Source organism: Podarcis muralis, chromosome 5 (genome assembly GCF_964188315.1).
Source record: "Podarcis muralis chromosome 5, rPodMur119.hap1.1, whole genome shotgun sequence".
Classification (NCBI taxonomy): Eukaryota; Metazoa; Chordata; class Lepidosauria; order Squamata; family Lacertidae; genus Podarcis; species Podarcis muralis.
Window position 1 is genome coordinate 96,300,271 of NC_135659.1, and position 58,948 is coordinate 96,359,218.

General features: G+C 46.8%; 2 protein-coding genes across 4 annotated transcripts; one reads left to right on the plus strand and one right to left on the minus strand.

Annotated features, from left to right (window-relative positions):
* Positions 1-951: 951 nt before the first annotated feature.
* Positions 952-12,245, minus strand: ZGPAT (zinc finger CCCH-type and G-patch domain containing). 2 transcript variants are annotated; one of them, XM_028735495.2, is made up of 7 exons: positions 12,080-12,245; positions 9,656-10,397; positions 8,747-8,880; positions 7,026-7,184; positions 5,610-5,741; positions 3,888-4,305; positions 952-2,397 (listed from the first exon to the last, which is right to left on the minus strand). In XM_028735495.2, exons 2-7 carry the CDS (start codon positions 10,240-10,242, stop codon positions 2,259-2,261), a joined length of 1,569 nt encoding a protein of 522 aa, XP_028591328.2. In that variant the 5' UTR covers positions 10,243-10,397; positions 12,080-12,245; the 3' UTR covers positions 952-2,258. The 2 variants fall into 2 exon arrangements, with proteins under 2 accessions (XP_028591328.2, XP_028591327.2); XM_028735494.2 differs by having other exon boundaries at positions 9,656-10,423.
* A 186-nt stretch (positions 12,246-12,431) lies between these two features.
* Positions 12,432-38,029, plus strand: ARFRP1 (ARF related protein 1). 2 transcript variants are annotated; one of them, XM_028735496.2, is made up of 8 exons: positions 12,432-12,572; positions 18,388-18,487; positions 19,684-19,771; positions 20,304-20,386; positions 21,655-21,736; positions 23,452-23,522; positions 34,743-34,843; positions 37,024-38,029. In XM_028735496.2, exons 2-8 carry the CDS (start codon positions 18,395-18,397, stop codon positions 37,109-37,111), a joined length of 606 nt encoding a protein of 201 aa, XP_028591329.1. In that variant the 5' UTR covers positions 12,432-12,572; positions 18,388-18,394; the 3' UTR covers positions 37,112-38,029. The 2 variants fall into 2 exon arrangements, with proteins under 2 accessions (XP_028591329.1, XP_077785520.1); XM_077929394.1 differs by lacking the exon at positions 12,432-12,572 and adding an exon at positions 12,827-12,849.
* The last annotated feature ends 20,919 nt before the right edge of the window (positions 38,030-58,948 follow it).

The window sequence follows — 58,948 nt, forward strand, 5'->3', positions numbered from 1 at the left end:
GTGGTTTACGTGGACCGGGAAGTAGAACCTGCTGTCATGTGCCTATCTGTACTGCCCGATTCTGAGCACATTTACTTAGAATAAGCACCACTGGATTCAGTGCTTCTTCGTCCTAGATTATTATTATTTTTTAAAAAGCAAAACAAGCACTGCAGCCTTAAACAAGAATGCCGGCGTGTTGAAGAACCTGACAAGACCCAGTCACCCTAGCAAAGCAGTAGCTTTTTCAGATTAAGTGAGGATAACATCCCACCCTCTTTTAAACAGAGGGCTGAACATATTGCACCCAGTAGGGTGGGATTTGGCACCTAGCTCAAATACAGCACATTTAATGGGCAGAGATTAGGAGAGACTTCCTTACGTTTGTCTCTATGTCACTATTCCTCCTTTACTTTACCAAAGGTGTCATGGGCTTTGAAGGCACTCGAACTCAGGACAAAAGGGAGAAACGTGCTAAGAGGAAGGCACGCCTGGCAAATCCACACCATGATCAACTCCCGCCTGGAAACCTATGTCCCCACGGTGGAAGGACGTGTGGGTCCAGAATTAGCCTCCACAGTAGTTACTTACGGACTCATTGTTAAAACCGTGTTTATGGAAGACAATCTTACTCGGCTATGAGTGATCGCCAAAGATTGCTTCTTTAGAAATGGGAAACAGAAGGAGAACAAGATGCCTTTCTAACAGAATTCGGGGGGGGGGGGGGGATGTAACAGGAATTTAAACCGAGTGGCTGCTCTTCTTCTGGCCCCCAGTGCTTTTTACAGGGTAGATTTATCTCTGTTAGATGGCCCAGGCACAGCTGAAGAAAACCAGACCACTTCCTTGCTGGGGAATTACATTTTGCAAACCCGACTGCAAACGAAGATGCACCGTCTATCATACATGCAAAAGCACACACACTAGAACCTGAGCTACGTAAAAAGTCCCAAGACCCAGAAAGCAAAGGAGTCAGCATGACAATTGTTCTTTTAACTCAAAATAATCTTTACAAACCTGAAAGGAAACGTGCACAGGAAGCTACACAGATGTCTAAGCCTGCCCCGAAACGCAGAACCCACCACTGCTCTTCTCCTCAGCAGAGCATTCTTCCTGAGACCAAACAGTTTTACCCACTTCTCTGATGCTATCTCTCCTGTGGGGCTGCAGGAGTGAGCAAGAATGATAGCGGCTTTTCTCTGCTCCGCTGTCAGTTCTGACGGAAGGCAAATGCTTCAGAAGGGGGTTGCATGAACACAGAAGAACTCACCACCTGATGGTTGTTGTTCGGGGGGGGGGGGGTAGACGTCAAAGCACGTGGCTGTCCCCATGTGGTTGGGACTCCAACTCCCATCAGCCGCAGCCAGTGGTCAAGGATGATGGGAACTAGAGTCCCAACAACATGGGGACGGCCACACCTCTGATTTAAGGAGAAACCTACAGGAGGCAGTTCTGCCTTCAAACTTGCCGGGATTTGATGGGAGAAAGCACCGGGACTATAGGCCAAGAATCCTCAAAGAACTGAACTGCTGCTTGTCTGGGCCAGCGAGAACAGCCAGCCTCCCTACAAGCTTCTTTTCACATGGCTGTTAAACCCTCCCCGCCCAGGAGTTGCACAGGGAGACAACACTACCACACTTCTAGCACCTGACTATTGGTGCGGATGCCACGCACGAGACTGCAGCAGTTCCTTCCGCAAAGTCAGGAGGACTGCACGGGTGCTAGAGAACCACCTTATCTCTTCCTTCTTCTCGTGGTGCTTTTCTCTGATGCGAGTTGGGTGGGGAGATCACCCACCACCAAGAAGTTGCCAAGGGAGGCAGAGAGGCGGAGACAGACAAGGAAATGGCCAGGAGAAGGGCAGGAATCTGCTAGCAGCTCCCATGCCTGATTAATGTCCTCTGCAGCTCCAATGTAGGTGCATCACCTTGTAGCTTTTCTCTGCCAATTAAGCATAACAAAAGAGAGGCAGTGATGTGGCCAACACTCATCAGGCCCTGTCAGGGACGATAGGAGTTCGAGCCCAGAGACACCTAGAATACCCCACACTGGCTACCTTTGCATTCAGGTGTCCATGGCTCTGGGCCACCCACCTCATCCTCAGCACCTGCCTTTGAGCCCAGCTGTGCAGCCAGGACGAAGGAAGAGCAGGACTGGCCTGTCTGCCAGCTCAAGAGATAGCAAGGTCTCCCTCCTTGCACACTTGTAGAACAACATGGCTGCTTCCAGACCAGCGAAAATGGCCCGGCCTGACAAAGGGCGGGAGAGAAGGAGAGAGGCTAGAACTCGGTCATTTTCTTGTGTGTGTTGGCTTTCTTCTGCTCTCGCTGGAGACTGGCCTCCTGAGCCCGCAGCTCGCTCAGTCTCTTGTGGGCTCCGGCAAGCTTCTCCTCCAGCTGAGCTGCAGCAACCGTGTGCCTGAAAGCCCCAAACCCAGAGAATTAGAAGGACGTCCTGAGAAAAGGAACATGCACAGGGAGGTGCCTACTCTATCCCCCTCCATCAAACCAACTACTGGGCACCACAATTTAAGGATATTGACAAGCTGGAATGTGTGCAGAAGAGGGCAACCTCATAGCACTCTAGCCCAATGGTTGCCGTTAATTTGATTCTGAATTGATTTTAGAATGAATTGATTTTAGAATGTATTTCAATTAATAGATTGTTATTTTATGTACTGTGTTACTTTTGCTGTTGTTAGCCGCTCTGAGCCTGGCTTCGGCTGGAGAGGGCGGGATATAAATTTTTTATCATCATCATCATCATCATCAAGGGTCTAGAAGTCAAGCCTTATGAGGAACGGTTGAAGGAGCTGGGTATGTTTAGCCTGGAAAAGAGGGGAGCTATAATAGCCATCTTCAAATATTTCAAGGGCTGTCACATGGAGCTAGCTTGTTTTCTCCTATTCTGGGGGAAGGACTCAAACCCATGGCTTCAAGTTACACAAAAGGAGATTCTGACTAAGCATCAAGAAGAACTTTCTGACAGTAAGAGCTGTTTAAGTAAACAAACCAACCCCTGTGTTGCAAAATATGAGTCAGAAATATCAAAAGCAACAGAGTGGCCAGAAACAATAACAATGCGAACATCAAAACTAACAAACTGAAGTCTCTGAAAGTCCTTAAATGAATTACGGTGCCAGACTTTACCCAGCGGAAAGCAAGCTGTGAAGTCACTGTGACTACATAATCGCATGAGCACTGTTCCAGAGTATTTTTCATTATATCTATTTGAAAAAAGGTTGGTTAATGAAGTAATTACATATTTTTCTACTTATGAGTGTGGAACTAATTGGCTGATGAAAAATTCAACAAAACAGTAGTTGCTATCCGGAAACACTGTTCAGCAAAGTTCAGAGTTGGCCATCAGAATTGGACATTTGCTGATTCAACTTCACTGCTTGCTCTTCACCGGGTAAAGTCTGGCACTGTAATTCATTTAAGGACTTTCAGAGACTTCAGTTTGTTAGTTTTGATGTTTTGAATTATTCCATAAAGATGTTCACATTGTTATTGTTTCTGGCAATCTTGTTGCTTTTGATATTGCTGACTTATAGTAAGAGCTGTTTGACAGTGGAACGCTCTCCCTTGGGGAAATATGGACTCTCCTGCCCTAGGGGTTTCTAAGCAGAGGTTGGGTGGCCATCTGTCCTGGATGCTTTAGCTGAGATTCCTGCATTGTAGGGGGCTGGACTAGATGGCCCTTGTGGGTCCCTTCTAACTCTATAGTTCTATGATTCTGTGATGCAAGAGCCTGGTGCTCTTCCGGATGTTTCGGACGACAACTCCCATCAGCCCTAGCCAGCACTACTGAAATATTTCCAGCTAAGCCAGAAATACTGGGAAGCCAAAACCCACGGCCTCCATTCTAGATCAGATGCTACATGCAGAATCGAAAGGTCTCATTACCTCCCGATGTTGCGTGCCAGGGCTTCCTGGATCCCGCGGATGTCCTTCTGGGTTTGGTCGATTTTCTCCACCGTCTGGAAGAGGCGGACGCTCAGAGCCTTCTTCGTGCTCTTGCTGGCGTGGTAGATCTCCTTGCTGCTCCTCTCTAGGGGTGCAAGCCCTGCCTCCTGCTCATTGAGGTCCTGGCCCTGAAGCTTCTCATTCAGGAAGTCAAAGACATTTCGGGAGGGCTTTGGGCCCTGCCGGGGAGGCCGGGCGGCTCGGTTGCCTTTCGCCCTCCGTTTTCTGGGCTTGGCTGGATCAATCTTCCCCTCCCTTTTCTTCTGGAGGATCTCGGCACACTCGTCCAAGGACTTGCCTTTGGGCAGCACAACTGCTAAGACCGGCTCCACTCTGCCCTCCGAATTCTTCCCCAAACCTGAAGCAGGAGGAGAGTGATGGATGGAGGACTTGACCTGGCATGTGTAAGAGACACTTGGATGGATGAAGCAGACGGGCCTGTCCTTGCTGCTGCTTGTCCACCAGGTTTCTCTTACGCACAGCAACCCAGGTCATATGGGTTGCAGTGGTTTTTAGCAAGTCATTAGCTTGCAACAGGCATCCTACTCATTAGCTACTCCTGGTCATTAGTTTGCATCAGGGGTCCCTAACGGGAGTCAATTTGGACTCACAGCTGTCCATGGAGGTGCAGGTTAATTCTGTGTCCAGGGCAGCTGTCTACCAGCTCCATCTGGTACGCAGGTTGAGACCCTACCTGCCTGCAGACTGTCTTGCCAGAGTGGTGCACGCTCTAGTTATCTCCCGCTTGGACTACTGCAATGGGCTCTACGTGGGGCTACCTTTGAAGGTGACCTGGAACCTGCAACTAATCCAGAATGTGGCAGCTAGACTGGTGACAGGGAGCAGCTGCTGAGACCATATAACACCGGTCCTGAAAGACTCCCAGTATGTTTCCAAGCACAATTCAAAGTGTTGGTGCTGATCTTCAAAGTCCTAAACAGCCTCGATCCTACTGGATACCTGAAGGAGTGTCCCCCACCCCCATCATTCAGCCCGGACACTGAGGTCTGGCTCCGAGGGCCTTCTAGAGGTTCCCTCCTTGCGAGAAGTGAGGTTATAGGGAGCCAGGCAGAGGGCGGTTTTGGTAGTGGTGCTCGCCCTGTAGAATGCCCTCCCATCAGATGTCAAGGAAACAAACAACTCTCTGACTTTTAGAAGACATCTGAAGGCAGCCCTGTTTAGCAAAGTTTTCAATGTTTGATGTTTTATCGTGTTTTTAGTGTTCTGTTGGGAGCTGCCCAGAGTGGTTGGGGAGGCCTGGCCAGATGGATAGGATATAAGTAATACTATTATTATTATTATTATTATTATTATTATTATTATTATTATACCTTGGTTTAAGAACAGCTTAGTTTATGAACAACTTGGATTAAGAACGCTGCAAACCCGGAAGTAGGTGTTTTGGTTTGTGAACTTTGCCTTGGAAGCAAAACATGTTCCGTTTCCTGTTGAGTGTGTTCCATTTGTAAATTGAGTCCCCCGCTGCTATGGGAAAGCACGCCTTGGTTTAAAAAGCTTTGGTTTATGAACGGACTTCCGTAACGGTTTAAGTTCGTAAACCAAGGTACCACTGTATTATTATTATTATTATTGGCACAAGCAGAGAAATTACTTGGATAAGTTGCAGAGACAACCACCTTTTGCACACATGCGAATGCTTACCTTTGCCAAACTCATACCCCATCTGAGCAAGGAGTTTGGAGCCAATGCCACGCGTATGCGCCTCCCAGCTGCCGAAGGAGGAACTGCAAGAGGAGGGCCCTTCCCCATTCTCAGGGGTGCTGGAGTCGATAACTGTGAGGGCACAAGAGGAGGTTTAAGTGGAGGAGGGCAGCAGCACTGGCAAAACCAAGCAGGCTGGGATGCCTAATGCAGAATCTTGGAAGCAGGAACAACAACCGGCTTCTCTCTCAACTTCTGGCTGCCTTGAGGACTAGAGTTTGTTAAATGCCAGTGTGGTGTAGTAAGAAGGATGTCAGATTAGGACCTGGGAGACCAGGGTTCAAATCTCCACTCAGCCACGAACCTCACTGGGTGACCTTGGGCCAGTCACATCCTCTCAGCCCACCCAACAGGGCTGTTTGGGGGAATAAAATGGGGAAGAGGAGAACCATGTATTCCACCTTAAGCTCCTTACATAAATTGCATTTATGATTACATGTATATGGTTTGGCTTTCTGGCCACCAGAAGCAGCTGCCAGCTTGCAGACAGCTTTTACATTACTGCCTGTCACTTACTCTTCAATTTACATGCAGGAGATCCCAGGTTCAATGCCTAGTAAGACTGGGAAAACACTTAACTCTGAAATCCTAGAGAGTCGCTGAGCTAGATGGACGAAGACAGCTTCCTTTATTCCCCCTTTTAACAATATTTCCTTCCCCTTGCAAACTTATTTCTATGAAAGTGCTGGCAGAGCATTTTCGGCCTCTTCATTAAACCAAAGTTCCCTGGTATCTTTGGGGCACATGCAGTTCCTCTAAGTTTACAGCACAGACACGGCACTTCGTTCCAATGATCTTTGAACTCCCTTTGCCATTTCTTCTCAGCCACAACTCTGGAGGAATCAAATTTCCTGGGGTTCGTTTGCTCCAGAGATTGCTTTGGTCGTTTTTTTAAAGACTTGCTGTGCGCGGAACAAACCTTTACTGTTTTTGAGGGCGAGGTGACCTTGGCTAAAGCGAGCCACTTTGCAGATAAAAACAGCACGCAAATCTCCAGCATTCCAACACGCCCACAGGTAGCGGGCCCAAGATGATGGAGACAATCCTTTCCCCGAGAGATTAAAGAGTGCAGTTACACTAAGTGAAAGCAGAAGTTCAGAGCAAAAGGGGAGAATCTCCCCACCCCCCAAGAAGTCCTCTGAGGCTTAAATGCCCACACCTTATACCAGGGGTCAGCAAACGTTTTCAGCAGGGGGCCAGTCTACTGTTCCTCAGACCTTGTGGGGGGCTGGACTATATTTTTTGGGGGGAAATGAACGAATTCCTATGCCCCACAAATAACTCAGAGATGCATTTTAAATAAAATTGGGCTGGGTCTGGCCCCCAGGCCTAAGTTTGCCTACCCATGCCTTATACCTTTGGCATATCCGGCATCATCCACTTCATCGCCTTCCGACTCCGATGAGGATGAGCTCTCCTCGCCACGGAGGGGAGGCATAATGCCGTCTCCCTCCACAACCGCTTCTTTCAGGAGCAGCGAATCAAATTTCACTGTGTAGTAACCGCTGTCAATGTCTGAGGAAGGGAAAGCGAAACGGTTAGGCTGCAATTCAAGGCGTCAACTAGGGTAAAGGTAAAGGGACCCCTGACCATTAGGTCTAGTCGCGGACGACTCTGGGGTTGTGGTGCTCATCTCGCTTTATTGGCTGAGGGAGCCGGCATACAGCTTCCGGGTCATGTGGCCAGCATGACTAAGCCGCTTCTGGTGAACCAGAGCAGCGCACGGAAATGCCATTTACCTTTCCGCCGGAGTGGTACCTATTTATCTACTTGCACCTGACGTGCTTTCAAACTGCTAGGTTTGGACTGAGCAATGGGAGCTCATTGCGTTGCGGGGATTTGAACTGCTGACCTTCTGATTGGCAAGCCCTAGGCTCTTTGGTTTAAACCACAGCGCCACCCGTGTCCCATGTACAATTAGGAGACGCTCCCCCCCCCATAAAGCTCAAATGTCAAGACACGCATCCCTCACAACTCCTCAGCAAGAAGTGTGTGCAAGAAACCGTTTCAGATCAATATCTTTTGATGCAATGTTGGTCTGGGAGTAAACTCCACTGAACTCAGTGGACCTTGCTTCTGGATAGACGTGCACAAGATTGAACTGTACATTGATTTATACATCCACTGTATATATGAACTGGTATGGCGTTGTGACTTTGTTTCCCCAGATTCTGATGGGCTATTTTAATATCCTTTACTTTTTAAAAGGTATGGTATTAAATGCATCCTTAAAATACAGGAGGCATTTTTTTTAACCACTCCCCCCCCCCCCATATACATTGGGAAAAGTACTTTGGTGGAGCAAGTGCACTGAATATGAAAGTTCAGGTCCCAGTTCTCCAGTTAAAAAGGACTGTGGGTATTAAGCCCAAAGAAAGAAACACATGCTTGTGCCCGAAATCCTGGAAAGCTGTTGCCAATCAGAGAAAATAAACTACAGTGGTACCTCGCAAGACGAATGCCTCGCAAGACAAAAAACTCGCTAGACGAAAGGGTTTTTTGTTTTTTGAGCTGCTTCGCAAGACGATTTTCCCTATGGGCTTGCTTCGCAAGACAGAAACGTCTTGCAAGTTTGTTTCCTTTTTCTTAACACCGTTAATACAGTTGCGACTTGACTTCGAGGAGCAACTCATAGAACGCGGTGTGGTAGCCTTTTTTGAGGTTTTTGAAGACTTTGGTGATTTTTGAAGCTTTTCCAAAACTTTCCCGACACCGTGCTTCGCAAGACGAAAAAAATCGCAAGACGACAAAACTCGCGGAACGAATTAATTTCGTCTTGCGAGGCACCACTGTAGCTAGATGGACCAGTGAACAAGCTTGGAATAGCGCAGCTTGGTTACTACATGTGGAGTAGTAACTGAAATGTTTGCAGGCAGCTAATGTTTGGATTTCTTTGCAAGAGTGCATCATGCAAATGCCTGCATCAGAGGGGCCACTGATTGTTCAGGTATGTCTTAGGGTCCCCTCATGCCAGACAGGTATCTTGCCTACCCCTGCCGCACCCATAAGTCAAGTTAGAAATAGGCATAAACCACCCTCCAACCTCACAGCAAACGTGCAAAGCGAAACAAACTCACCTGTGATTTTAGCAGCATACCAGATCCCATCCTGATGCCTTGCCAGGCAAGCTGAGCCCACAGCAAGGCTGCTGAGGTCGGGCTCCTCAAAGGGGCGCAGCTCCTCCACAGATACAACTTGCCCATGGGAGAATCTGCCGGAGGGTGGGGTGGGGGGCAACACAAGGACAATGAATCACAAGTGCCAGCTGCTGGGAATCACAAACAGGGAGAGGACTGCTGAACTCAGGTGCTGTTTTCAGGCATCCCACTGACTGGCCACTGTGGGAACAGGATGCTAGACTAGCTGGTCGGAGCAAGCAGGGCTCTCCTTATATTCTTATTCAGGACTGTCTATGAGAAACATTTGGCCCACCAGATGTTGCTGAACTACATCTGCCTTCATCCCTGGCCATTGAACATTTGTGCTGGGGCTGATCGGAGGGCGAAAGGTTCCCTGCAACTCAACTGCATGCTTCCAAGCTGCACAAAGGATACTGCAAAATTAAACTGCAGAGATGCTCTAAATTGGACCCCAGCGCCTTCCAAGTATTGTGGCCTCCACAGCCCATTTCTCTAACAGCTGGCCATGCTGGCTGGGGCTCACAGGAGCTGTACTACCAGATATCTAGAGCAGGGTTTCCATCTGTTTCTGGACTACAATTCCCATCATCCCTGACCACTGGGCCCTGCCAGCTAGGGATGATGGGAGTTGTAGACCAGAACCGGAGACCCAAGTTTGGGAAATCCTGGTGTAGAGGGCAGCAGGTTGGAGAAAGCTGCCCAAAATGAAAGTGGGTACGGGGAATGCAAGCTTGGCATAGCATCCAGGTCTTTGGTGGAGGGGAGGAGGAATATTATGAAGACTTCCCTGACCCATTGGGAACCCCGTCCCTACCCCTTACCCAGCTCAAGAGGAATCCTAATTACCGGCAATTCTCTTTAAACCGACACTTGTCGTCCAGGAAGAAGGGGCATGGCTTCAAGGATTTGTGGGTGGGGTAGAGATAGAGCACTCTGACCCCTCGGCTTCCATCTTCCATAGATTCACTCCCCACAATCATGGCATTATGGTACTCAAGGGTGCCCCAAGAACTGTAGTATGGGGCTTTCACTTTCATCCCACTGGCTTCCTCCTCCTGCTCTTCCTCTTCCTCCTCCTCCTCTCCTTCTTGCTCCACATCTTGAGCGTCTGGGGACTCATCCTCTCCATCCATATCAGCAATGGCTTCCTTAAAAGCGGCATATTCATCATCTGTGCTCAGTGGCCTGTCTGGCTGGAGAGGATTGGACGAAGATGTGGAGAGCGTCTCTGGGTCCAAAGTTGCACAGAGCTTGCTCTTTTTCACAGAAACCAGGCTGGATTCTGTCAGTTCTATCAGCTGCTTTAAATCCGCCTGCAGCTGGATCAGGTCGGGTTCCTGTGTTGGGTCTGGCACAGCTCCCAAAGCCAGTTCCACTTGCTGCAGCTGGGCGTTATAGGTCTGGATTGCTGCTTCCAAGCTCTCCTCATCCATCTCTGCAGAATGAAGAGGTCCCTGTCCCCTTTTGGGCTTCAGCACATCTTCAGCTTGACAGGTAGCAGGAAAACTCGATGGCAGATGCTTGCCCAAAGCAAGATCTTCTCAGCTGTCCAGGAATTCCCTCTTTGTTATCAACCAGGCACACCTCACTGCAGCAAAGGTGGGTTAGTTAAGGCTACAAAGGGTTAGAAATAAGACCACAGTATTAAAAACCAGCCCCTAGAAGTTATTCAATAGATCACTTAAGGCAGGGCAGCCATTATTCCACTCTTTCAATAGGTGCAAACTAGCAGCAAAGTACGTATGCCCCACAATTACAGCCTCTGTTCCGAGGAAACAATTCACTGGAGCAGCCAGCGTTGCCACCTTTCTTTTACTGGTTTCGCTCCTTTGCTTCTAACGGCAACCTGGCTGTAGAAATGAAGCAAGCAAAGCTTTCCTCATCCCTGCCTTGTGGTCCCTAACGTGGAGCCCATAGAAACCACAGCACTCCCAGCAACCTCTTGACACTCTCCAGGGCGTCCTACTGTCGCCGCAACTTTCAGTAGGTACTTAAGCAGAGCAAGACACCATTCCCTTGTGTCACACGATCAAAGCAGGCTAAAAGGGGGGAAAAAACACCTTCATATTTTTTTTTTGGGGGGGGGGGGGACTTTTCAAACAGGGAAAAAATACATACATATACACACATCCTTTTCCTATTAGGCAAAGATCATAAGATGACCCGGATGGTCGCCAGATTCCGTGGTCACCAGATTCTGTGTACAGATTTGTAGGCGCAGACCATCCCCCAACCCAAACTAGTTAGTTAAGAAAATCCCCAAACTTGGTTCCTTGGGTGATTCTGGGTCATCTCTCTGCAGTAGCTTATCTTAAAGTTTTAAATGCTTATCGCATTTATAAATTTATTGTTGTACATTGTTTTAAATGTTTGTTTTCCTTCTGGGATTGTACCCCCAAGTGTGTTTTATAAGCTGGTCTTCGACTGTAATAAATTATTTATCTACACACACACACACACATACACACTTTAATCTTTAAAGTGTGGCAAATTCTTTAAAATTGGTTGCTTTGCTTTATTCATTTTTCTTTGCTTTGGGGCGTCGTCCTGGAGAGCAGGATCTAAACCCTCCCCTGAAGTGATTATGTTGTGTATGTTTGTCTTCCTAGACTGAAAACTTTTGGAGACAGAGGCTACATCCCTGAGCTGGCCCTGCGACAGCCGCTCTCTTCCCTCACCAGGTCCCGCCCCTACCAATAATAATAATAATAATTTATTTATATCCTGCCCTCCCCAGCCGAAGCTGGGCTCAGAGCGGCTTACAATCAAGGTCTAAAATCAATTCATTTTAAAATCAATTCAAAATCAAATCAAATTATTAGTATTATTATTATTTTGCTTTACAGGGTTAAAGAAAAATGCTTTACGGGGTTAAAGAAAAAGAAAAATGCTGTAAAAAAGTACAATGATGGAAGTAATCTACATTAGACACAACAATTTAGTAAGAGCAAAAACTTTGAGGTCTTAGAACAAAGGAAGGAAGTCAATATGTGTATATGTATGTAATGACTAGATTAGAATGATGATATGGTTTTATTTGTAGATGTGTGCTTTTTTGTTCTTTTTCTTTCTTTTTTCTTGTTTGTATGGTATTATTTTGGGTTCAATGTTTGCAATTTTTGTTATAATTTTGCATTGAAATAAAAAAATAAAATCAAATTAATGGCACCCATTGGGCTAGAGTTCTGTGAGGACTACCAAAGGAGGGGGTCAGGCTGTGCCAAAACCTCCCCGAGAGACCCGGCAACCCCCCCCCCCCCGGTGGCCTACCTCGCAGGGCTGATCGCAAGGGGGGCTGGACGGCGGTAGGCCTCGCGCAGATTCCGCCTCCCTGGCCCGGCCAGGCTCCCGCTCAGCCCCCGCGACCCCGGCGACTCCAGGCTCCGACAACCATATAGACGAGGGAAGATCCAACTCTATGCCCGGAAGCCGGAAGTCGCGCGAGAGGCGAGCGCCGCCATCTTGGGTCCGCCAGCCTTTCCATTTCCGGTCTCTCTCCGGTGCCCGGCGCGCACGTCGGCCTAAGAGGCGGGGCTTGTGCGTTTATGCGCGTCTTCGCGCGCGACGCACGCTGGGTATTGTAGTGCTGGGCAGGCAGACGACCTCGGAAGCCGCCGCGAGGCGCGGGGGAGAGGAGGACTGCGTTTCCCAGGGTGCCCTGCGCGGAGCGGCCTTTACCACAGCAGGAGGAGGAGGAAGAGGAGGGGTGGTATGAGGAAGGCGAGCAGCGGCCGTTGAAGGCGGCTTGGCTGAGGTAGCTCAGGTAAGTCGTGCGGCCTTCCAGCGAGCCGGCCCCGCCCCGTCGACCGTTACTCTTCGGCGGCCGCGGGTGGAAAGAGGTGCCGGGGCTCACGCCCCAGCCGAGCTGCCTGGAGTTCCTCAAAGGGGGGGGCGCGGGGAAGCGCCTTCTGCGCATGCTCGGGTCCATTCAAGAGGGAAACACTTCGCACATGCTCAGAGGCCCCTCCTTGTCGACGTAAGAAGAGCTCTGCAGGATGAGGCCAGTGGCCCGTCTCTCGTTCCAGCCTCCTGTTCTCACGGTGGTCGACCCATAGCTGTCAACTTTCAGATTTGAAAATAAGGGACCAGCAGCCTCGAAAATAAGGGATCAGCAGCCTCACCTGTCCTGGGGACAGCCTAAGGGATATCTATCCAGGATAGCAGCGGGAAACGGCGCTGGAATAAGGGAATTTCCCGCAAAAAAAGGGAAGGTTGACAGCTATGGGTCGGCCAGATGCCCATTATGGGGAACCAGCAAGCAAGATCCGAGCCCAAGAGCCGCCCTCCTGTGGTTTCCACCAACTGGAACTCAGAACCATGGAGGCAGAGAGCATCATGGCTAGCAGCCTTCAACAACCCCCTCCTCCATGGATTTATCTAATCCTCTTTAAAAGCCGTCCAGTTTGGTAACCAGCCCTGCCCCCTGTGGCAGTGAGTTCCACAGTTTAACTTTTTTGTTGTTTTGTCGTGTCCGACTCTTCGTGACCCCGTGGACCAGAGCACACCAGACCCTTCTGTCTTCCACTGCCTCCTGCAGTTTGGTCAAACTCATGCTGGTTGCTTCGACAACACTGTCCAACCATCTCGTCCTCTGTCATCCCCTTCTCCTTGTGCCCTCCATCTTTCCCAACATCAGGGTCTTTTCCAGGGAGCCTTCTCTTCTCATGAGGTGGCCAAAGGATTGGAGCCTCAGCTTCAGGATCTGTCCTTCCAGGGAGCACTCAGGGCTGATTTCCTTCAGAATAGATAGATTTGATCTTCTTGCAGTCCATGGGACTCTCAAGAGTCTCCTCCAGCACCATAATTTAAAAGCATCAATTCTTCAGCGATCAACCTTCTTTATGGTCCAGCTCTCACTTCCATACATCACTAAGTTTAACTTTAGTAAAGTGCTTTTAAAAATCTGTCCTGAACCTTCCTTCACTCTGCTTCCCTGGATGCCTGCGAGTTCGAGTGTCACCAGAGAGGGAGAAAACCCTTTTTTTCTCTGTCTGCTGTGTCCATGCCATGCATAGTTTTATAAACTTCTATCCTGTTGCCTCTTGCTCACCTTTCTAAGCTGAAAAGTAAGAAACCTTCCTTCATAGGTTAGTTGCTCCATCCCCTTGATCATTTTGGCAGCCCTTTTCTGGTTCTTTTCCAACCTTACAGTAGCCTTTCTGAGCTTAGGGGGACAAAGCTTCATTTAAGTCTGCACTATAAATTTTTATAACAGTATTATGATATTGGCAGTCTTATTTTCAGTTCTTTTCCTATTCCTAGCATGGAATTTGCCGTTTCCATGACCACTGCACACTGGGTCAACAACTTTATGTATATCACACAAGTACAAGTATGTAAAAAGTGTAATGTAAATTCCTCTATTCCCCACTTGGTTGCTTCACATATTTGTTACAATGCCATGATTTTTATTTAATATATTTGTCACCATTCATCCAAAGATCACAGAGTGTCCGTTATAAAAAGTGGATATGAGAGAGGTCCTGCCCCAAGGAGCTTAAAAAGGTACCCCTGCCCGTGCGGGCCAGTCATGTCCGACTCTAGGGTTGTGCTCTCATCTCACTTAAGAGGCCGGGAGCCAGCGCTGTCCAGAGACACTTCCGGTTCACGTGGCCAGCGTGACGAAGCTGCTCTGGCGAACCAGCACCAGTGCAGCACACGGAAACGCCGTTTACCTTCCCGCTATTAATAATAATAATAATAATAATAATAATTTATTATTTGTACCCCGCCGATCTGGCTGGGTTTCCCCAGCCACTCTGGGCGGCTTCCATAAAAACCAAAAATACACTAAAATCACACATTAAAAACTTCCCTGAACAGGGCTGCCTTAAGATGTCTTCTGAATGTCAGGTAATTGTCGATCGCTTTGACATCTGAAGGGAGGGCGTTCCACAAGGTGGGCGCCACTACCGAGAAGGCCCTCTGCCTGGTTCCCTGTAGCTTTGCTTCTCGCAATGAGGGAACCGCCAGAAGGCCCTCGGAGCTGGACCTCAGTGTCCGGGCAGAACGATGGGGGTGGAGACGCTCCTTCAGGTATACTGGACCGAGGCCGTTTAGGGCTTTAAAGGTCAACACCAATACTCGGAATTGTCCTCGGAAACGTACTGGGAGACAATGTAGGTCTTTCAAGACCAGTGTTATGTGGTCTTGGCAACCGCTCCCAGTCACCAGTCTAGCTGCCGCATTCTGAATTAGTTGTAGTTTCCGGGTCACCTTCAAAGGTAGCCCCATGTAGAGCGCATTGCAGTAGTCCAAGCGGGAGATAACCAGAGCATGCAACACTCTGGCGAGACAGTCTGTGGGCAGATAGGGTCTCAGCCTACGTACCAGATGGAGCTGGTAGATAGCTGCCCTGGACACAGATTTGACCTGTGCCTCCATGGACAGCTGCGAGTCCAGAATGACTCCCAGGCTGCGCACCTGGTCCTTCAGGGGCACAGTTACCCCATTCAGGACCAGGGAATCCTCCACACCTGCCCGCCTCCTGTCCCCCAAGAACAGTACTTCTGTCTTGTCAGGATTCAACCTCAATCTGTTAGCCACCATCCAACCTCCAACCGCCTCCAGGCACTCACATAGGACCTTCACCGCCTTCACTGGTTCTGATTTGAAAGAGAGGTAGAGCTGGGTATCATCCGCATACTGATGAACACCCAGCCCAAACCCCCTGATGATCTCTCCCAGCGGCTGCATATAGATGTTGAAAAGCATGGGGGAGAGGTACCTATTTATCTACTTGCACTTAGGGGTGCTTTCGAACTGCTAGGTGGGCAGGAGCTGGACCGAAAGACGGGAGCTCACCCTGCCGCGGGGATTCGAACCGCCGACCATACGATCGGCAAGTCCTAGGCACTGAGGTTTTACCCACAGCGCCACCCGCGTCCCCAAGGAGCTTACAATCTTAAAATGTATTGCAGGGATGATAAAGAGGAAAGGTGAGGGTAGATGGTCATGCAGAATTCAGTTCATCTTGTGGTGCTGGAAAACAAACACTGGGTCTGAGTCCTGCATCAAGTTAAGTTCTGCTTGAGCTTAAAGGAGCTGACGAGGGGTGGAAAGCTTCAATATGCCTTGGACCTAGAGGGAGAAAATCTAATTAGCATTGTCCATAATAAATCAACATCAAAAAAACGAAGATCATGGCCACTGGTCCCATCACCTCCTGGCAAATAGAAGGGGAAGAAATGGAGGCAGTGAGAGATTTTACTTTCTTGGGCTCCATGATCACTGCAGATGGTGACAGCAGCCATGAAATTAAAAAATGCCTGCTCCTTGGGAGAAAAGCAATAACAAACCTAGACAGCATTTTAAAAAGCAGAGGCATCACCTTGCCAACAAAGGTCCGTATAGTTAAAGCTATGGTTTTCCCAGTAGTGATGTATGGAAATGAGAGCTGGACCATAAAGAAGGCTGATCGCTGAAGAATTGATGCTTTTGAATTCTGGTGCTGGAGGAGACTCATGAGGCCCATGGACTGCAAGAAGATCAAACCTCTCCATTCTGAAGGAAATCAGCCCTGAGTGCTCCCTGGAAAGACAGATCCTGAAGCTGAGGCTCCAATCGTTTGGCCACCTCATGAGAAGAGAAGACTCCCTGGAAAAGACCCTGATGTTGGGAAAGATGGAGGGCTCAAGGAGAAAGGGACAACAGAGGACGAGATGGTTGGATAGTGTTCTTGAAGGTACCAGCATGAGTTTGACTAAACTGCGGGAGGCAGTAGAAGACAGGAGTGCCTGGTGTGCTCTGGTCCATGGGGTCACGAAGAGTCGGACATGACTAAAGGACTAAACAACATCATAATAAATCATTTAAATTAACTGACAAATTATTTACATAATTGAAAATTCAGCCAGTGTGGCGTAGTGGTTAAGAACGGTAGACTCGTAATCTGGTGAACCAGGTTCGCGTCTCCGCCCCTCCACACGCAGCTGCTGGGTGACCTTGGGCAAGTCACACTTCTCTGAAGTATCTCACCCCCACTCACCTCACAGAGTGTTTGTTGTGGGGGAGGAAGGGAAAGGAGATTGTTAGCCGCTTTGAGACTCCGTCGGGTAGTGATAAAGCGGGATATCAAATCCAAACTCCTCTTCTTCATCTTCTTCTTCTTTTTAATGGACCAGGGAAGCTTTCTCTGCTGTGCAGAGCCCTTTGTCCCACCTCATTAAATATTTGTTCCACCTGGGACCTTAACCCGGATGGAGATAGCTTAGCATCAATTGCAAGTGCTCTGGTAACCTCCCGTTTAGGCAACATAGAGCTCCAGTCTCCTGACACTTCACAAGCACACTCACTTATTGCATGACATTTCCCCCCCCCTTTTCTGTGGCTACCACAGCATTTCTGTGCATTCTGGGTTCCGTCACAGCATCCCGTTTTGCCAGAAGCGGTTTAGTCATGCTGGCCACATAACTGGAAAGCTGTCAGCAGACAAACACTGGCTCCCTCGGCCTGAAAGCGTAGATGAGCGCTGCACCCCATAGTCGAATTTGACTAGTCTTAACAGTCCAGGGGTCCTTTACCTTTTACCTTTACCTTGAAGCTAGTGCTTCAAGGCTGTGATAGAAAGTGGACAACTTGAACTTTATAGAAATGTTTTAAATGCAACTTGTGCATTCCAAGTTTGCAGTCAGCACCTGTAATTAAAACATGATACTTCAGTGACTGCTCAGTCATGTACTTGTATTCATGAAATGAACTCACACCTAAAATAATGAATGATTTAATGGCTTTCTCTGTGGTGTAGTGGTTAAGAGCAGTGGACTCGTAATCTGGTGAACCGGGTTCGCTTCCCCGCTCCTCCACATGCAGCTGCTGGGTGCAGCCTTGGGCCAGTCACACTTCTCTGAAGTCTCTCAGCCTCACTCGCCTCACAGAGTGTTTGTTGTGGGGGAGGAAGGGAAAGGAGACTGTTAGCCGTTTTGAGACTCCTTCGGGTAGTGATAAAGCGGGATATCAAGTCCAAACTCTTCTTCATCTTTTGTGTATGTAATTAAATACAAATTCTTGCAAAGCAAATCTAGGAATGCATGTACTCTTTTCACTAGATGCTAAACATAGTTACACATAAGAAAGAGACCGCAGGCTTATCTGCCTTGGTTCAGAAGGCTGATGTTATCTTTTTCAAATAGGCTATATATGTTCATGGGGAAACTGCACCACCTGCAGCTGGTTCTTTTTTCATTGTGTTTTTATTTTCTAGCCGACACTGCGGTTTTGAAACATCCTCCTACCTACACCACAAGAACGTTGGTGTTGTGCTCAGATGAGGCTTACTGTAGCTGAGGGTTAAAATGGCCGGGTAGTTGTAAGCGTGACGTTGGCGCGCTCCCTGCAGGACTGGTTGCCTTCCTTCCAGGAGGCAGGTCGCAGCTGACTTGACTGCAGTCTGAATGATTGGCCCCTGCTCACATCAGTGAACATGTTTCCCCAAGGTGCAGAAAAGTCGTTCTTAAGTTGTTTGGGCGGCATGCATAGGGCCTCAAGTCATGTCCTCCTGAGATGGGTCAGGAACATAATGTGCTTGTAGGGGGAGGACACATTTCTAGCAATCTAATATTTGATATTTTTGCTTGTAGGGTCAGGATGTATACGCTGCTATCCGGGCTTTACAAGTATATGTTCCGAAGGGATGAATACTGCATCTTGATCCTCGGACTGGACAATGCTGGTAAAACGGTGTGTTCCAATGCTTGTTTGGTGGGGGAGAAAAGAGAACCCTCTCCTCTTCCTCACTACCTTGTCTGGTTTCACGTATCATGTAGTAATTTCCAAGGTGCTAGGTAAAATGAGTTAATCCCGAATTCTAATTTTAGGAGGATAAATCCTTCAGGAAAACAGCACACAATTAGCATCATTAGGTCAGCTGTCCAACCCCTCCTGCCCCAGCTCTTCATTGGTTTGAGTTTCTAGTAATTTTTTTCCATAATAATATTTTTGTTGCAAGCAGATATAAAATTAAGGGTCTCAATCATCTTGGATTTTGCTGGGTAAAAGTTTGCTCAGAATCCCTGTAGCAAAGGAATCCAGTGTTCCAAGAGCAGAAGGCAAGAAAGACCTACTGAACACTGTGGGACTGTTTCATACAAGTCTGCAGTGGAAGGCGGGGGGGGAATTGCTTGAACTTGGGTTGAGTATGCTATGCCTGATTTTGGGGGTGATTGTCCCCCATCCACCCACTGCATTCCCATCCAGCATGGCCCATGATGTTTTGTAGGTTTCACTAACCCACTGAAGGGGGTTTTTTTGGGGGGGTGCAGAGGGAAATGAAAGATCCATTGCATGAACTTGCTTTCTGCTCATACAGTGTTGGAGTAAAAAAAAGGTGTCTAAGGACTCTGGCCTGGTTTGAAGTGGAAATGGCTTCGTGCAAGCTCTGGGAGAGGAAGTTGTGGCTGCCTTGCTCCTTGGTCGTTCTGCGGTGCGCTAAGCTCAGTCATGGGTTGGCTTAGCATGGCATTTGAATCTGGGCTCGTGGTTTACAGACAAACTGTAAGACAAACCATGGCTTAGCTCAGTGAAGCAGCAGAATGATGGTTAGGGTGGGTTGTGAGACTGCACACCTCTGTCTTACTAATGCTTTATTCTGTCCCCGTGTTCTCGGTTATGGACCCCTGCCACTCTTTTCCCGGTTTAAATGTTAAACTCCATAATATTCCATAAAAAGGAAATTCTTATTTCAGCGGAGATTATGTAAGATTGCTAATTTGGTCACAGAATTTTTCCTTGTTGGCTAGCAGCAGCTAGATTTGATTGATTGCAGAGCTATAAATCTTGGAATTCCAGTTTTACAATAAAGTTTTCCTATGTCCCAGAAAGCACTTAGTTTAACGACCTGTTTTCCTTCTCCCTCCCCTGCTTCCATTTTTTTCCAGACCTTCCTTGAACAGACTAAAACAAGATTTAACAGGAACTACAAAGGAATGAGTTTATCCAAAATCACAACTACTGTGGGCTTGAACAGTAAGTGAATCTAGTTTGGTGAAGTGAAAATAAGGTTTAAGATGATTAGAGTTTACCTTGACGGGGTGGGGAACTATTTAGAAAAGTTTAAAAAGGGAGTTTGAGCAGCTGTTTGAAGTATCCAAGGCCATGATATAAACATTCTGAAGATAACAGTGCTTCTCTTAAGATTGCCAAGGGGAAAAGAATACAGCTGTCCATTCACAGAGTTCTCTCTCTAGCCTATCCGATTTAATTAATGCCTCTGCACTTTAACAATTTTTTTTCCATTGTGGGCACTGTCAACTCTTCCTCATTGCTTTCCCCCTATTCCTGCTTCAGGTTTCAGGTGTTTTTCATTGGCTTTGGACCAGTGGTTTTCAAAACCTCTCTTTCTAAGGAAATAAACCAAACTTCTATCTCCCATGCATCTTATGGAGGATTCTGGGTAGTTTTCTAGTGGTGGCTCTTGACAAACATCACCTCTGGGGGACTTTTGGATTTCTCTTTGTACAGAAAAAAGGCCCATGTTGGGTTATTGTCTGTCTTCTAGTTGGCACTATAGATGTGGGCAAAGCCAGGCTAATGTTCTGGGATCTTGGAGGACAAGAGGAGCTTCAATCTCTCTGGGATAAGGTAGGGATGACGGCTGTGTGTTCAGAAATGCCTTGCCATCTTAATAATGGTCCCTTCGAAATTTGTAGCAAGAGAGCTCCCCAGTTAATTGCGCTTCCCAGTCAGTGTGGGCAGCACACAAGGGGTTGGATCCAGACGAGGTTCATTGAACTTGATCTTCACCGAAACCCAATAGGACAATCATGACTTGACTTTTGATTTAATGGGGAATGAAGATTCACAAAGTCCGGATTCAACCCAAAGTGTATTGGGACCATCAGACAAGACTCATGCAAGGATATAGACTATGCAAATGAAATGTCTTTTCTGTGCCATCCCACTAATTTCTTTATAATAGTGTGGCTATCTGGGAGTTGAGGACTCTCTCATCCTAGTATTTATGTGAGCTTCAACAGTACAGCTTTGCCAGTGTTGCCTAGTGGTTAGGGTGTTGGACGAGCACTGGGGAAGCCAGTGCTCGTCATATCTTCACTTAGCCATGGGCTAGTCACGACCTGTCAGCCTAACCTACCTGACAGAGTTACTTGTGAGGATATCCCACACTGAGTTCAGGAAGGGAAAAGGCTGGATATAAATGAAGTAACTGTAATTGTAGCATGGAATCAGAGCCTAGTTCAGTTAAGAGCTTTGCAAGAACAATAAATAGCTTTTATCCAGGCTATCAAGTATTGAAAATGTAGTGTTGCTTTTTTCTAAAAAAAGTAAAGTTTTACCGTCCCCATGGTTTTGTTTTAATGACCCAGGAGAGCTTTATGTTTTTGCTCCGAAAACAGTCAATAGCCTTGTTGATGTCCATTGGTATGTATGTATGTATGTACTTATTTATATTTTTGTTTAACAAACTGTATAGTTTAACAGACTGTTTAATCCTGGGAATTTAACATCTGCTTGTTATGTGCAGTTAGTTTTCTTTCTGTGAGCCATTTATAGCTACATACTTTGTTGCACTCTTTTGCATAGCTGTCAATGTTTCCCTTTTTTTAAAGGGAAATTCCCTTATTCCGAATAGGATTCCTCGCAAGAAAAGGGAAAAGTTGACAGCAATGCTTTTGGCATATGTCTCTGGGGCATTAGTGCACACCTTTGGCTTCTGCTTGTAGCGCAGAGCGTTCTAAAAGGACTGTGTGCTTGCTAATTTGCAGGGAGTTAATTGTGCAGGCAACTGTCAAGCAGTTGGGCAGGGTTAGGGTTTAGTTTCTTCTGTCCCTGCAGTCCCATGAAATAGGTGAGGAGAACAACTTAGTTTAGCTCCTATTTTGTGTTTTCAGTATTATGCAGAGTCCCACGGCGTCATCTACATTATCGACTCCACCGATGAAGAAAGGCTTTCGGAATCAAAACGAGCTTTCGGTGAGCATGCGGGGAGTTTTCCTGGAATTCGTCCGTGTAGGGTGGGAGGGGCTTAAAACTGCTTGAAACAAGCAGAGTGTCTTCCTGTGACTTCGCCAACCGCAAAGCAAAGGTTGAAGCCCCCAATTAAGTCCAGAGATGTCCAAGCAAAGATATGCGTTCTTCCTCTCCTTGCAGCATAACGTCATTTTAAAGGTCAGTGCAGCTAGCTGGTTACATGGTTGGCCTTTTCAACATAGCTTTCCAAATAATACGCTATCATTTATTTATTTAAGAAATCTGTATATATTGCCATTCATCAAAAGGTCACTGGCTCTTTACAATACACATAATAAATTACAAATAAACACAGACTGTAATATTTGTACAATACGAAAACCTAAAGCAGTAATATAAATAAAATTCAGAGGGTGGAATTCAGCTAGCAAGCTCCGCCACCCCACACAAGGACTTCTGTGTTGCAACAGGGCTTTCTCCCTCGCACATGCTTCCCAAAATTGGCTCTTGGGGTGGGAAAACACCTAGAACAGCATGTGGGGGAAGGAGAGGGCAGATTGTTCCCTGAGGCAAGCAGAAATACTTGTGCTGATGGACCAGTTTGCTTGGCGCTACATGGACTTCTTCCCAGCAGCAGTCAACCTGACAATAAATTCCACAACTTACCCCCTGTGAAAAAAAAGACAGTCTAATAACTTCAGTTATTATCTATCTAGTTGTTATCTAGTTATTATCTACTCATTTCTGATAAAACGGAATACTTGTTTAACAGCTGTTTTATGAAAAATAGCAGGCGGGGGGGGGGGGGGGAATCTGCAGCAGGATAGCTAAAGAGCCGAAACAGCGTGCAAATTCCCAGAGTTGCTAGTTTTCCTGGAACCCCTCAACTTTTTTACTCCAGATGTTCCCCTCGGCTGTGCATAGGCTACAGTTTAGTTGCGGACAATTGGATCAGAAGTGTGATATGAATGTGTAGGGGAACATCTAGGTTCCCTCACTGGAGGCCAATAATAGCAAGGCAATGAATCAATAAGCATTTGTTTGCACGTGCAAGGTGGGCAATCCCAGTGCAGAAGTCACTGCGAAGGGTTCAAATGTAATACTAGTGTAGATAGAGCAGTGTAAAATAATCAAATCCACTCTTTAAGAACACAGACTTAAAGCATCATTTCAGGAACACTAACCAATTAGCAACTTGTAGCTTTTTATATGCACATTTACTTCCCTTTGTTGCTACCCTATATTACACAATCAGCCATTTTCATTGAAGCTTCTAAAGCATGATTGGTTGCATTCTCCTATCTTCTGATGTCTGCAAATGTTTTCTTATCTCTAACATAGCTTGATCGCTCCCTTTCAACCCTTTCAAATATGGCCTTGTTTTCTTTCCACCTAGCAGTTTCTCTTCAATACAGTTTAACTAAACGATTTAACTATTTCAGTCCCTACAAATGTCCTCTTGCCACTGAGTCCTCAGTGCAAAAGTGTTTTCATTCTGACATACACAGGATCTCTGTTAATGGCCTGTTCCAGAGAGGAACTTGTAGTCATTTTATTCCTCCCTGGTCTTCTTTTACTCCCATACTTCGCTGAGCTAAGTCAAGGTTCAGCTTAACTTGCCATCCAAATGTATGTTTCTGGTTAAGCTCACCTCCTTGACTACAAGCTGTGGCCATGGATATAACCCAGTTCTCTTCTCCCTTTCATCTCCCTCACAGAGAAGATGATAACTAGTGAAGTCCTGGAAGGGGTTCCATTGTTGGTTCTGGCGAACAAGCAAGACGTGGAGGTGAGATCATCATTTGTTTCAAAATCATTCCCAGTTAGTGGTGTTTTAAATTTCTAATTAGTATTTCAGGACTACTTTTGTGTTGCCCTCTAAAGTAGCTAGCAAAGTTGAGCACAGCTAAAATATAAAAGCAACAATAAGGGGGAAGAGAATGGCATAAGAATTCAGCAGCAAAAAAGCTATAAAATGGAACAGAAACTAGGTCAGGCTTTCCATGAGGATACATATGTCTTTTCACTGATACATAATCGGTAATCTCAGCCTTTCCCTCTCTGGCTGCTTCTGTGACTTTCTAGTTACCAGACATAGTTGCTGTGAGCTACACATTTCAGTAAAAGGTAAAGGTAAAGGTACCCCTGCCCGTACGGGCCAGTCTTGACAGACTCTAGGGTTGTGCGCCCATCTCACTCAAGAGGCCGGGGGCCAGCGCTGTCTGGAGACACTTCTGGGTCACGTGGCCAGCGTGACATCGCTGTTCTGGCGAGCCAGAGCCACACACGGAAACGCCGTTTACCTTCCCGCTAGTAAGCGGCCCCTATTTATCTACTTGCACCCGGGGGTGCTTTCGAACTGCTAGGTTGGCAGGCACTGGGACCGAAAGATGGGAGCGCATCCTGCGGCGGGGATTCGAACCGACGACCTTTCGATCGGCAAGCCCTAGGCGCTGAGGCTTTTACCCACAGCGCCACCCGCGTCCCTACACATTTCAGTAGCCTCCAGGAAATGCGACCTGAAAATTTTCTGTCCTTCCCTGTGCATTCTGCATAAACTGGCTGTTGGATGTTTGTAGTGGTCTTATGTCAGGTGACCTCAAACCAGGAGAGGTGGTCTGGGGTGCAAAAAGCATCAACGATGTAGTTTCTTGGAGGGGAGCTATCCTGGTCCGTCTTGCTCTTCCCATTGGCTCCAGAAAGTAGGGCCAAATACAGCTTTTTCTATCTCCTTCCATGGGAAGGAGTTGGTGTGCTGGGATTGTATGTGTTTGCCTGACAAGTGTGTTTTTGGTGACATAGGTATCAGTTTAAAAGGTAAAGGGACCCCTGACTATTAGGTCCGGTCGTGGCTGACTCTAGGGTTGTGGCGCTCATCTCGCTTTATTGACCGAGGGAGCCGGCGTACAGCTTCCGGGTCATGTGGCCAGCATGACTAAGCCGCTTCTGGCAAACCGGAGCAGCGCACGGAAACACCGTTTACTTTCCCGCCAGAGTGGTACCTATTTATCTATTTGCACCTTGACGTGCTTTCGAACTGCTAGGTTGGCAGGAGCAGGGACCGAGCAACAGGAGCTCACCCCGTTGCGGGGATTCGAACCGTCGACCTTCTGATCGGCAAGTCCTAGGCTCTGTGGTTTAACCCACAGTGCCACCCGCGTCCCCTAGGTATCAGTTTACTGCCCCATAGCACAGGAAGCCAGCCTTCCAGTGGTGAGCATAAAAGCAGGTGCATTCAGAGCAAAGTCTCTGGGAGGGAGAAACTGCTGCCCTCCAATGTTTCTGGATCTGCACTCTTAATCCCTGACCCTGAAGCTCAAATCTATCCCAAAGCTGATCTTTCTTCAGTTTTGGCTGTAGTGAACGAATATGCAAGAAAAGAAGCGTTGCATGCTAGGGGCAAGATATGTCATACTCTTTGATGCCCTGGCTGTGGTATCCTGTGTACTAGGAATTCTGATGTAGCCTGTCTTCCCTCCCCATGGCTGTGCTGGTTGGGGCTGATGGGAGTTGTAGTTCACAATATCTGGAAGGCACGGGTTGGGGGAAGACTGGCACTGTAGCTTTCATTAATCCCAACAGCTCCAGTGTCCCCATGCTGTCCTCTAGGGGGAGCCAGTCACTCGTTGAAAACGGGATAGACCCTACAGTACTGTTAAGTTCTGCACCTTGAATGTGCACACATAATTCGTGCCGGCGGATGCGCACACTAATCCAGCCGAGACTCTCACTTCATTCACTTGATGGTTTGCAGTCCACAAGAGCTTATGCCAAAGAAACACGTCACCCAATTTAATGTGGTAACTAAAGGTCTTCCGCTGCAGAAACCTTTATGCATACAGAAGTAAAATGTGCACATCGAAATCTCCGGGATGAAATGCATCTATCATTGAAACAAGGGACAGCAGTCTCCTTATTCACCGTAGCTCAAAGATACTCAGCAGCTTGGGCAAACAGAGCAAACCTTTTTTGGAATTTCCTCTCAGAGGGGTGGTGGTGATTACTGACATACATACAAAGGAAACGCTACGTTTCTGGCACCGTTTTTTCCTGGCATTCCGCTTTCCAAATGCCTTTTGTCTAAAGGTTGTAGCTTGACTCAGTGGCAGTACTAGGTGGGTGCTGCCCAAAGAAGGTGCTTTGCGCAGTCTGGAATGTGGAAGCGAAAATTAAACGAAGAACTGGGTCATGCGTATGAATTCTTTTGTGCTTGCGTCAAATGTTCCACTCCGGTTTACGTTACGCACGCTTCTGTAAAGAATTGGCGAAAGTGTTGCAACGAGTGCCTGCGAGGGATGAATTCCGGCATCTGTGGAATGTGCCAGACTAGCGTGTGCCCTCACACCACAAAGAGACTTGCACAGAGGACTTTAGAGCGATCTCTGTTTCCCGTGGGGTGCCAACCAAATTGCTAAGCCTGGTGGGGGACCAAGGGTGGGCTTTAGCACATGGGTGCATGGCTAAAGGAAATTCAACCGCATCCCTCCAAGCTTAAAACTCTGCCGTTGCTGGGGCCTGCTCTGTACCCGGAGCAAAAATGAGGTGGTGAAGTGGACAGGGTGCCATTTCTCCCATGTGAAGAGTGCCTCGCTCCCTTGCAATGAGTGCTTCGTCTGGAAAAAAAACCTTAACAAAGCAGGGAGAAAGAAGGCTTGTTTTGGTTTTCACTAGAGGAACATTTGAAACAAAAAAACTATCCATCACATTCTATTGAACTCGATTGTGGGCTGTGCAGGTAGATCCAGGCTTCATTACACCTGAAAACACTTAGGCAAAGTTTCTCTTACTTCGGGGAGGTTCAGTTTGGAAACTCTCCTTTTGTCTCTAGCCATTCTGTTTGCTGGAACTGCTTCAGTCCCCTGCTGTCCTTTTGGGTGGTGGCGGCGGCAGCTGCCCTCTCATCGTCTAGTGTCCGAATGCAGCATCAGTGCTTGGCTTCAGCAGGTCTTGTGCCAAAGTTTTAAACGTTATTCCAGGATTCCAGTTGACTGGTCAGATGCTTCATGAAGTTGAGAGCAGCGCTGTGTAGCTTTCCTTGGGTTGCATCCAGCAAAGCCGTCCCATTAGCACAAGGACTTCTACCTGTGCAATGGGATTGTTTTCTACCTGTGCCGCCACCCCCTCCCCAAAAGGATCTGCTCCAGAGAGTTGGGGAACCTCTGTCAGGTTCTGGTGTGGTTGCTCGAGAGCAAACAGGCAAGACTCCAACCTGTCTTTTCCAGGCTTTATTATCTGTACAAACTATTTTACAGTGCAGAGCATCGCAAGTCCATGTCTGCTCAGTCACTAGCAGAATCTGGGAGTGGGCGGTCCTTATACCTTCCCCAGCATAACAGTTGTGTGACCCCCATCCTTCTCGTCCCCTCTCTGCGCGCAAACCTACTGCGCAAAGTGGGCGTTGGCAAAGGGGGACTTGCCTCCCCTCCCCTTTGCTCAGGCCCGGTGTTGCGGCTCTCTCTAGCATCTTCTGATCCCTGCACCCCTTCCCCACTGGAGGCGGGACTTCCCTCCTCGCCAGAGGAAGAACTGCTTCGCAAGATCTTCGGAGGCTCCCTGTAGTAGTAATAATAATAATAATAATAATTTATTAATTGTACCCCGCCCATCTAGCTGGGTTTCCCCAGCCACTCTGGGCGGCTTCCACAAAGACCAAAAATACACTAAGATGTCACACAAGGCTGCCTTAAGATGTCTTCTGAATGTCAGGTAGTTGTTTATCACTTTGACATCTGATGGGAGAGCGTTCCACAGGGCGGGCGCCACTACCGAGAAGGCCCTCTGCCTGGTTCCCTGTAGCCTCACTTCTCGCAATGAGGGAACCGCCAGAAGGCCCTTGGTGCTGGACCTCAGCGTCCGGGCAGAACGTTGGGGGTGGAGACACTCCTTCAGGTATACTGGGCCGAGGCCATTTAGGGCTTTAAAGGTCAACACTAACACTTTGAATTGTGCTCGGAAACGTACTGGGAGCCAATGTAGGTCTTTCAAGACCGGTGTTATGTGGTCTCGGCAGCCATCTCCAGCCACCAGTCTAGCTGCCGCATTCTGGATTAGTTGTAGTTTCCGGGTCACCTTCAAAGGTAGCCCCACATAGAGTGCATTGCAGTAGTCCAAGCGGGAGATAACCAGAGCATGCACCACTCTGGCAAGACAGTCTGCGGGCAAGGAGGGTCTCAGCCTGCGTACCAGATGGAGCTGGTAATCAGCTGCCCTGGATACAGAACTGACCTGCACCTCCATGGACAGCTGTGAGTCCAAAATGACTCCCAGGCTGCGCACCTGGTCCTTCAGGGGCACAGTTACCCCGTTCAGGACCAGGGAGTCCTCCACACCAGCCTGCCCCCTGTCCCCCCAAAACAGTACTTCTGTCTTGTCAGGATTCAACCTCAATCCATTAGCCGCCATCCATTCTCCAACTGCCTCCAGGCACTGGAGGCAGTCCCTTTAAAAAATAACAATGGTGCCCATTGCTAGCAAAGGCAAGAATTCTAGCTGTTTGCTCTCCATGCCCAGGAGGCCTTTTCTTGCTGCTTCTGCTACAGGGATCTCCACACAGGAACACATTTGCCAGGGACCAAGGTTAGCAGCCCATGACTCCCACCTTGTTTGCTATAGGAACTAAGGTGGGCTTTTCCCCCCAACCTGGCGTCGTCCTGATGTTTTGGACCATAACTCCCACCAGCCCCAGTGAATTGTCCAAAAAACCAAGAGCGTGCGAAGCTGAGGAAGACTGGGTGAAATAGGGTTTTTTGTGTTTTTTTTTACATATTGAGGTTGATGTTAACTGAAGAATTGACCTGCTGCATCCCTTAACAAAGCAACTTTTCTTAAACAAAAAAAAAAAAGTCAGTTGTATTTTTTAAAGAGGCATCTTCCTTTATTTCTGATTTGTTTTCGTGTTTTGGAAAGAAAGTAAGAAAAATCTACCGTAGCCCTGACAGTGCTTTTCCAGGATGGGAGCCAACAACAACAAAATGACGAGGAATAAACAAACGAAATCATAAGCTGTGTTCGTCTGGAAGAAATTCTCAGCAATAAGTTGATTTTATTAGGATCAAACAAAATAGTGCTGAGTAATAGTGAGCAACTTCCTCTGAATTCTTCTTCCTATTGTAGTTTTGCTAGGGGAGGGAGAAGAAAAAATAAAAAAGATCGCCCCTGTTCTTGGATGATGTGGCACTTAATCTCCAACCGCTAGGAAGTGCCTTGACTGACTTCTTTTACAAACACAGCATCATCCAAAATTTATCTCTGGCTTTGCTTATACAAAAGCTGCAATTTTATTTTTTACTTCTGTTTCTGGCCTCAGAAGGAGAACCCACGTGCTTCACTTAAGGCTGGAGACAGATCTGGCTAACAACTGAGGTTTATATTATTATTTTAATGGGGGGGGGTGTTATCCTACCTTTCACAAAAAGAAAGTAGGACAGGTCCCAGCAAACATATTAATAAAATTAATCCAACACATCCAGATCAGAGTCAGATTAAAGCGTAGCCACGCACTTCTCCATCTTTCACAAACTTAACTCTTGAAAGCAAACTGATCTTCAGAAGACCTGGGCAGGAAGCTTCAGCAGTAGCTTATTCTAGCACCAACATGGGGTTCTGTCTTCAGCATTATCCATATATCACTAGGCCATAAGGACCCCCCTGGCAGATCTCAACTTGTGAGCAGGACAGCATCCTCCCTTCAGATAATTCAGTCCCAAGTCGTTTAGGGCCATATAGAGAAAACATTGAACTGGGCTGAGTAATGAGTTGGCAAACAGTGCAGATCTTTGAAGGGTGGTCTTCAAAAATTGGTGTCAGCCATTCATTCATTCATCTCAGGATCCTTGGTGTAGCCTGGTATCAACAGCATTTAGAGACTATTTCGATTAGAGTGCATGTTCTCTCTATCTTGAGATCTAGTATTAATGCAAGCTATTAACGTTAATTAATTAATGCAAGTATTAGTGACTTCGACATCCAGCATATAACACAGTTGCCTAATGGTAAAGGTAAAGGTAAAGGTACCCCCTGCCCGTACGGGCCAGTCTTGACAGACTCTAGGGTTGCGCGCTCATCTCACTCAAGAGGCCGGGGGCCAGCGCTGTCTGCAGACACTTCCGGGTCACGTGGCCAGCGTGACAAAGCTGCATCTGGCGAGCCAGCGCAGCACACGGAACGCCATTTACCTTCCCGCTGGTAAGCAGTCCCTATTTATCTACTTGCACCCGGGGGTGCTTTCCAACTGCTAGGTTGGCAGGCGCTGGGACCGAACGACGGGAGCGCACCCCGCCGCGGGGATTCGAACCACCGACCTGACGATCGGCAAGTCCTAGGCACTGAGGTTTTACCCACAGCGCCACCCGCGTCCCTTGCCTAATGTTATTCATCACAATTTCCCCGTTTCACAATAATGATTAATTAGCTCAGGCATCAAACCTGCTGAATGCGTCAAATTAAAAATACTTGACCGCTATTTGACTTTTCAGTTGAGCAGATTGTTTTTTGCTGGTCAGATGCCCAATTTCTCATTCCCTCGTGACTCCCAGGCCAATCCATCCCTATCCATTTATAGCTGATAACCTTCGACTTGCCATTACTTGGGAGTTTGCTGAGGCTCCACCTCGCTTGTCCTGCAAAGGAGGTTGGGGGGGGGGGTGCCAGGGCCACTGAAAGCCATAGCTTAGTGGTGCAGCATCTGTGTTGCATTATCATCATCACCTCCTGCCTTTTCCCCAACAAGATTCAAGGCAACTTACAGCTAAGATAGACATAGCTAAAAACTTACAAAAAGGCAATAATTAAAAAAACAATTAAACATAAGTCCAATTAAAATATAGACATTTATTATTATTATTACATAGAAAAGATCACATACAAAATGTCCCTGGTTCAAATCCATGGCATATCCTGGCAGGGCTGAGAGAGGCTCTCTCTAAATCCCTTTTCAGTGTAGACATTTTGGGGCTAGATGAGCCCATAGTCTGCCTCTGCAAAAGGCAGCTCCCTCTGTTCCTAGGGCCCCAGACCCCCTGCTCCATCTCAGTGTCTTTTGATGTCAGGAGCTGGAGTGAGGCGTGGGCCAACAATAAAACAATAAAAGCGCCTGATGTCAGTGAAGTTAAATCTTTATTCCAGGAAACAAAAGAGCCCAGGCCTGCTGAGCACAGCAACCCTTCCCAGTAGGTCTTTCCCGAATGAGGCAGTTGCGAGGAATGAAGGTCTGTGTCTTCCCACTGCTCCCTAAGACTCCCCCCCCCATCCCCAAGCAATCTCAGCTCTTTCATCTAGTCCCTCATTGCTCTGCCCTCTTCATTCTGCTACTTGTTCTGGGAGACCGGGGGAGAGGAGCTGGTCGCAGCAGGAGGGGGAGATTCCCTGGATTCTTCAGCATCCTATCTCGTCTCTGTCTCCTGGCCTTCCTCCTCTCCTGCCTCTGGGTCTAGACCAGGGGTCAGCAAACTTTTCCAGCAGGGGGCCGGTCCACTGTCCCTCAGACCTTGTGGGGGGCTGGACTATATTTTGGAGGGGGGGAATGAACGAATTCCTATGCTCCACAAATAACCCAGAGGTGCATTTTGAATAAAAGCACACATTCTGCTCATGTAAAAACACGCTGATTCCCAGACCGTCTGCAGGCTGGATTTAAAAGGCGATTGGGCCGGATCCGGCCCCCGGGCCTTAGTTTGCCTACCCATGGTCTAGAGCAGTGGTTCTCAACCTGTGGGTCCCCAGATGTTGTTGAATTACAACTCCCATCACCCTTAGCTAGCAAGACCAGAGCTCAGGGATGATGGGAGTTGTAGTCCAACAACATCTGGGAACCCACAGGTTGAGAATTGCTGGTCTAGAGACTATCCTCTGGCACAGCCACCTCCTGTTCCCTAAATCCTAGTACCTTTTCAGCTTCCGACACTTCCTTCTCCCAGTCTGCTCCCTCTTCTCCCTTTGAGCGCTCGATGTCGTCCCACCACCACCAGCCCCCTGGCTCTGAGCCTTCTTCCCTTGGGGGTTCCCCAGCTGCTGCCTCCCACCACTCCCCTTCATCCAGCCAGGCCATAACAATGGACCAGCCTGTAACAGTTGCTTTGGGGAGTGCCAGGACCTCCGCTGAAGACTATTCCTCCAGGCAGTTAAGGATGCTGCAAATGATGTGCTAATTTCCTTTGGAAGGTTCCGCCTGCTATCTTGGTTCAAAATGGTGTCTCATTGGAGCAAAACAGAGACCCAGACCCGCTCCTCGATCTCAGGTCAGGGTCCGTATCATGCAAAGTTTGCTGACAATATATGAAGAGTTGTCTGAATGTATAGAGAACAGAGGAACAAACAATTTTCCGAGCTTAAGAGATTTAGTGCTGTTGAGTCCAGAAACCCTCAGGCACACAGCTGTGTTAATGGATCTGCCTGGGAAAGGTTTCCTAAGGATTGTGCAATATCTAATATGCAACATGCTGGTTCTTTTACAGGGACACCTTTGTGCTCTTGTGTACTTATTGTTATAACGTCATGCTGCTCCATTAGCTAAGTGGGGCCGGTTCCCATCCCTTTGTCCTTAGATGACCTGGACGCTTTTACGGGAAGGATTGTTTTAGACTTGAGTTCCAAGCATTCTGTGTCAACCCCCCAGCACACAAACACTACAAAGATTATATCTGCAATACCACACACAGACTTAAGAGACGGACGCAGGAGCCTATCCGGCCTCCTTCGGCATTCAGAGTTCTGGTTCTGACTTTTTTAAAAAGCCAAGCTTTTTAGTATCCATATACCTATACTTTGCCTGCATGAACCTGTTCACGTGGAGGTCCTGCCCTGTATTCTGCAGTTATCGGATGCACTGCTGGTTGAGTACTCTGCCAGGGAGGTGCCCCCAGACTTCGGAACTCCCTGCCTCAGGAAATCTGTCTGACTCCACCATCTCCGCACCTTTTTAATGGAAAACAGCATTGTTCCATAAAATCTGGCAGTGGCCGTGGCCTTGAAAAGTTTTTAAAAGGAATTGGATGGATTCGTGGAGAAAGAGAAGCACCCCAGTGACTGCTACTCATGACGGCAGTGTTATGTAGTGGTTAGAGTGTAGGATTAGGACCTGGGAGACTAGGATTCAAATCCCCACTCAACCATGAAGCTCACTGAGGGATCAGCCAATGTATCTCAGCCTGAGCTACCTCACAGGGTTGTGGTGAGGATGAAATGGAGGGGGAGAGAAGTATGCAGGTGGGGCAAAAATGCTGTTAATTGACTATTTCTGTGGATTCAGAAGCAGCATGAGTAAAGCTGTACTGTAGCCCATAGCAGTTTATGCCACAATAAATGGATTGGCTCCTAGCTGATCTTGGCGCATTACATTGTTTTGTTAATTATAGCATTTAGTTCAACATTTACTACTAGCTCTGGGCACATGACATTTCCCTTTCCCCTTTGCAGCGAGGGCTGTTTGTGCTGCACTGAAGAAGGGGTCTCGTTTACCTCTGGAGCCAGCCTCAAACCCCAGCTCTGGGCCCTCTCCACCCAAGCTGCCTCACCGAGTTGCAGCGAGATGGCTTGGCTAGACCAAGAGTGTATATAAGGGAATGGCAAAGTGCTTTGCATTTTCCATGAGCAATCAAAATCTCAGGGAAATATCTCACCAAAACCCACCTGCTGGGTTTATCTCTTGGTTCCTGAGCCTCTTCCAAACACTGCTTTCTTCCACGAATGCATGACGCCTGCTATCTTCGTTATGTTTATTACGTCGTCCTAATTGAATCCCCAGGGGACTTAGCCATCTCTGTCCTAAGGCAGTTCGCTGGAGGTCCTTTGGTACAAATCCCTCTCAGTAATTATTGCTTCATGGACCTCTTCCTGCTGTTTTGGAACTCTGGAATTTTCCTTAATGATGACATTGCACTTAAACACAAATGACTTAACCTACATGGCCAAGCAGTAACGCAACTTTGCGCAGATGTGGGCGATTCCTCCTCTTTATAATCCCAGCAATCTGACAACAGTGAGGAAGTTTCTTTTAAAACATCTTACTCGTATTTCCTTATCTATTTCTCAACCCTGGTACTATATGTTTGATTTACCACTTAATCGTAAAGCCCTGTTTGTCTCCCAGCAGCTGCGGTTTAAGTGTGGGATGGAACAATTCAGACACATTTTTTAAAAGTAAACAAAAGAAAACATGATGCTTTTAATTACTAGTTTTTATCCCTTACCTGTTTTGAGTCTTATGTGTTCCGTTTATCTGCATGTTTTATCTTGTAGTGGTTTATGACCGAAATAAAGTTTGATACTGATACCTGTAGTATCTCTGGCAACTTAACTACAGCCATCAAGAGCCTGCCCAAATAAAACACTGTGAGAATTGCTGTAAGGATGGCAGAAGTAACTTCTGCGCAGCATTTTGAAAACTTAACTTGGCATTTGCACATATAGCTGAAATTCATCAGTTTCACTTGGATACTTGTTTGAACATATGGACTGTGTCTGTTAAACTATACTTTGAACTCAGGGTCAATGGAACATTTTTATTGTTAAAGTCAGCTGACATTGTTTCATTTCCCCCCGTCTTATTTGCCTAAATAAAATGTGCATTAAAAATAAAAGTTGGCACGCACATCTGCAACGTCCACTGACAGGGTTCTGGGCTATTAGGAAACCTGAAAAAGCAGAGTTCCCAGTTGCATGATGCTCTGACGCCACATGTGCATTTGTTTACAGATGTCCTTGTTTCTGCAGAGAATAGCCTTAATGACTAAAAGGGGCTTAGCATTACATTGCTTCCTAAATATGAGCAGACTCACGCTTTGGCTAGGCTTCTGAGTAAAGTAGAGTTGCACAATTCTCTCTGCGGCTTGTGTCTGGCAGTGAGTCTGGCCTAGATGTTTTTCAGGTCCTTAGAGTTTGGCTCAGCACATAAGCTGATCCAATATATCTTGCCCTGGCTTCCAAGTCCAGGGAGACTCGCTGTAGGTGAGCGAAGGAGGTGCTTTGTAAAAGGACAAACCTCTGACAGTTACTCCCTCGTTTACTCCTGCAGAGCTGCCTGTCCATCCCGGACATCAAAACGGCTTTTAGCGACTGCATCAACAAAATCGGGAAGAGAGACTGCCTGACCCAAGCCTGCTCTGCTCTGACAGGGTAAGTGGAGAAGGGCAGCCCATCAGTGCTCTGGTGCAGAGCGGCAACAAAAGAGGGTGCATGTGGATGCCGTCATAGGCTGGAGAAGTATGAAGACAGAATCCTTCCACTCTATCATGGTATAGAGAGGAAATACCAGCCCTGGCCTGTGTTTGCACCGTCTACCCTTGAGGTCGAGGGGGAGGCCTGTTGGCAGATTGCCTTCTGACCACACCCAAAGAGGTGGCTTACATGGGAGGCTGTCTCCTTGAGGCTGATGAGGCATAGCGGCTGACGCTGCATCTGATCTCAGCCACTAAATTCGCTAGCTGGCCCTTAAGATCGCCGAGCGACCTATATGAGCTGGCAAGGAGTGGCAGTGCTGAGCTACAACAACAGTCGGGAGGCAAACCCTGGCAAAGAACAAAGGAATGATTAAACCAGGCTTATGAACAAGCTGGCAAAAGTGGGAAGCCCACAGAAATACCGACTAGCCTGCATTTGTGTGCCGGCTGCAGAGAAGGGGAAGCCAGCACTGACGCACCATCGGGGTGCCTTTGGCAAAGAGACAAAGGGTTCTGTCAGATGCTGTTGGTGGTTGCTCGTGAGTAAGCAGGCAGGACTCCGACCTGTCTTTTACAGGTTTTATTGGTGCAAACTATTTACAGTGCAGAACCACAAAGTTCATGTCCGTCTTAGTCACTTGCAGAATCCGGGAGTGGCCCCTTCCGGTTCCCCCCCCAACATAAGAACTTAGACACCCCAAATCTCCGCCTCCCCTCCTTCCGTTTCATCCCTCTGCGCAGGCTGGGCGACGGAAACGGCTTATGTGTCTCCTGGCCAGCCGGGCTAGGAGAGGGGCTTGGGCTCTCAGCAGCATCTTTGAGCCCTCTCCTCGCTTGGCTGGCCCCTTCTCTCCACTGGAGGTGTGGCTTTACCCACCGCTGGACAATGAGCTGCTCCTCAGAAGCGTCGGAGGCTCTCTGTATCTCCCGGCCTCCCTTCCCTGTTCCGATGGCAGTCCCCTGACTGGTTCCATCTCCTTCGCCACCAGCCAGCTGTGTTTCTGTCCTAGTTGCGGAATATGAAACCTCCCTTCCTCCAGGGCTCAAAATGGAAACCTAGAGGGCTGGCAGGGAAGGAAGAGGGAAACCTGGGCTTCCCTCACCTATTCCTGCCCTCACCTGCACTGACTTCCTGGCCACCTGTGGCTACCCAGCAAGGTGACCTCGAATAAAAATGACCCAGCCTGTGTTATGCAACCTTTTAAGTTGCATGACCTGGAGCATCAAGAGCCCCTGTGTGATGTTATCCTAGTATTACTACTACTACTACTATTACTACTACTAATAATAATAATTTATTATTTATACCCCTCCCATCTGGCTGAGTTCCCCCAGCCACTCTGGGCGGCTCCCAATCAGTGTTAAAAACAGTACAGCGTTACATATTAAAAACTTCCCTGAACAGGGCTGCCTTCAGATGTCTTCTGAATGTCAGGTAATTATTTATCTCTTTGACATCTGATGGGAGGGCATTCCACAGGGCGGGCGCCACTACCGAGAAGGCCCTCTGTCTGGTTCCCTGTAGCCTCACTTCTCGCAATGAGGGAACCGCCAGAAGGCCCTCGGCGCTGGATCTCAGTGTCCGGGCTGAACGATGGGGGTGGAGACGCTCCTTCAGGTATACAGGACTATATTACAATTTATATGGCGTGTTTGCTCTCAGAATGCACCCTTCTGCAGCATAGATGTAGACAGCAGGAGATGGGAAAGGGAAGGGGCTATGGGGATACCTTAGACCCATGATTCCCAAATTGGAAGGTACCTGGGGGGGGGGCGTGTTCCTCTAGAGGAGTGTTGGAAGTGTAAATGACAACCAGACTTTAAAAAGCTGGTATCAAGTTTACCAGTTTTATTAAATGAATAAAACTAAATAATTTTAATTGGATTTTGAATAAATGTGCAATGAGTTGTTACTGTTTTGAACTTTAAAGTGTTGTCATCTTCCTTAGTGGGTCATGCAAACTGCTTTTCTGAATAATGCTTTTTAATTGGGGGGGGGGGTTATGGAACCAAGGAGGTGGTAGCGTCAAAAGGTTTAGCCTCACTGCCCCGGAGGGTGATGGGAAGTATTTCTGAAGGCAGAAGGAACACTGCAAAGATGGGGAGGATTAAGGGTCTTTTTTTGTGTGTCCTCAGGAAAGGGGTGAACGAAGGGATCGAATGGATGGTGAAGTGCGTGGTGAGGAATATCCATCGCCCCCCCAGGCAGAAGGACATCACGTAAAGGACCACTGAGGAACTGAGCACTGGACACCTGTGTCCCGCACAGACTTACGGCTCTTTCTCTATCTTTCTCCCTCCCTACCCTCTCTCTCCCACCCCCACCCCCCAAGAGATCTGGCCTGGGCTCAAGGCATGAATGTCCTCTTTTGGTCTCTCACAAGAGAAGTCAGACTGAAGTCTTTACCCTGTGCTCTCTCCTGAGCTCTTAAGGAGTGTGACCATCATCAGCTGTGCTTGTGCACCTGTGCACTGTAAGAGTGAAAGGCCTTGAGCTCCTTCTGTGTCGCTTTTAAACTGTGGAATTGACTGAAGGTCCTTGCGATGGCTAATCGGATGGAAATTGGTGTTTGGATTCGATTGGGGGGGAGGGCAGGGACTAATATCCCTATTTCCTGTTGGAAGTTGCCTTCCAAAATCCAGAATTGCATGGACGGCAGAGGCCCAAGGGTGTTTGTAAGGCAAAGTGGGGGTTGGCGTGGGAGATGACGGTTCCTTTGTAACAAAGAGAACATGTCACAAATCCCACGTTGGGACTGAGGCATCGCTGGGGCTAACGGGGAGCTGTGGTCCACAATATCTGAAGGGCACCAGCTTGGCTGAAACTGCTGTATAGGATCAAAATTGATTTTTTATTTTATTTTTTGGTCTTATATTTCCAGTTGGTTTTGCTGATTTGATCTGCAGCATTGCAGAGACCAAAAGCCAAAGCCTGCCCTGTGATGTTGTGCTCCCACAGTGGTCCTTGCTAGAGGGAAGCTGCATTCGGAAAACGTTTTGTCTCTTGTCTCAGTCAAATGAAGAAAATGGTGGTTCTTCTGTATCTGGCTGGCACTGAGATGCTCTGTGCATTTCCCCGGGGGTCCAGGGAGACCATACAGGGATTGTTGTTTCAATAAAAGTTTCATATTCCTATGTACAACTTTGCAGAATTCATGGCTACCTCTCTCTGGCAGAGCTGTTCAAATATCCCTTCTTATGAATGAAAGTTGCTCGCCCCAGCCTTTGCAGCTTCTGACTCCTGCTTTACCTAGATTATTCATTCATTTGTGATGCAAATGGTCTCTGAAACGCCCTCTCTCTAAGGCAGCTTTTGCCAAGCTGGCTTGGCCTGATGGAACCTAAGGCCCACGGGCCACAAGCGGGCCAGGGGGGTCGTTTAACCAGCCCATGAGCTGTCCCTGAACTGAGACGCCCACTTGGCGAGTCCCCGCACCCTGTGCTAAACCAGCACGGCGCGGGGACTCACTTTCGTGGCGTTGGAAATCCTGTCTGCGCAGACACCGGAAATCACGGGGGCATGCGATCCAGCCCATGGAGGGATCTCCGCTTGAGTGAACCAGCCGTGCCCAGACCCAGAGGCATGACTGATGCCAGCGTTGTCATCATTTTGGTGTCAGGTGGAACCTGTCCATTTATCTGGGCTTTTTGAGCAGGCAGGGAAGATTAGAAATTCCATTATGTCTGCAAATGGGGAGTTGTGATTGTAGCTCTGACTGTTCCCGCCGCCCGCCCACCCACCCACCCAAATGCTGTACCTGCTTTCATAAATTGTGGTTTTACTCTGCTGCAACCCACCCTGAGAGCATCAGATGATGCAGTGAGAGGGGGCCTAGAAACTACCTTATGTGTTCAAATTGTCTTTATCCTGCTCTTCCGCCAAAAAGAAACGGCTCCCAGGGCAGCTTAATACAGATCAATACAAACAAGCCAAGTCCTTGCCTTCAGGCTTATAATAATAATAATAATAATTTTTCAAAAAACATGGCACACAAGGAAAATGGGTTGGGGAGGAGGAGGATAGAAGCAAACTCAGGTTTAACATCCTGGTTGCCAGCTCTTTAATGACCAGCTGAGGTGGATGAGTTCAAGGAGAGGTGCAGCCAAGGAGTTGGTGGTCTCTGCTGCAACAGAGTGCTTGCTTTGTTTGGTTTTTCCCCTGCTGCAACCTGATGTGAGAGCCGACAGCAGAAAGAGCTTTGTTTTCAGCAGAGCTGGTGATGTTACTGAGCTGGAAAGCTGCTGTCGGTGACCTTTCTGACCTAAAGCCTCTGCTTCTCCTGTTTTGTCACCTGTGGGTTACGTTTTCCAGGTGACTCAACAAGCATCTGCCATAATTCTATTTGCTCAGATCCAAATTACTGATTTGGATACAGTATGATTCATATTTTTATAAATATTCCTCTCATGAAATGTTGAAACCTGTTCAGACTCTCAGCCTTACTATTTTTGAACCCTGAAGCGGATGTGCTGTTCCAAATATTTTTTCCAGTAATTTGTACACGCATTCATGCTTACAACACAAAGTGCTTTTCTTGCCAGGCTTGGTTCTGCCGAGAGCCTCATTTTTGTAGTATCACAAGAAGCCCAAATTGAGTGACCTCCAGCTGGATTGCGAGAAGAGGGTGGGCCGCAAGGAGTTTGTTTTTTTCTTCATCAATATTTCTCTCGAAACTGGCTGAGTAAGGTTTACCAGCAACACTACACACCCTTCTTTCTCTAATGAAAATTATGCATAGTTGAAAAGCAGATTTTTTTTGCCCCTGCCAAGTTTTGACTTTTTAAAGACCTTTGGAATTTATTTTTAGTAAGGGAAGAGATTGGTGGAGAGAACAAGACGGGAAAGAAAGTCATTGGTGAGATCAGGGCCCAGGAGAGGAATAGCTCTTGGCGATGGAAAGCGTTCTATATGCTTCCAAGAGAAGACGATGCAGGAATGTAATGTAAAAGTGCTGTCTAAAATGTATAAAACATTACTGGAACGGGAGACAAAGGATGAGCAAGTAAAATCCTCAGTGATACATTGGGCAATAGATATTGGTCATAATATAGACATGGAGGCATGGGAGCGATTATGTGTAATATAAAATTTACAGCATGTTATCGTCTAAGAGAAAATTATATGAAAATGATATATCGTTGGTATCTAACACTGAATAAATAGGCAAAAATGTATAAATCTAAATCAAATACGTGCTGGAAATGTAAAGAGAAAGAAGGTTCTTTTTATCATATGTGGTGGTCTTGTAATAAGGTTAAAGCCTATTGGGAAATGATATATAATGAAATGAAAAGCATGTTTAAAATAACCTTTGTAAAAAAAACAAGAAGCTTTTCTTTGGGGAATTATAGGGACAGAACTACCTAAACTGTATAGAAATTTATTCATATATGCATATATGCGACTACAGCGGCAAGAATGCTATTCGCCCAAAAAAGTCCTAGCAAAGGAAGAATGGATGCAGAAACTTATGGAATATGCAAAAATGGTGAAACTTACTGGAAGAATAAGAAATCAGGATAACAATTTTTAAAATAAAAGAATGGAAATGGTTTGTTGAATATTGACAGATAAATTGTAAACAGATAAGAACACTGGCAGGATTATTGTAATAATCTGCAGTTTCATAAGAGTAAATAAAGTAGATAATTAAATGAGCAAATTAAATGAATTTGGATATGCAGAAGATATTAAAAAATAAATTTGAGCTGCAGAAGAGGGGGAAGGAAGTCAAGTTTTGAAATGTCAAAACGATGGTAAACTTAGTGAAATGTATAAACTTGAAAAGTATAAATAAAAAAATTAAAGAGAGAGAAGATTTTGCAGGGAGGACATGAGCCCAGTTGGCCAGTAAGCAGCTGATTGCAGCCTTGCTGACTGCTGCCAGTCAAGTGAGCATGTGGGTCTGTTGGTCCCTCTAAATTACTGGAAGCCTGCAAGGCGCTCTGTGCAGCAGAAGGCAAATATCTTCCCAGGCAATCTAGGCACTTCCTTGGAAACATTCAAGGTCCTTTCCTAGATCCTTACGATTTCTCACGGGGCATACCTTTGGCCCTCTAGATATTGCTGAACCACAACTCCCATTATCCCCAGCAGAGTGTTTGAGGACCGGGACATTCACAGGGAAACCAAAATGCTTGTTTACAAAGCTATTGTACTACCAACCTTACTGTATGCTTGTGAAACATGGACCACTTACAAACCCCATCTCCAGCTTCTCAAAAGATTCCACCAGTGGTGTCTGAAAAATCTTACACATCACTTGGGAAGACAGGAGAACTAATATCAGTGCACTGGAAGCAGCAAAGATCACCAGTGTTGAAGCAATGATTCTTCAACATCAACTTCGTTGGACTGGTCATGTTGTGCGGATGCCTGATGATTGTCTGCCAAAGCAACTACTCTATTCTGAACTTTAAAATGGAAAGCGTAATGCTGGTGGTCAACAAAAGAGGTTCAAAGACTGTCTCAAGGCAAATCTTTAAAAATGTAGTATAAACACTGACAACTGGGAAACACTGACCTGTGAACTCTCCAGTTGGAGAATGTTGTTGTTTAGTTGTTTAGTCGTGTCCGACTCTTCGTGACCCCATGGACCAGAGCACGCCAGGCACTTCTGTCTTCCACTGCCTCCTGCAGTTTGGTCCAAAACTCTTGGAGAATAGCCTTTACCAGTTGGAGAATAGCCTTTACCAAAGGTGTCATGGGCTTTGAAGACACTCAAACTCAGGACACAAGGCAGAAATGTGCTAAGAGGAAAGCACGCTTGGCAAATCCACACCGTGATCAACTCAAACCTGGAAACCGATGTCCCCGCTGTGGAAGGACGTGTGGGTCCAGAATTGGCCTCCACAGTCACTTACGGACTCATTGTTAAAACCATGTTTAAGGAAGACAATCTTACTCAGCTAGGAGTGACCGTCAAAGAAGAAGATGGGAGTTGCAGTTCAGCAACAATCCCACCTCTGCTATATCAGAAGGGGCTGTGCACCTCTGGCAATGTTAACAGGCGTCACAACAGTTTTATGCACAATGCCTGAAGCACAGTATTTGGACTTCCAAAAAAGGCTTTTGACAGAGTTGCTCTTTAACTCCGAAATAAACCTTGCAGTCATGGAAAATGTGGCCTTTTAATGAAATTGACATTTGGCAAAAGAACAGGAAGCAGAGAGTAGGAATAAATGGAGCGTTCTTGCCATGGAGGGTTGTAAGAAGTGTCAAAAAGGAGAACTGAACCACCCCGAGACCTCCAGGTACAGGGTGGTATATAAATTCAATAATAGTAATAGTAGTAGTAGTAGTAGTAGTAGGAAGAAGAAGAAGAAGAAGAAGAAGAAGAAGAAGAAGAATTATTTGTACCCCGCCCATCTGGCTGGGTTTCCCCAGCCTCTCTGGGTGGCTTCCAGATGAAAAATACTTTAAAATGTCACACATTAAAAACTTCCCTGAACAGGGCTGCCTTCAGATGTCTTCTAAATGTCAGGTAGTTGTTTATCTCTGACATCTGATGGGAGGGTGTTCCACAGGGTGGGTGCCGCTACTGAGAAGGCCCCCTGCCTGGTTCCCTGTAACTTGGCTTCTCACAATGAGGGAACCGCCAGAAGGCCCTCTGCGCTGGACCTCAGTATCCGGTATACCTGAAGGGAGGTATACCTGAAGGGAGGCCGTTTAGGGATTTAAAGGTCAGCACCAACACTTTGAATTGTGTTTGGAAACTTACTGGGAGCCAATGTAGGTCTTTCAAGACCGGTGTTATGTGGTTTCGGAGGCTGCCCCCAGTCACCAGTCTAGCTGCCACATTCTGGATTAGTTGTAGTTTCCGGGTCACCTTCAAAGGTAGCCCCACGTAGAGCGCATTGCGGTAGTCCAAGCAGAAGATACCTAGAGCATGCACCACTCTGGTGAGACAGTCCGCAGGTAGGGAAGGTCTCAGCCTGCATACCAGATGGAGCTGGTAGACAGCTGCCCTGGATACAGAATTGACCTGTGCCTCCATGGACAGCTGTGAGTCTAAAATGACTCCCAGGCTGCGCACCTGGTCCTTCAGGGGCACAGTTACCCCATTCAGGACCAGGGAGTCCTCCACACCAGCCTGCCCCCTGTCCCCCAACAACAGTACTTCTGTCTTGTCAGGATTCAGCCTCAATTCATTAGCCGCCATCCATCCTCCAACCGCCTCCAGGCACTCACACAGGACCTTCACTGGTTCTGATTTGAAAGAGAGGTAGAGCTGAGTATCATTCGCATATTGATAGGCACCCAGTCCAAACCCCCTGATGATATCTCCCAGCGGCTTCATGTAGATGTTAAAAAGCATGGGGGAGAGGACCGAACCCTGAGGCACCCCACAAGTGAGAGCCCAGGGGTCTGAACACTCATCCCCCACCACCACTTTCTGAACACGGCCCAGGAGAAAGGAGTGGAACCACTGCATGACAGTGCCCCCAGCTCCCAGCCCCTCTAGATGGTCCAGAAGGATGTTATGGTTGTATCAAAGGCCACTGAGAAATCCAGCAGAATTAGGAAACCTCTCACCTTTGTCCCTAGTCCGCCGGAGATCATCAACCAGTGCGACCAAGGCAGTTTCAGTCCCATGATGAGGCCTGAATCCCGATTGGAAGGGATCCAAATGGTCTGCATCCTCCATAACTATGTGAGTATTTGTCACTCAAAGTGGGGCAGAGGTTTTAAGTTCTTCCAGGATTCAGTTCTGGAATGCATGAAGCAGTGTTGCAAAGGAAATGTGTATAAGCTGATTCACGGCTGAGCACAATCGACCTTGTACACAGAAATGATTTAAATGCAGGAGGAAGTAGAAACTTGTTAAACCCTATTCTGGGGTTTAAAAAGATAATGGTTTAATCAGTTGTGTTAGTCATACGTCCGCGTTCATCACATTCATAGCTCTAAGTGGGATGGGCCGGGAGACAGCAACTGCCCTGAAGCCGTCAAACTTTAAGGAACGGAAATGGATTGGAGCTCAAGCCTGCTTTTGAAATCGTTTTTATTTGGTTTTACAAATGTAAATTTATAACAATACCAAATGCACATCCCTATATAGAGATTTCTCTGACTCTCAAGACTTCCCACCATCCCTTCCATGGGTCTTACTGTCAATATTTTCAACTGCATCTTACTTCCTAATCTATGTTTCGTATCTGTACATATTGCCCAAAGTGTTTATTACATTACAAGTGACATTAAGGTAAAGGTAAAGGTACCCCTGCCCGTACGGGCCAGTCTTGCCAGACTCTAGGGTTGTGCGCTCATCTCACTCAAGAGGCTGGGGGCCAGCGCAGACACTTCCGGGTCACGTGGCCAGCGTGACAAGCTGCATCTGGCGAGCCAGCGCAGCACACGGAACGCCGTTTACCTTCCCGCCAGTAAGCGGTCCCTATTTATCTACTTGCACCCGGGGGTGCTTTCGAACTGCTAGGTTGGCAGGCGCTGGGACCGAGCAACGGGAGCGCACCCCGCCGCGGGGATTCGAACTGCCGACCTTTCGATCGGCAAGTCCTAGGCGCTGAGGCTTTAACCCACAGCGCCACCCGCGTCCCACAAGTGACATTAAAATCCTGCAAATGTTTTCATCTGCTTACAGTGGTTTTCTAAATAAATTATCATTTTTTTCCCATTCTTAAAGTTTTTTGTCTTCTTGGTTCCTGAGCTTTCCAGTCAGTTTTGCCATTTCGGCATAGTCCAACAGCTTGATTTACCATTCTTCTCTGATAGGGACTCTTTCTTCTTTCCACCTTTGGGCTAGTAGCATCCATGTTGTCGCGTACGTGAAAAGTATTTTGTACTCCTAATAAAATTCCTAATAAAAAAGCTTCTGGTTTTTTTTACAAAAGTATTTTAAACATTTTTTTTTCAATTCATTATATATCATTTCCCAGAAGGCTTTTATTACCTTCCACGACCACCACATACGATAGAAGGTATCTTCTCTTTCTTTACATTTCCAGCAGGTATTTGTACTTTCTTTATACATCTTTGCTAACTTACTAGGAGTCAAATACCGCCGGAACATCATTTTCATATAGTTTTATTTCACCGTACAACATGCCAAGAATTTCAAGTCTGTTTTCCATAACCTTTCCCAAACTGAAAGTTGAATGTTATGCCCCAAATCCCTTGCCCAGTGTATCATTACCGATTTAACCTGTTCATCTTTGGTATACTATTCCAAGAGCAATTTATACACGTTTGACAGTAATTTTATAGTTTTCTAACAAATCTTTTTGAAATCGTGAGATCTCATAACTAAAACCTTTCTTTTTGCCTGTCTTGAAACCAAAGGCATCTTGCGATTACAGTCATACCTCGTTACGTCAGTCTCCGGTTGTGTTTTTTCAGGATACAAACGCGACAAACCCTGAAGTGTATACTTATGGGTTTCTGCGCATGCGCAGAAGCGCTTTGCGCATCTCACGCATGCGCATAAGTGGTCTCTAGTTGCGGACTTTTCAGCATGCGAACGGTACCCTGGAACGGATCGAGTCTGTAACTAGAGGTACAACTGTATTTAACTTGCACGGTCACAGCTTTGCATGGGTTGGTAGAATAAATATATAAATGGAGAGCAGCGGAAAGCCACTCTGCATTTATTTATTTCCACCCACTCACTTGCACAAAGCTGCGATGGTGGGCTTCCCTGACTTTTGGAAAGTGGCACGAAGGCTCTGCCAGCATTACGGACCCTCCTGCCTGTTTGCCAAAGCCAGACAAGCAGCCCTCCACATTGCAGGTTTGGGATGGAGGCGGGGAGCTGCTCCTGACCTTACCCATATCTGCATGGACCCCTGGAACCCAAGGCCCTCCTGTAAAATGTGAGTTACCTGGAATCAACTCTGGCTGTGAGAAGCAAGAAACGGGGAAGGAGAGCTGGATCGCCGCCACCCAGAGATCTTTTGAGCCTACAGGAAAAGGGTGGAGTTGCTGGAGAAGGTAAGCAGACGTTGGCACGAAGCACGCACCGCAGGAGCCTGGGGTGAAGGAAGGGTGCGTTGCTGGAAGGGGGCACATGAATCACCTGCTGATCTGTGAGCAAGCGGAATAAGTGGATGGGAGGTGTGGGAGGGAAATGAATGAGCCCCCAACATGCCTGGAAAGCGTCCCGGTGTGCTTCTAATCCCCTGCTTGCATCATTCATTTGGGGAGACAGCAGATCATCTCCTTTGCCTGCCTGCCTGGCTGGCTGATCAAAAGCAGTCCTGAGCCTTGAATCAGATCTACAAACACCCACTAGGAGATGGGAGACTTTCACTTTCTTCAGGTGGCCTGTCCAACAAAGTCCAGATAAACAGGTGTAACGTGTGCGTACTTCCCATCCCACGCTGTCGGTCCTGAATTCTAGGAAACCGGGCAGGACTTGTTTACACTGCTGTGACGCTTTTCGTTTCATTTTCTAGTTCACAAATAGGTCTTTGTAGGTGTGGATCAGAGCAATATGTATCTTAAGAACTTAAGAAAATCCCCTCCTGGCTCACACCACGGATCTGATTTCACCTAGACCAGTCATGTGCTCACCATGAATTCCTCGCACCATGAATTGCTCACCATGAATTCCTCGCAGCTGCCCTGCCCCTCAAGATAGCTATTTACCTAATAGCTCCTGTTATGAGTGTACAAAATCTCCTTTTAAAGGCACTAAAAATTTCATACTCTACAAGATTTCTCTGATGAAAATCTGGACATCCTTAATAATAGAAAGAAAGAAAGAAAGAAAGAAAGAAAGAAAGAAAGAAAGAAAGAAAGAAAGAAAGAAAGAGTGTTTGGTCTATTAGTGAATTCTTACTTGGGTAGATTTAGCTCATTGCTCCATGGAACACATGGCTTGTATACAGGAGATTTGGTATTGTGTGGTGAGTTCCCACCTCCCCCCATAGAAATAAAGACACAGGACACAAGAATTCGAGTTAATGGGTCAAATTAGGCCACAACTTTATTGATTACAGGAATTGAGCGGTATTGGCTTAGGCATTGGTCCTACAACTAACCGGCCTGGCCGGTGAGGGTTAACCACCAGTGGGAGGAGTCCTGCTGAGGCACGTCAACTAGGACCACCCCCGGGGTCACCGCGTGGGGGCGTGCCGTGGGCCCACACCTCCATAGGCTGTGGGTCAGCTGCGGCGCGGGAAAGAGGGAGGTCCTCGGCCGCGCCAGACCTAAGTAGGCGAGGCCACACCCCCCACGCCCGCTAATTGGCTGGCACAGGGTATGACGCGGCCGAGGATTCCCTGCTATCGCGTGGGGCTGGAGCCAGCCCCCGCGAGTGTGGGGAGGGGCGTGAAGCCCGCAACCCCACCTCCTCCCTAGCTCGGAAGTGGATTTCTCAATCCATTTCCTGCCGTGGAAGCCAAATACAGTAGACCAACCATCCGAAGCTATGGATGGATGTCCTCATGAGGCAGCTGATAATTAATAGCGATCTGATGAATCAAACCAGCAATTCCTTGAAATGGAAGGCAGGTTGCAAGAAAGGGCACCTTTTATTTTACTATTATTTTACTATTATTATTTTATTATCATTATTATTTATTTAATTTATACACCGCCCTATACCTGGAGGTCTCAGGGCAGTTCACAGAATAAAATCAAGCTATAAAACCGCAAAATACATCATCAAAATGAAAACAACTACCCAATAACACCCCCCAAAAACCCCCACACTTTAAAAGGGCATAGGATTTTACTAGGTTTATATTTATATTTATATTTATATTTATATTTATATTTATATTTTATAAGGTACAAAATGAACCCTTACATTCCTTCCTTCTAATTAACCGAGTTATCTCAGGAACTTCCACTCTCCTGTTTAATATATTATCCAGGCAGACTTATTTAACTAGGAGGGGAAAGCTTTCTAACAGTGAAACAGCTATGCAAAAGCAAGGAAGTTGTTTCTGTTTGGGCGGGAGACTCTCAGGGTTTGCAGAAGTGTGTAGCTGTTCCTTTAAAAATAAATAAATCCACCACAACTTCCCATTCTCATGGCTATTCTTGGATTGAACCGTCTTACGTTCCAAAGTCACACCTAACCACGCATTAAAAGTAAAGGTAAAGGTACCCCTGCCCGTATGGGCCAGTCTTGCCAGACTCTGGGGTTGTGCGCCCATCTCACTCAAGAGGCCAGCGCTGTCTAGAGACACTTCCGGGTCACGTGGCCAGTGTGACAAGCTGCATCTGGCGAGCCAGAGCCGCACACGGAACACCGTTTACCTTCCCGCTAGTAAGCGGTCCCTATTTATCTACTTGCACCCGGGGGTGCTTTCGAACTGCTAGGTTGGTAGGCGCTGGGACCGAACAACGGGAGAGCACCCCGCCGCGGGGATTAGAACCGCCGACCTTTCGATCGGCAAGCCCAAAGTCACACCTAACCACACATTACGGATCACTAATGGCAAGTTGCCCCTTGTTTCTTTGTTCTACCAAGCTATAAAATGTTTTAGTTACTCAATGAAGTCTTTAAACAAAAATAAAATTAACCATAACAATGGACTGATAACCCCCTGTGTCCCTACAGAATGCTGATGGCAGTGAAACCAAAAGATGTGGTGGTGGGGAAACTAGACTTCATCCAGATTGTGCAAGTTTTATCAGCTAAAATCTATGACTAACAGCACCTGAAGCACAGAACAATGAACATTAGAGTTGGCAGATAACACCACCATAATGGGTTTAATAACAGGTGGAGATGAATCAGCGTATAGAGGGGAGGTCCAAAAAATATCTCCATGGTGCCTAGGGAACAACTTGCACCTTAATATCAGCAAGACAAAGGAGATGGTCTTGGACTTTCGGAGGAAGAGAGGAGAACTAGCCCCCTGTACATCGGAGAGGGCTGTGTGGAGAGAGTCTCTTCCTTTAAATTCCTAGGAGTTTATCTCAGTGAAGACCTTTCTTGGAAAATCAATACAACCCAGGTGGTTAAGAAAGCCCAACAGAGACTCCATCTCCTCAGAGTATTGCGGAAGAACGATGTCAATCAACATTTGATGATTTCCTTCTACCGGTCCACAATAGAAAATGTCCTTTCATACTGCATCATGGTGTGGTACGCTGGTTTGACATCAACTGATAGGAAGTGCCTACAGAGGGTGGTGAATACAGCACAAGATATTATGGGCTGTCCCGTGAATCCACTGGATGAAATAGCGGAAGAACGTTGCCTCAGGAGAGTGAGGAAAATTCTCAGGGATGATTCACACCCTGGCCGGCCTTCAGGGAGAAGATATAGAAGCATGATTAGTCACACCAACAGGGTAAAGAACAGCTTCTATCCGTGGGGTGTTAGGTTGCTGAATGAAAAGATAACAACAGGGCAACTGACTTTCGGGTTTGGTGGGTGTGGTTCAGTAAACGAGGGGAATTAAGACTAAGAGAGCTAAGTGGGGGGTGCTCGTGTAATCTCACTATATACAAGTATTTCAATCTGAAACACAGAACAATGAACATTAGTGTATCAGTTGAAAACAACCCCCTGAGGCTGCCATACCTTGCTGTCTGAGTCTTCTAGGGCCTGAGGGCATACGGAAGTGCTTTATTTTTCTTTAAAAAATGTTTAGGGGTACTCTCATTTTCCTACTCCTATTGAAATACTGCCCCCTCAAGGAGGCCAAACTTAGATTCACAAAATGTTTAGGGGTATGCGTCCCTCTGCGTCCCCCCCCCCAGGAAAAAAGCACTGGTATGCGGGAACATTTTGCTGCCAGTTCCATTTGCGAACGTGCGTGTTGCAAGCTTGCGGCTTGCACATTCCTGGAAATGAATTGTTTCAGCGCCAGATGTCTTTATCTAACCTCGCATCTTATCTCAAAACACGTAGGAGTAAATTCACCTGGGGCTTGGCAGGGCTCGCTTCTGTGTAAATATGCGTAATATCATCTGGTGCCCTTTCTCACCAGGTGATGTGTGACACGCCCATTATGATAAGTATCTGTCTAGCAAGCTCCGCTCCGCTTACAGTTACAGAAAATGAAACTACAGTATACATAAAGCTTGCTTTTATACAGCTGTTTTGTACTACAACAGCCTCAGTCAGCTGAGCCATTGATGGATTAGATTGGTGGGAGTTGTAGTTAAAAGAGCTTGAGGGCACCAGGTAGGGGAACGTTGGTCTAAGGCAGACCCCATATAGAAGCAAGTTTTTTTAGACAGCTTCCTTTTTTGGATTTGATATCCCGCCTTTCACTCCCCTTCAGGAGTCTCAAAGCGGCTAACATTCTCCTTTCCCTTCTTTCCCCACAACAAACACTCTGTGAGGTGAGTGAGGCTGAGAGACTTCAGAGAAGTGTGACTAGCCCAAGGTCACCCAGCAGCTGCATGTGGAGGAGCGGGGAAGCGAACCCCGTTCACCAGATTACGAGACTACCGCTCTTAACCACTACACCACACTGGCTCTTTTTGTTGCTATAGAAAGGATGTTAGCAAGAGTAAGCCACAAACTATTCTGGAAGACATAATTTGTTTCTCTGAGGGTTTTGTACACTGTTTCCCATTACCAAGTGACCCCAGAGAGGTTTCGATGTCTCAACAACAATCTGTTTAAATAAGAAGAAGCAAATTTCATGTAGTTTATAAATGTTTGGGCCATAGGGCATTCACATATAAGATAAGTATGGTACAGAACCCAACAGTTCAAAATACTCCATAAAATCACACTGCTGCCTAGACTCATACATAAAACCTATGTCTTTAAAATACTCCGTAAATCACATGATGGTGATAATTTTATTAATTATACCCTGCCCATCTGACTGGATTTGCCCAGCTACGTATATAGAACTTACATATTGAAAAGGTAAGATTTAATACAGATAAAAAACATCAGTTATTCAAAGATGTTGTTTTTGTTTAGTCGTTTAGTCGTGTCCAACTCTTCGTGACCCCCTGGACCAGAGCACGCCAGGCACTCCTGTCTTCCACTGCCTCCTGCAGTTTGGTCAAACTCATGCTGGTAACCTCGAAAACACTATCCAACCATCTCGTCCTCTGTTGTCCCCTTCTCCTTGTGCCCTCCATCTTTCCCAACATCAGGGTCTTTTCCAGGGAGTCTTCTCTTCTCATGAGGTGGCCAAAGTCTTGGAGCCTCAGCTTCAGGATCTGTCCTTCCAGTGAGCACTCAGGGCTGATTTCCTTCAGAATGGAGAGGTTTGATCTTCTTGCAGTCCATGGGACTCTCAAGAGTCTCCTCCAGCACCAGAATTCAAAAGCATCAATTCTTCAGCGATCAGCCTTCTTTATGGTCCAGCTCTCACTTCCATACATCACTACTGGGAAAACCATAGCTTTAACTATATGGGCCTTTGTTGGCAAGGTGATGTCTCTACTTTTTAAGTATTCAAAGATACTATGGTTAAATAAGTCGTTGACTGCAATCTGCTTAATAACTGGATTTTCTTTGTTGCTAGCGAGAAAGAGAGACCTTGTGGGAATAAAAGAATTTGACCAGTTATAAACAAACACAGGCAGTCTGCTGTATTTCCAAGCTGGCTGTGGAACAGATGAGTCTTCTTTCTCATATACTAGCATAGAAACCAGCCTGTTTACTTCCATGGGATCTATAACGCAAACTCAAAGTAGGATCAGGCAAGCTCTTCAGATCTTGCAAATATCTCATTGTGTGATTCAGAGCAAACTTGAAGAGAACAGGGTCCAAATGAGGATTGCCTGCTTCCTGGAGCAAATAATTAGACTAAGATGAAGAGATGGGGCCTGAGGATGGGGAAATGTCCTCTCTCTGATCTTTCCTAAACAGCCTCAACCCAATATATCTGAAGGAGCATCTCCATCCCCATCGTTCTGCCCGGACCCTGAGGTCCATCTCCGAGGGCCTTCTGGTGGTTCCCTCATTGTGAGAAGTGAGGTTACAGGGAACCAGGCAGAGGGCCTTCTTGGTAGTGGTGCTAGCCCTGTGGAACGCCCTCCCATCAGATGTCAAGGAGATAAATAACTATCAGACTTTTAGAAGACATCTGAAGGCAGCCCTGTTTAGGGAAGCTTTTAATGTTTGATGTTTTATTGTATTTTTAATATTTTGTTGGAAGCCACCCAGAGTGGCTGGGGAAGCCCAGCCAGATGTGTGGAGTATAAATAAATAAATTATTATTATTGTTGTTGTTGTTGTTGTTGTTATTATTATTATTATTATTATTATTATTATTCTGCCCCTGCTGCCTGAGTCAATGATACATCATGAGTGGTTTCTTAGGAGCTTCTGTGGGGTCTGGCTGGCGTGACTAAAAGTTCAGTCATAGCATAGGCAGCTCATTGGAAACCAGGGCCCTGCAGGATTTAACTTCCTTCCGCAGGGCCTGTAAGACAGAGCTATTCCACCTGGCTTTCAATTTGAACTTAGCCTGATCTTTTATTCTCGTTCCTTCCCTCCCCCTCCCCTTTTTATGAAGATTACCCGCTCTGGGATCCCACAGCTAATTCTGCCCTGGTCTCCTCGCTGGCTCAAATAGGACTAACTTAGCCAGCTAGCCCTGGTGATCATCTAATGTTCATTGGATGGATTTCCCCCTAAATTGATTTTTGAATTCTGAATTTATTGTTATTCACGTTTTATACTGTTTTTTTGTTGCATCAATTGTTTCAAATTTGTTACTAGCCACCATGAGCCCGGTTTTCTGAACCGGGAAAATTTACTATTATTATTTATTATTTCCCCCCTGGAAGGTACATGGGGAGCTCTGTGTTGTGCTAACCATTGGGGGGGGGGCGAGGAAAGGATGGATTGATTGTATTTCTGTGCCAGCCTAAGACGTTTTGGTACCTGAGGTAAACCATGGCCTCCCCACCTGTTTGGTGAGATTCAGGTGATAGTGCAGGGGGAAGTACAGAACCAGACTTCTAAATGCAATTCCAATACACACCACTCTATAGTCCCCGCACGATGAAGCTCAGAAGAGCCAAGTTGTGGTGCTTTGTGCCCTCTGGAACTCTCAAGAGGTTACACACTTCCAGCATTCCTGTTTCAATGCCAAGGATCATTGTTTGAGCTGTGCGTTGCCCCCATTCCGCCTGCCCAATGAACACGGCAACGCATTGAAATCTATCAGGTTCAAATCCCATAAACCTCGCATGACCATCTTGAGACAATTACAAGATTGTTGTGAGGAGAAAAATGTGCGAGGGAAGGGATCATGTACAACACCTTCAACAGCTACAGTAAATGGAAATAAAATTTTAGCTGTAGGCTGCCTTGAGTTCCTGTCAGGGAAAACGGTGGGATATCATTCATTCATTCATTCATTCATTCATTCATTCATTCATTCATTCAGAGAAAACATTGGGATATCATTCATTCATTCAGGGAAAACAGTGGGATATCATTCATTCATTCATTCATTCATTCATTCATTCATTCATTCAGGGAAAACGGTGGGATATCATTCATTCATTCATTCGATTTCTATTAATTCATAGCACTTTGGCCCTCCTTACTTTCAGCTCCCCAAAACTCCAAACCTTGTAACTTGCCTCATAAGGGAGTTGTTCTGACTGCCTTGATCCATTTGGTTGCCCTCTTCTGAACCTTTCCCAGCTCTGTGGTATCCTGTTCAAGGTGATGTGACCAGAAGTGTGGTTGTGTGATAGATGTGCACAAAGGCATTGTGACAGACTGACCCTTTACTTTTCACCGTTGGCAGCCTCCCCGCCCCCAGGAGCCACACACTGGGTCAACATCTTCAGGGAGTCATCAACCACAACCTCAAATTCCCTCAGGAGTCCATGATTGCTGTGAGAGCCATGATGCTTTCTAAATCCAACGTCAGCAGCTCAAATGTAGACTCGGGGTCATGCCCGAGACCTGACATTCTCGACCAGGCAGAGAGATGATGGGGAAATTCTTGAGAATTCATTCGTCATGGGTGGATCAGTTTATGCCCTTTGTGAGTAGACGGATTCTGAATGGCTCTGAGGGGGTTTCCATTCCACATGACTGGTGCTCCTGCTGAAACCCTGTGGAGCACTGAGTTTGACCCAGACACTGGACTCTATCACTTCCAACATCCTCCCACTGATTCCAGCTCTGCCAGACCATTCATACACCAGGGAGCTGGGGTTTATGGCACCGCAATAGGGAAACAAAGGCAGATGTGGGCTACATCTGACTGAATGCAAGTCAGGTCCCCCTCTAGGGCCCATCATGGGGTGGTAATGGTGGGGAAGCTCAGTTCCAGACATTCTTATTTCATTGCGGTTTCTGATCTAGAAGCAAAATAGCCTTGGTCACCTCGATGGGTGACTGGTACGAGAGTGATGCAGCTTAAAGCATTTACAAATGTTTCAGGACCCCGGAGAGCTCCGAGTGAAGCAAGGCCTGGAGAACAAATGAGGTCTCTTATTCTCAGTCCAGACTTTCCTTCCTAGGTCGCACCCTCTCTCCAGAGATGGTTAAAGGATTGGTCATCTGGCTCAAAACCCAGCTCCTCATCTCTCCAATTCAATCTGATTCATTGCCTGCACAAAAGATCCAGTGTCAAGGAGCGTTCACCCCGAGATCGAGTTGTGGGCTCTAGGGATGCCTTTTCAGAACTGTCTTGGTGGACAAGATCTGGCTAGAGCCAGTGTTGGCCTTCCATAATCTTCACTCCTGGTCCAGGTCAGAGCTCAAACTGCTGCCCAGGAGAGGGAGAGGGAGAGGAAGAGGAAGAGGAAGAAGAAGAAGAAGAAGAAGAAGAGGAGGAGGAGGAGGAGTTTGGATTTGATATCCCGCTTTATCACTACCCGAAGGAGTCTCAAAGTGGCTCACAATCTCCTTTCCCTTCCTTCCCCACAACAAACACTCTGTGAGGTGAGAGACTTCAGAGACGTGTGACTGGCCCAAGGTCACCCAGCAGCTGCACGTGGAGGAGCGGAAACGCGAACCCGGTTCACCAGATTACGATTCCACCGCTCTTAACCACTACACCACACTGGAATCAAGACATGCAAAGTCATGGGTAGCCAATGTGATGCCCTCCAGATGTTGATGGTTAAACTCGACGACCCTTGGGGCCCCATTCCAACTCTACAATTTTATGAATCCTCATTATCCCTGACCATTGAGAACACTGCCTGGGTCTGAAGGAGGCAGTAGGCTTCTGAACCCCGGTTGCTGGAGACCTCGAGAGAGAAGGATGCTGTTGTGCTTCGATTCTGCTTGTTGGCTTCTTTTAGGTCTATTGGGGACCAGTGTGAGAACAGGATGTTCTAAATGGATGACTAAATGGGAATGACTAAACAGGATGACTAAATGGGAACCTTTGGGCTGATGCTGCAGTTTTCTCCTTATGTTCTTATTATGGGCTGCCTAGGAACATAAGAAGCTGCCTTATATTGAGCCAGCTGAACAAAATAACACAACACGGTGGCCAATAACAATGGCACTAAACTACAGTATCATATGAGCACTGACCCAGAGCGCATTTTCTACAGCGTTTATATTTACTTACATGTAAGATTGGCTTGTTAAGAAATTGAACTGCATCCTTCTCATATTAATTCTTACAAGTCTGGCTGATGAAGAATTGGTCAAGATTGCCTGATGAAGCACTGAACAAAAAACATTGGTTATCTGGAAACTCTGTTCCGGTGATATTTGGTGACAGATTATGTATATATCGAACTTTTATTCTACCGTGACCGGTGAAGAAGATTTAGAGACTTTGGTTGTAATTTCTGATGATTTGTATTAGTCTATAAATAGTGTTTAGTGCCATCGTTATTGGCCATCGTGTTGTATAGGAATATTTGCCTCTACACATTTGCTTCAGCACATGATTGTGGCATGATGGGAAAGCCTCGCTGCCAAGCTTTGTTTCTGGCTCTGCACATGATGCTACACACACCGACACTCCCTCACCATTCCAATATTGAGACATTCCCTCATCATCCCAGAATGTTCAGTCCACTTCCTTGATGCTTAGCTGACCACATTTATTGGAATGTAATTGTTTAAGTCTTAATATATTAATCATTGGTTATACTTTAATTAGGAGGTTTTTATGCCTGTCTAGTTCTGTGCTCCCTTTCCCAGCCTTTAATCTATTAGTGATTAATGCCTATATGTAATCTTTATTTTGTACTTGTGTTAACCAATCAGCAACAAGCGCACTTGTGTTAACCAATCAGCAACAAGCGCACCTGTGGCAATGTTGTAATATGCAATAAAAGGTACTCCCCGAGACTTGCTCGAGAGACGCCTCCCAGATGACACTCGCTACTTGTCTGTCACAGATAGATAGCCGTGTTGGTCTGCCATAGTCAAAACAAAAAAAATCCTTCCAGTAGCACCTTAAAGACCAACTAAGTTAGTTCTTGGTATGAGCTTTCGTGTGCATGCACACTTCTTCAGATACACTGAAACAGAAGTTGCCAGATCCTTCTATATAAATCCTTCTATATAGATCCTTCTATATAGATCCTTCTATATAGAAGGATCTGGCAACTTCTGTTTCAGTGTACTTGTCTGTCGTTATTCCAACCCAACAGTGTTGTGTTATTTTGTTCAGCTTGTCTATATTGCAACACAGGGATCTGTTTATGGATTATATTGAGCCAGAACATTGATCAGTTTAGTGCGGTATTGTCTACACTGACTAGCAAAAGCTCCTAAGGGTATCAGCCCTCACCTAAGTATTAAATCTTCATCCAAGATGTCCTTCTAGACATCCTCATCTTCTGAGGAAAGGCAACTGGGGAGAGGTCCTTTTCCACTTGTGGAACCCCTTATGTGAAATGCTCTGCCCCAAGAGAAGCCCACCTCTCTCATTGCTACATTTTATGCACAAAAGCAAAAACCTTATTCAATGTCCTGATTTTGATTATTTTTAAAAAGAGCACATCTGTTTTTCTTTCTTGGCTGCAAACTTAATATTTTTTTCTCCTGCTATTTTACTCATCTGCCTTGACATTTGCTGACTCATCTCCTGTCCCATTGCTATTTTATGCTGTTTTTGGATTCATCATAACAAATCTCAATTTATGTTTGCATTTATAAATTTATATATTTTTAAGAAGAAAAATGCGTTCACGGCTTCAGAAACATTTGAAGTCCAAATGACTGCTAGGAATCCTTTAAATAGCTTTAGTAAATTACTGTAGTCATTCTCCTTGGTCAAGTGCTGTCAGGAATGGGTGTCCAGGGCAGGTCAGCAATAAATCACATGGAGTAAGTGAAGTTGACTCTTTATTAGAAGAAACAAGGTCTGCTCTGGAGTGCCAGGTCTAACGAGTGCAGCAACTCTTCTTGGTAGATCTTGCCCCTATGAGGCAATTGTGGAGGCTGAAGGAGGTCCCTACTTCCCACAGCTGCCTAAGTTGCTATCATGGTCTGGTTCACAGGCGACTGAAGTCCCGGCAGGGGACATCAGGACCGGGGGCAATATGGTGGGGTAAGAGCAGGAACGGGGGTCCAGAAGCCAGGAGTCACGAAGTCAGGGGTCCGAGGAACAGGAAGCAAGGAGTCAAGAATTCAAGGGTCCGAGGATCAAGAAGCAGGGAGTCAAGAAGCTGAGGTTCAAGGATCAGGAAGCAAGAAGCCGAAGGCAGGAAGCGTGTTGTTGTGGCAAAGAGCTGAAGGGATATGCTGACCTTATATCCCTTCCAAGCTCTTGCCACCAGGTGCTGGGAGTTACCAATTGACCTCACCTGTGAGGCCGCGCCTTGCCTCTTCAGAACAAACTTAGTCCTGCAAAGTCCTATTGGTCACAGGGCCTGGCTCCTGCACGCACACCTGACAGTTGCCTCCTCTCCCAGGTCCTTTCTGTGGGAATGTTATGGGAGGCAGGAGAGGATATATTGTTTAATGATATCCTTCCTAACTTGCATTAGCAAGTTCTATGTCTTAGCAGAGTTTAAACATTCCCCTTTAAACTCGCAGCGGTTTGCTTGTTGCAGGTTCTTCTGAACCTCTCTATATAAGATTCCTGGTAAGATCCCTTCTTCTCTTAAAAAGAATATACACGACAATCTTATTAAAGTGAAGACAAAAGTAGTTTACTCACATTCATTCAGTTCACAGTTAGATCCCTGAAGGCAGACTTAGGTCCATAAGTGAGTTAGTCCCAAGTGACTGCAGACAGGAAGTCACTTCTGCTCACACATAACGGAGAAGAGAGGAGCAAAAGAAGATGGTGTGCTCCTCTTCCCCAGATTAGGCACACACACCCTCCAGTCATATGCAGAGGAAGTTTGTCCCAGCTCCGGAGGAAACAGGAAGTTTTATCCTGGCTGGTACAAAGCATCTCCTAGCATGTCCCTTCTAGGAATGTTGTACTTGACTGCTATGTGTTTCACATCCCACACTTTCCAAGCAATCTGAGACTCTGCGGCCACACCTCACTTTGCTCCTCCCTCTTCATACCTCTGGGAGACCAGGGGTAGGGGAGCTTGTCACAGCAGGATGGGGAGACACCCTGGCTTCTTCACCAGTTTGACTCATCTCAGCTTCTTGGCCTCCCTCCTCTCCTGCTTCAGATTCTGGTTCTGGACTTCTTTCTGCCAGACTCTCCCTGCTCACTAAACCCTGCTACCTCTTCTGCTTCTGACACCTCCTTCTTCCAGTCTTCTCCCTCTTCTCCCTCTGACCACTCATCGTCGCCCCACCACCAAATCCCTGGCTCTGAGCCTTCGCCCCTTGGGGGTTCCCCAGCTGGCTCCTTCCACCATTCCTCTGAGTCCAGCCAGTCCAGGAGACCTGCTGAGATTCTCCTTTTGATAGCCTGTCTCTTACTGGCACTGCCTGTTTGTGGAAACCTTCAGAATTTCCTGCATCACAAATACTACTTGTGTCACCACAATGAAGTACTTCAAATCACATCAAGTATTTTAAATAAAAAACAACTTCCTTAACTGCATAAGTTTCCTGCCTCATTTTTGAGTAGTTTCAAAACCACAAAGCCTGCATCCCAGTTATATTAACTGAGCACTCATTGTTCCACTTTCTGTAGAATGTGCAGCTCTTTGTCTTAGCAAAAACGAATTTTCTCAGAGTTGCAGCAATAAAAGTCAGGAAGAGGTGAATGTCTAGCGGGAAATGTAAATGGAGGCAAATTGTTGTGGCGT

Bases quoted from the DNA above. Each gene is read 5' to 3' on its own strand.
- ARFRP1 (XM_028735496.2), top strand. From the start codon at position 18,395: ATGTATACGCTGCTATCCGGGCTTTACAAGTATATGTTCCGAAGGGAT. The intron at 18,488-19,683 runs GTGTGTTCCAAT...ATTTTTTTCCAG, and splicing joins TGGACAATGCTGGTAAAACG to ACCTTCCTTGAACAGACTAA. The intron at 34,844-37,023 runs GTAAGTGGAGAA...GTGTGTCCTCAG, and splicing joins GCCTGCTCTGCTCTGACAGG to GAAAGGGGTGAACGAAGGGA.
- ZGPAT (XM_028735495.2), bottom strand. From the start codon at position 10,242: ATGGATGAGGAGAGCTTGGAAGCAGCAATCCAGACCTATAACGCCCAG. The intron at 4,306-5,609 runs GTAAGCATTCGC...CTCCTGCTTCAG, and splicing joins GGGGTATGAGTTTGGCAAAG to GTTTGGGGAAGAATTCGGAG. The intron at 2,398-3,887 runs GTAATGAGACCT...TGGGGCTTTCAG, and splicing joins CTGGCACGCAACATCGGGAG to GCACACGGTTGCTGCAGCTC.